The sequence below is a fragment of the Ranitomeya imitator genome, chromosome 3, assembly GCF_032444005.1.
Source record: "Ranitomeya imitator isolate aRanImi1 chromosome 3, aRanImi1.pri, whole genome shotgun sequence".
Lineage (NCBI taxonomy): Eukaryota > Metazoa > Chordata > Amphibia > Anura > Dendrobatidae > Ranitomeya > Ranitomeya imitator.
In genome coordinates this window covers 755,998,514-756,070,602 of record NC_091284.1, presented here as the reverse complement: position 1 = coordinate 756,070,602, position 72,089 = coordinate 755,998,514, and the positions used below count along the sequence as shown (strand labels likewise).

General features: G+C 45.5%; 1 protein-coding gene across 1 annotated transcript; it reads left to right on the top strand.

Moving 5' to 3' along the window:
* The first annotated feature begins 34,419 nt into the window (after window positions 1–34,419).
* RFC3 (replication factor C subunit 3) lies at window positions 34,420–67,156 on the top strand. Its single transcript, XM_069758983.1, has 9 exons — window positions 34,420–34,623; window positions 43,515–43,652; window positions 45,167–45,234; window positions 50,615–50,712; window positions 54,055–54,236; window positions 57,648–57,784; window positions 57,909–58,007; window positions 60,454–60,523; window positions 66,446–67,156. The coding sequence occupies exons 1-9, from the start codon at window positions 34,537–34,539 to the stop codon at window positions 66,635–66,637; spliced, it is 1,071 nt and encodes a 356-aa protein (XP_069615084.1). The 5' UTR covers window positions 34,420–34,536; the 3' UTR covers window positions 66,638–67,156.
* Window positions 67,157–72,089: the final 4,933 nt, after the last annotated feature.

The following is a 72,089-nucleotide window of genomic DNA, read 5'->3' as shown; positions in this document are numbered from 1 at the left end:
TATAGAAAACCTTTGGAGGGAGTTGAAAGTCCGTGTTGCCAAGCGAAAAGCCAAAAACATCACTGTTCTAGAGGAGATCTGCATGGAGGAATGGGCCAACATACCAACAACTGTGTGTGGCAACCTTGTGAAGACTTACAGAAAACGTTTGACCTCTGTCATTGCCAACAAAGGATATATTACAAAGTATTGAGATGAAATTTTGTTTCTGACCAAATACTTATTTTCCACCATAATATGCAAATAAAATGTTAAAAAAACAGACAATGTGATTTTCTGGATTTTTTTTCTCAGTTTGTCTCCCATAGTTGAGGTCTACCTATGATGTAAATTACAGACGCCTCTCATCTTTTTAAGTGTTGGAACTTGCACTATTGCTGACTGACTAAATACTTTTTTGCCCCACTGTATATATACCCCTATACTATGTGTAGACATTTATTTTAGCTATTCTATTCTAACCTGTCAGTGTGATTTTACTGTACACTGCACTGAATTGCCGGCTTTTCTATAGAACACCGCTCTGTATTTCTCGCAAGTCACACTGTTGGTCAGTGTATAATCCGTATTTTTCTCACCCTCATAGACTTTAATTGGCGTATTTTTTGCGCAATACGCTGACAACGCAGCATGCTACGATTTTCTACGCCCGTACAATACTGTATAATACGGATGCGTAAAATACGGCTGATAGGAGCTGGGCCATAGAGAATCATTGTACCGTATGCAAAGCTTATTTTCTGTGCCACTCATATGTCCGTAAAACACGCTAGTGTAACACCGGCCTTACATTGAGAGCTTATGAGTAGAGATGAGCGAATTTGCTTGGGTTCCCTCTTATTCGACAAGCTGTATCGCTTACCAAATAAGCTGCAGAGGGAACCTGGATACTTGGAGCGCTCTGGCTGATCAGCTGTCCAGCTCCGCAGCTGCATGTGTGACGGTTGTGTCACAGTCACAGCACATGCATGGCGAGCCCAACAAACAGGATCTCCATACACGGCAGTTAGTTAGTGTAACAACCCTGTCGGCATCACTGCATGGCCTTCCATTCCCCACCTGCCTGCTACATCTACTCACTCACCCAGTGCCATGCTGTGAGATCTGTCTGCTGCTGGTTCCATGCCATGTGCTTCATGGCGGCCTGCTCTGTGTACACTTCCTGGCCGTGTGCACTCTGGATTCTTATTGAGACTGTGTGCACCTCCCTAAGGTGCTTCTGGCCAATTGCCAAGAGGCCTCCTGTATATAGGGCAGCTCCACCCTGTGGTCTGGGCCTGTGCAATGTGTTTGCTCAGTTAGTGTTTTGCTTCTGAGTTTGCCAGGTCTAGCTCTATGTTACTCCCTCTCTGGAGGCTTTTCTCTGTGCATTTGCCTTGATCTTTGTCCGCCCTCCAGGAGGCAGAATATCCTGGTCCCTGTGTCTTTGTCCTTGTGTCTTGTTCCATTGCCTTGTCTGTACTTTGTCTTTTCTCGGTCTCCTTGTCTGTGGCTTCCTTCCCTGCTGTGTCTTTCCTTGTGTTCTCAGTCTGCTTACACTCCGCACTCTTGCGGCTCTGCCTGCTCTGCATCTTGGTGGCTTTACCGCTGCTCCGCACTTCTGCGGTTCTGCTCCGTCTTACTCTGCTCCGCTCCAGTTGCTGCAGTTCCTCTCTGCAATCCTTGCGGTTCCACTTTGCTTAGCTTCTGCAGTATCTCTTGCTGCAGCTTCTCTCCACATTCTTTGTGGCTCTGCTCAGCTTTTGTCGCTACGCTACCGCTTGCTGCTTTTCCATTCCTATCTGCAGTCTTTCACTCCTCTCCTGTGTGAACAGGTCCCTACCTGTTCCTCCAAACTATATATCCCTACCTGTTCCTTCATCTCGCTCACAATTGGACTGCACTCGGGTGTCATCTGAGTGCAGCCTGATTCTAATATATCATCAGCTAGTCCTGTGTTTCCTGCCGTCCTAGCCAGTCCTGTCTCCTGCCGTCCTAAGTCAGTCCTGTGTCTCCTGCCGTCTTAGCAAGCCCTGTGTTCTCTGCCGTGTCTCTGCCAGCCCTGTGTTCCAAACTACATATCTGTACCTGCACGTTCAGTGTGAACAGGCCCTTACTTGTTCCTTCATATACCACATCAACCAGTCCTGTGTTCCTGCCAGTCCTGCCGTTCCTGCCCTGCCTTCCAGTCCTGTGTTCCTGCTGTCCTAGCCAGTCCTGTTTCCTGCCGTGTCTCTGCCAGCCCTGTCTCAGCCGTGCCAGCCTACTCGTCTGTGTTCCAGCCGTGCTCTTCTGCCAGTCCTGCCTAATGCCCGCACCAATCCTGGTGTTCCAGTCTCCCAAGTGGGATCAGCAGCCACAGCCAGACACCACCCTGGAGTAGCACCTGGCAGCTGCCTGCTGCACAAGCCTGACCTCACCATCAGAGGCTCCAGTGAAAACCCAGGCAGCTGTCATAGTCACGCCCCTTCCAGGGTAGTCTGGTTTGTGGCACAGTGGGGCCACAAACCCCCGAGCTCACGCCCACCAGTCAGGGCGTGAGCGTAACAGTTAGTGTAAAACTATATGCAGGGACTTTAGATTATTATCAAGACTCCAGGCCTAAAATTAAAAAAAAAGGCTGGACTGGTGCTTGAAGTGTTTATTTTGATGTTTTTCTTCATATAAACTTTTTTTTAGGCGTAGTTGCTGTCAATATGCTCAAAAGGTTGCCCATGTGTCTTTACTTTTAGAGTAGCTTCACAGCGGAAAACTGCACTAGAAGAATGATCTGATCACTAGCAATGAGCGAGTGTATTCGTTGCTTGGGTTTTCCCAAGTACGCCCGTGTGGTCTCCGAGTATTTGTTAGTGTTTGGAGATTTAGTTTTCATCGTGGCAGCTGAATGATTTACAGCTACTAGCCAGCCTGAGTACCTGTGGGGGTTGGCTGGTTGCTAGGGAATCCTCACATGTACTCAGCCTGGCTAGTAGCTGTAAATCGTTCAGCTTAGGTGATGAAAACTTAATCTCTGAGCAGTCATAAATACTTGGTGACCACCAGAGCATGCCCGAGAATACCGGAGCAACGAGTACACTCGCTCATCACTACTGATCACTCCATTCAGCCACTTGTCATTTTGGAAACATAAAGAGGGTTAAGACACACAAAAGCCTAAACATATGAACAGCAAATTGGTTTTACACTAGAAATGAAAAGGAAGAGTCTTTCTAGTGCTTTCTGAGAGTTTTTTCAGAGCTCACAAAATGCCTGAAAAAATGTTGCGTGCACATATCCTAAAGAAGAATATCCGGATAACATGGCATCTGACATGCCACAATACGTTTTTATATCAGATTCCGTATGACCTTCACAGAAAAGACTAGGGCTCAATTGGCTTCTATAAACACCCCATGTTGTGTAATACATAAAGCAGAATTCAGAATCACACTATTCCAACGTGTAACGTAGATGAGATCATCCGGGGAAAATATGCAGAGAATTTGTCATATTAGAGAATGACAGAATTCACAGATTGACATTGACAGGCTCCAACCTGCAGGTAAAAGCACGTCTTCCAAGAATTCTCAAAATTTAACCTCTTGGATGTAAAAAAAAAAAAAAAAGATTGACGGCAAAAAGACATTCACAAAATATCATTGCTACATATTTCATATATTGTAGAAAATGTCAGGCCTGGGGAAATCAGTTCACAATATTGGAAGAGTGTGTTTTTTTATTGTATTTTTGGCATTTTGTTGATTTCACTATCTCTTTTATTACAAGGTGATGGTTTCACACATAGGTACTGTAAATTTACAGATTCTTTACGTTTATTTTGGTGCAGATACTGTTGTAAAATCCCCATGAAAAATACCACTTTAAATACTCAGAATAAGCTCTTTATAAATTGCAGTGGGAAAGTACTCCTATAGTGCACTGGGCTGTTTTTTACGTGGATTTTTTCATGTGGAAAACGAAGCAAAATGTCAATTCTCTAGACGTTTCTGTTTGAAAAAAAAGCTGCAAATCTGACTACTAAGGCTAAGTTCAGACTGGGCATTTTTTCTGCGTTTTATGGGCATGTTTTCATTGTTATTTTTGTGGGGGGGTTTGCAGCTTTTTGGCATGATAGATTTGTCTCTTTTCCATGCTGATAAAATAAAGCTTAGTATTGAAAAACAAAGTCCTATTCCAAATAATGAGGTTTTGGCACAAAAAAATTGCTGCAAAAAATGATACTTGCGTTTTTGCAGCGTTTTTTCACCACACATTCAAGTCAATGGATGAAAAACGCTGAAAAAAAACACTGAAAGTGACATGCTCTATGTCCAAAAAACTGCAAAGCACAAAATAATGATGACAAAAAACCCAACTGTGCTCATGAGATTTCTGAAAGTTCATAGACATAGCTGGTGCTGTAAAACACAGCGGAAAATTAGCATAAAACGCACAAACAAAGCATCCAGTGTGAACTTAGCCTTAATCAATTGAAACAGGAGATAAGTCCCCGTACACAAAAAACGCAAAGAAAAATGAAACAAAACAACTTATCTGTTTTTTGTTATAGATTTTTCAGCAAAAAAAACACAAAAACTCAGTAATCATACCCTGTGATGGCATGCTGTACTTACAGATTGCCTTATAGGCTACATTCACGCATCCATGTAAAATGTCAGGGTGCTGATCCTCAAAATTGGACCTGTGATTTTCAAGAATATGTGAACAGATTGATGAGACTGTATGGGCCAGTGTGCTGTCAAATAAAAATTAAAAAATCGTCCAGTGCATGGGCATTTTACACAGATGTGTGAACGTAGCCTTACTGGGGATAGACAGCGACTACTATGTGACCTCATTGAAAAGTCCAATATTTTCTTGCATGTGAAAAAAAATAAAACGATTTCCATCAGTGTGCTGAATGAGATCTTCCTTAATGTTTGGTCAGTATATGCATTTTTTGCTATCACTGTTTCAGAAATTTAGATCATATGCAAAAAAAAAAAAATAAATAACTGATGGAAATTTCTCAAATGTTCGCAGAGTCCAGATGAGCTTATGCAAAATCTTCCGTTTTTCATTTAGAAAAACAAAAAAAATCATTAATATTGTAATCTATATGCAATTTGTATGCCATTGGTATGTGTTTTTTACATCCGTATGATGTTCGTTTTTTACATAAACAATTTAGTACATGAAAGCCAAATATCGTTTCCTGTGTCAATAAGGTCATGTTCCCACATTCAGTATTTGGTCAGTATTTGACATCAGTATTTGTAAGTGGATCAATCAGAGGAAAAGTATATTAGGCCGGGATCACACATAGCAAGATACGGCCAAGTCTCGCAGGTTAAAACCAAGCTCTGGCGCCGGCACTTCAGAGTGGAGCGTGCGGCCGCATAGCAACACATGGAGCCGCACGCTCTGCTCCGGAGTGCCGGTGCCCAGAGGTGTATCTAGCCTTTCATGCACCCGGGGCAAAGAATCAGTTTGGCGCTCCCTCCCCCCCAAACCTCCCCCATTTGAACCTGAACTCTATTGAAACTGTATGAACAAGCCAGGGTACATTCCTGAATCCCCATAATGTTAAAATAGATACCAATAAAAGTAAAATGTATTGAGACATCAGTAAGTTAAGTGTTTTTGAATATCCATATTAAATCAGGAGCTCCATATAATCCTGCATAATCCTGCATAAAGGTTAATAATGGCCCCATAAGATGCTCCATAGACACATTTGCCCAATATAGTGCTGCAGAAAAGTTGATTATGGCCCCATAAGATGCTCCATAGAGACATTTGCCCCATATAGTGCTGCAGAAACGTTGATTATGGCCCCATTAGATGCTCCATAAAGATATTTGCCCCATATAGTGCTGCAGAAATGTTGTTTATGGCCCCATAAGATGCTCCATAGACATTTGCCCAATATAGTGCTGCAGAAAAGTTGATTATGGCCCCATAAGATGCTCCATATAGACACTTGCCCCATATAGTGCTGCAGAAACGTTAATTATGGCCCCATAAGATGCTCCATATAGACACTTGCCCCATATAGTGCAGCACAAACGTTGATTATGGCCCCATAAGATGCTCCATAAAGATATTTGCCCCTTATAGTGCTGCAAAAACGTTAATTATGGCCCCATAAGATGCTCCATATAGACACTTGTCCCATATAGTGCACCACAAAGTTGATTATGGCCCCACAAGATGCTCCATAAAGATATTTGCGCCATATAATGCTGCAGAAACGTTGATTATGGCTCCATAAAATGCTCCATACAGACACTTGCCCCATTTGCTGTTGCAAAAAGAAAAAAAAAATCACATACTCACCTCTCCGTCGCTCAGGCCCCCGGCACTTTCAATATTCATCTGCTCCTCGTTCCAGCTGCCGCTCCAGCTTCAGCGTCTTCTGCACTGACGTTCAGGCAGAGGGCGTGCACTAACCACATCATCGCGCCCTCTGACCTGAGCGTCATTGCAGAAGATGCTGAAGACAGAGCGGCGGCTGGAATGGGGAGCAGGTGAATATCGTGCAGCGCAGCGCTCCCCTCCCCGTTATACTCAGCTGCTCCTGGCGCTGTGCAGTCCCTGCTTCCCTGGCGCCAGCAGCTTCTTCCTGTACTGAGCGGTCACCGTTACCGCTCATTACAGTAATGAATATGCAGCTCCACCCCTATGGGAGGTGGGGCCGCATATTCATTACTGTAATGAGCGGTACCATGTGACCGCTCAGTACAGGAAGAAGCTGCCAGCGCCGGGGAAGCAGGGACATGCAGGGACCGCTCCAGGATTAGGTGAGTATAATTAGACAGCCCTCGCTCCCCCTCCCCTGCCGACCCCTGGGTATGACTCAACGAGGAGCCTCCTTGGACCACTGCATCATCAGGCGGCCTGCTGGCGCCCCCCTGTCGGCTGCACCCGGGGCACATGCCCCGGCTGCCCCCCCTGGATACGCCACTGCAGGTGCCAGAGCTTGGTTTTAACCTGCGAGACTCGGCCGTATCTCGCTGTAGTGTGACTCTGGCCTTAGAAACACGTCACCACTTCTGTATTTCTCACCCACTCCTGATTCTGGCTTACAAATACTGATGTAAAATACTGACCAAATACTGACCGTGTGACCATAGCCTCATGTTGTATTGGTCCAACTTTTGCCCTCAGAATAGCTCTGACTTTTCTGTTCATGGACTCTACAAGACCTCTGAAGGTGTCCTGTGGTATCTACCACAGAGATATAAATAGCAGAGCCTGTAAATTGAGTGATTCAGCCTCATGGAATGGACTTGTTTTCTGAGCACATTCCCCAGCTCTTAGTCCACGCATCTCAAGCCATCACCATGAATGTATTGTTCCTCAAACCACTCCTGAACAGTCTTTGCAGTGTGACACAATTTATCCTAAAGATAAATCAATCAATATCAGATGGGCAAGAGTCCGAAAATTGGCATGGCCACCGATCTGCTCTTCTCAGCAACAAAAAGAAACAAAATGAGCATATACCCTGCTGTAACTAAATAAGTAAAAAGCAAAAGTGCATTTAAATAATATAGGGTTCTTAGTAAACACTGTTTTGGTTAAAAAAGCATAAAAGTAATACCATCAACACCAAGGTGACCCTAATAGGGATGGAGGGATGGTCCTACACTGTCTAATATTAAAACCTTACCATGTGACGGAGTACAAAGTCGCTGGCTCTGTCACTTACCCCAGCAGGACACAGGCGTCCCTTCTGTCTGCGACCTGTGTGAGGCCAGCACCAATAGGGAACGTCGCCGGTGCAATGATGTAACTGCATCGTGCCGCCAGCATCCACTGCGAGAATGGATAGAAGAGGAGTCAGACGCTGGATGGGGTGTCTGGATTAGGTGAGTATAGAGATTTTTTTTTTTTTTTTTTTTGGGGGGGGGGGGGGGGGGTATGTGGGTCCACCACACTATATAGGGCACTGTGAGTTGGACCATCATAGAATTTAAGGGGTTGTGGGGTGGACTCTATGGGGTATTGTCAAGATGAGAGACACCAGACCCAACAATGCAAACGAGCTGAAGGCTGCTATCAAAGCAACCTGGGCTTCCATAACACCTCAGCAATGCCACAGGCTGATCACATCCATGCTACGCTACATAGATGCAGTAATTTATGCAAAAGGAGCCCCCACCAAGTTTTGAGTGCATTTACTGAATATACATTTCAGTAGATTTTAAAATCATTTTTCAAGCTGGTGTTATAAGGTATTCTAATTTACTGAGATAATGACTTTTGTGTTTTTTGTGTTGGCTGTAAGCCATAATCATCAACATTAACAGAAATAAACACTTGAAATACATCACTCTGTTTGTAATGACTCAATATACGAGTTTCACTTTTTGTATTGAAGAACTGAAATAATTAACTTTTTGATGATATTCTAACTTTGTGAGAAGCACCTGTAGCTCAACACTAATTTTATCAGTTTAGCAGTAATTTATGTTTTTAATTTGCTGCTAAGACCCATAGTAACATGTATTAGCAGTTACTGTAATTAAAGGGCTCTCCCAATTTCAGAAAACCCTTCTCATTAGCTGCAGTTATAAAAAAAAAAAGAAAACGTTTTTTCCCTCCCAGGACCAGCGCTGAGTCTCCATGACAGTTCCTGGCACCTGTTATTGTCTGCAGCGCTCATGTTATGTCTGCAGCGCTGCAGGCAATCGGTGAGCTCATTGGCCATGGGCGACTCATGGCGTCAGTACACGGGAAGCTGCTGAGCTGTTATTGGACCCAGTGGTGTCGACATGACGTCAGCTGTGCAGACAATAACAGGCACCGGAATCAGCGGCAGAACCTGGGAAGGGCGAGTTACAGCTCATTCCGATGTGCGTTTTTTTCATGTATGAGATCAGTCCTTGTTTCATCAGTGATTCTGTTCAGAGTTTCATCACATCTTCCACAATGTCAATATTCATCTGAGTTTGGTCTGAGTATGAACAGTATTTCTCCGATGAGAAAAAATTAAGTTTCTCCACCTTTACCTATCTATAGCAGCCGATGACACCTTGGTGCTAGCCGATTTTCATTTGTTCACAGACTTGCATTGCTGAGTTTGATAAAGACACTCGGAGCAATATCAGACTTTTTTGCAAAGATCACTCAGTCTGGTACAATAAAAATTAGACATGTGAACAGCCCCCCTCCAGATGATACTAGGTATGAGTGCTGTCCGTGGAAAACAGGATAGAACTCGTACGTGAAAAACTGATGTATGATTAAGACCTAAAGCAGTTAGTTTTTAATTACATTCAGGGGAACAGTGAGTTTTCTGAATCTGGAAAACCCCTTTAAGAAAAAAAAATTGAAGGCATTAGAAAAATAAATTGCTCATCACTGTTCCACATGTGGGGAGGAGGTGACAGACGAGCGGTAAGAAGTCTTCCTTTCAGTCCATAGAGTGGCAGAGAGACAGACACACATGCACGCGCACACCGACACATGCACTGGCACACTGACACACACTCAGACCAGCCACCAGAGTACATGGGGCACACAAAAAGTAGAAGAGAAGTTTGGGAAGCATATTTCACCACTGAGGGTGTGTGCAGACATTCCGTAACTGGCAGTGCATTGGACACAGCAAATGTCCACTGCGTCCAAAGCGCTTCCGTCCATTGAACGCAGCAGGTGAATCCGTATGTGATCACTGAACTGTGCAGAATCACTGTGTCCAGTACATTGTACGGGTGACATTTATCTTGCGGAGACTTGTGTCTCCGCAAGATAAATAGGCATGCTGCGGTCTGGAGAGACACGCTGCATGTCCGTCTCCATGGGTGAGCCGCGGGCATCTCTGGACAAATAGTGGGCATGGGATTTCTTGAAATCTCATCCACTATGCTGTAGCATCTGGACGCTGCAGGTTGGATGTTGCATACTGAATATTTGGGGCTGTGGTGAATAACATACTGTATGGGAGGCTGTGGTGAAAATCTTACTGTGTACAGTACAGTGGTTTTGGTTATAGTAGCTGTCCAAGCTTGCAGTTAAATTCTTCAGTGACTCTATGTGACTGCAGACTTCTAAAAGCGCTCGTGCACTGTGAGAATAATCCGGTGGGTGCCGATGCTGGGAGTTGGTGATCCTATGTAGCCGTGTAACTTCACAAAGAAAGAGCTTTAATGGGGCCCCCAATTATTGCAAGTCTTTAATAGCATTGGTCTTTTATTTAGGCCAAAGGGACTTTTGGGCCCCCTGTGTTCCAGGGCCCGGGTGTGATTGCAACCCTCGTCCTTACAGTAGTAATTCCCCTGATCATGTTACCCCAAGTATGAGATTTGCATACATGCGGTCACCTGCTAACTAGACGTGCATGGCCTCGCTCAATACAAGTGAAACTAGCAAAGCTGAGTTCAGTTAGTCGGAATGTGGCCGGAGGTGTGAAAATCGCATTCTTTCATCACATGACGGCTACTCTCAATGCCGGCATCGGAGAATCCTCACAGTGTGCACTATGAGGATGCACAAGTCTAAAGTTACATAGATTTTAACCTCAAACCCTTTATTTATCAGTATGGTGGTATTATCAATATTGTATATGCTGATAATATTTGGTTATGGTTTATTGGCATTTGCCTGTAATATTGCAATATTATTTTATTACCATTATTTAACCCCTTTCTGCCATTGGACATACTATTCCGTCCATGTGGGGTGGGCACTACTTCCCAAGGACGGAATAGTACGTCCAGCGCGATCAGCCGCGCTCACGGGAGGTGACTATCGCAGCTGACATCCGGCACTATGTGCCAGGAGCGGTCAAGGACCGCCCCCGGCACATTAACCCCCGACACTCTGCGATCAAACATGATCACAGTGTTTTGGCGGTATAGGGAAGCATCGCGAAGGGAGGGGGCTCCCTGCGTGATTCCCTGAGACCCTCGGAGCGATGTGATCGCGATGCTCCGAGGATCCTTACCTCCTCCTCCCTGCAGCAGGCCCGGAACCAAAATGGCCGCGGGATTGCATCTGGGTCCTGCAGGGAGGTGGCTTCACAGCGCCTGCTCGGAGCAGGCGCCGGGAAGCCTCCAGGAGTGCACGTCAGATCGCTGATCTGACACAGTGCACAGCAAAGTGTCAGATCAGTGATCTGTCACTTTACTGTGATGTCCCCCCCTGGGGCAAAGTAAAAAAGTAAAAAAAAAAAAATTCCTAAATAATAATAAAAAATTGTTCCAATAAATACATTTCTTTATCTAAATAAAAAAAAAACAATAAAAGTACACATAGTTAGTATCGCCGCATCCGTAACGACCCGACCTATAAAACTGTCCCACTAGTTAACCCCTTCAGTGAACACCGTAAAAAAAAAAAACCAATGCAAAAAACAACGCTTTATTATCATACCGCCGAACAAAAAGTGGAATAACACGCGATCAAAAAGACGGATATAATTAACCATGGTACCGCTGAAAACGTCATCTTGTCCCGCATAAAACGAGCTGCCATACAGCATCATCAGCAAAAAAATAAAAAAGTTATAGTCCTCAGAATAAAGCGATGCCAAAATAATTATTTTTTCTGTAAAATAGTTTTTATCGTATAAAAGCGCCAAAACATATAAAAATTATATAAATGAGGTATCGCTGTAATCGTACTGACCCGAAGAATAAAAGTGCTTTATTCATTTTATCAAACGCGGAACGGTATAAACGCCCTCCCCCCCAAAAAAAAGAAATTCATGAATAGCTGGTTTTTGGTCATTCTGCCTCAAAAAACGGAATAAAAAGTGATCAAAAAATGTCATGTGCCTGAAAATGTTACCAATAAAAACGTCCACTCGTCCTGCAAAAAACAAGACCTCACATGACTCTGTGGACCAAAATATGGAAAAATTATAGCTCTCAAAATGTGGTAACGCAAAAAATATTTTTTGCAATAAAAAGCGTCTTTTAGTGTGTTACGGCTGCCAATCATAAAAATCCGCTAGAAAACTCGCTACAAATAGTAAATCAAACCCCCCTTCATCACCCCCTTAGTTAGGGAAAAATAAAAAAAATGTATTTACTTCTATTTTCCCATTAGGGTTAGGGCTAGGGTTACGGATACAGTTAGGGTTGGGGCTAAAGTTAGGGTTTGGATTACATTTACGGTAGGGAATAGGGTTGGGATTAGGGTTAGGGGTGTGTCAGGGTTAGGGGTGTGGTTAGGTTTACCTTTGAGATTAGGGTTAGGGGTGTGCTTGGATTAGGGTTTCAGTTATAATTGGGGGGTTTGCACTGTTTAGGCACATCAGGGGCTCTCCAAACGCGACATGGCGTCCGATCTCAATTCCAGCCAATTCTGCGTTGAAAAAGCAAAACAGTGGTCCTTCCCTTCCGAGCTCTTCCGTGCGCCCAAACAAGGGTTTTCCCAACATATGGGGTATCAGCGTACTCAGGACAAATTGGACAACAACTTTTGGGGTTCAATTTCAACTGTTACCCTTGGAAAAATACAAAACTGGGGGCTAAAAAATAGTTTTTGTGGAAAAAAAGGATTTTTTATTTTCACAGCTCTGCGTTATAAACTGTAGTGAAACATTTGGGGGTTTAAAGTTCTCACAACACATCTAGATAAGTTCCTTGGGGGGTCTAGTTTCCAATATGGGGTCACTTGTGGGGGTTTCTACTGTTTAGTAACATCAGGGGCTCTGCAAATGCAACGTGACGCCTGCAGACCAATCCATCTAAGTCTGCATTCCAAATGATGCTCCTTGCCTTCCGAGCTCTGCTATGCGCCCAAACAGTGGTTTCCCCCCACATATGGGGTATCAGCGTACTCGAGACAAATTGGACAACAAGTTTTGGGGTCCAATTTCTCCTGGTACCCTTGGGAAAATACAAAACTGGGGGCTAAAAATTAATTTTTGTGGGGAAATTTTTTTTTTTATTTTCACGACTCTGCGTTATAAACTGAAGTGAAAATGCTCTCATAACACATCTAGATCAGTTCCTTAGGGGGTCTACTTTCCAAAATGCTGTCACTTGTGGGGGGTTTCAATGCTTAGGCACATCAGTGGCTCTCCAAACGCAACATGGCGTCCCATCTCAATTCCAGTCAATTTTGCATTGAAAAGTCAAACGGCGCTCCTTCCCTTCCGAGCTCTCCCATGCACCCAAACAGTGGTTTACCCCCACATATGGGGTATCAGCGTACTCAGGACAAATTGTACAACAACTTTTGGGGTCCATTTTCTCCTGTTACCCTTGGTAAAATAAAACAAATTGGAGCTGAAGTAAAAAAAATTTTTGTGAAAAAAAGTTAAATGTTCATTTTTATTTAAACATTCCAAAAATTCCTGTGAAACCCCTGAAGGGTTAATAAACTTCTTGAATGTGGTTTTGAGCACCTTTAGGGGCGCAGTTTTTAGAATGGTGTCACACTTGGTTATTTTCTATCATATAGACTCCTCAAAATGACTTCAAATGAGCTGTGGTCCCTAAAAAAAATGGTGTTGTAAAAATGAGAAATTGCTGGTCAACTTTTAACCCTTATAACTCCTTAACAAAAAAAAATTTGGTTCCAAAATTGTGCTGATGTAAAGTAGACATGTGGGAAATGTTACTTATTAAGTATTTTGTGTGACATATCTCTGTGTTTTAATTGCATAAAAATTCAAAGTTGGAAAATTGCTAAATTTTCAAAATTTTCGCCAAATTTCCGTTTTTTTCACAAATAAACGCAGGTAATATCAATATTTACCACTATCATGAAGTACAATATGTCACGAGAAATCACCGGGATCCGCTGAAGCATTCCAGAGTTATAACCTCATAAAGGGACAGTGGTCAGAATTGTAAAAATTGGCCCGGTCATTAACATGCAAAGCACCCTTGGGGGTAAAGGGGTTAATCTTAAATATCAATATCATTGTCATTATTAGCAATATTGGTCTTGTAGTAAAGCCAAATTTCCTCCAGGCAGGGTAATATTAGTAATACACCCCTGGTGCTCGGGGGTGAGAACAGCATGGGCTTCGTGCTTTCAAATGCCAGGGCAAAATTCAGTCCCAGTCTGTCCCTGACTGTAGCTTTAAAGCTGGGTTGTGGCACAGTAAGGAGAAACAGTGTGCCTCACTAGCCCTGTAGTAACCTATAGAGGAAGGACACTGTGTGGAAAATGTTTTATACTGTAAAGGAAATGTCCATAAGACTTTGTACCCGCTGTCCCTTGTATATAACCTTACCAAGTTATCGTTCAGTAAAGAGTTTAATTTTGGAGAGGTGGTCTCCCTCATTGAGCTGTGAAACACCGGGTCCTGGCCAGCCCACAACAGCGGCTACATGCAGCCTACATGGGTGTAAGGCCCACACAGCACAACTTCACACACCGAGCCAGGACCCACCCTTTCATGTAACATGCCAGAGAGCTGAAGACGAGTGCCTCGCCCGCAGTTACTGCGCTACGTTACACTAACAATATTTCTAGCAGAAATAATAGGAACAGATCTGCAATATTACACAGCAGCCACTAAATAGTGTGACGGAGGGGTGATGATCAAGCTCTGCACACTCTATACCTAGCCTCAACAAACAGTTGATTGATGGGGGTGTGGAGGTTGGACCCCCACTGATCTGATGTTGAGGATCTATTCTAACAATAGGTCATCAATACTAAAGGTGTGGGAAAACTCTTTAACCTTTTCCACAAATTGTGCTTCAGTAGCTCTTTTCTGGAATTAGACTGTACAAACTGATTATATGCATTTATGAGCCTTGGATCACCGAGTTTACCAGTTGACCTTTCTTGAAACATTTTTGGTGGCCATTAACCACTGCAAATCGATAATACCCAACAAGTGGATCAAAAATTGTCCTTTCCCTTCCCTTGGTTAAATTTGATTGACTTTTGTCTTTTTTAACATATGAAAGGGAATCTGTTTTTGCTACCCATCTGAGAGCAACATGATCTATGAGCTGAGACCCTGATATCAGTGATGTGTCAGTTACTGGGCTGCCTGCTACAGATTTTATAAAATCAATGGTTTGTCTGCTGCAGATCTACCAGCTCTCTGTATGCTGAGATCTGTGTAACCTTGCCCGCATCACTGATTGGCAGCTTTCTGAGTACACTGTGCATAGGCAGGAAGTTGCCAATCAGCGGTGGGAATGCGATAATACGGAGCTCATTAATATTAAAGATCACATGGCAGCTTTTATAAAATTATTTTACAAAAACTACAGCAAGCAGCCCAGTAAGTGGCACATCACTGGAATCAGGGTCTCTGTCTCTACATTATGCTGCTCTCAGATTATCTGGGAACAACCTGGTGACTGATTCCCTTTAAAAATGTAACTAGGAACTGCTGGTTTTATTAGATATTTTTTGATCCAGTCATCTAGCCATGCTAATTTGACCTTGGCATTCAGAGCCTTACATTTGCTCAATTTTCTTCCTCCCAGTACATCATCTTCAAGAGCTGACAGTTCACTTGGTGCCTAACATATTCCAGTCTTTGATAGGTATGATAGTGACAAGGTAATCGCTATTCCCTTTACCTTTGGGTAGTTTTAAAGCGAACCTGTCACCAGATTTCAACACGCAAACTACATAATTAATTAAATAGATCTTAAAGGGAATCTGTCAACAGGTTTTTGCTATTTAATCTTATAGCAGCACAATATAGACCAAGAGAACCTGATATCAGTGATGTGTCACTTACTTGGCTGTGTGTTCTGTTTTCAATATAATCAGTGTTTTATAACCAGAAAAGTATTACTGCCCCTAAGTGTCACACACAGGCCAGTCCAGCTAATCTGTGGTACTCTGCCCCCATCACTGATTGGCAGCTTGGTGTAGGCATAGTTATACAGAGTTCAGCATTCATAGCACTGCTACATTTACAATCGAGGAAACAGGGATTCTACCAAAACTGCAGAAAGCAGACCAGTAAGTTGTACATAACTGGAATCAATATTTCTGCCCCTGCATCATGCTGGTCTCAGATTACATAGCAAAAAAGCTGCTGACATATTCCTTTTAAACTTGAGGAGGCTGGTGTACTTATTCAAAAATTCAAAGGTTTCCTCCCTCGTACTAACATGTCCTTTTATACTTTTATTCATAACATGCTTATATTCTTTCAAAAAGGTTTATACAACTATTATGATATGGCTTTAGAAAAAAAAAGTATATTAGTCTCAAAAGGTCTAAGAGATTGATGCACATTTTGTTGTGAAATCTGGTGACAGATCAGCTTTAGGGCAGGTGCAAACGGTGATATACAGTCATGGCCAAAAGTATTGACACCCCCGCAATTCTGTCAGATAATACTCAGTTTCTTCCTGAAAATGATTGCAAACACAAATTATTTGGTATTACTATCTTCATTTAATTTGTCTTAAATGAAAAAACACAAAAGAGAATGAAGCAAAAAGCAAAACATTGATCATTTCACACAAAACTCCAAAAATGGACCAGACAAAAGTATTGGCACCCTCAGCCTAATACTTGGTTGCACAACCTTTAGCCAAAATAACTGCGACCAACCGCTTCCGGTAACCATCAATGAGTTTCCTACAATGCTCTGCTGGTATTTTAGACCAGTCTTCTTTGGCAAACTGCTCCAGGTCCCTGATATTTGAAGGGTGCCTTCTCCAAACTGCCATTTTTAGATCTCTCCACAGGTGTTCTATGGGATTCAGGTCTGGACTCATTGCTGGCCACCTTAGAAGTCTCCAGTGCTTTCTCTCAAACCATTTGTTAGGAGTCGAGTTTCCTCTGCTGCACAGGGGGAATCTCGATCCGTGTCTGCTGCGGTCTCCCATTCGGCATCGGCCGCAGTGGGGTCTGCTCAGCGGAGACGTCGCTCCCAGCGTCTCGCTGAGGCTGATTCGGTGCATAGGGTCACTACTGCCTTTTCTGGCTTTCCTATGGTACCCTGCACTGATCTGCGGCGAACAGGCCTCTCTGGGACTAAGTCCTTATTTACACACACTGAGCATGCCCAGGGCAAGGTCTCCCATTGGAGGTCGAGGGTCACATGTTCGGTCACATGTTCAGGTACTGCAGCGCATCCCATTGGTCCTCCAGGAAGGTCCTGAAAGGGCAAAACTTCAGTAGCAGCTTCCTGTGCTGCAACTATATAAACTGCGCATGACCGCACGGCCATGCGCTAGTATCGTCTTATGCTATATGCTTTGCGCCAATGTGGTCATGTGTTTGAATGTGTTCAGGGACCCGGCTGAAATAAGCCCCTAGAATGCTGGCACCTCCGGCGAGGAGATTGTGTATAAGTGTGTTCAGGGACCCGGCTGAAATAAGCCCCTAGAATGCTGGCTCCTCCGGCGAGGAGATTGTGTATGCATGCATGACCACTCACTGCTCACATCTGGGTAGTTGGCCTGTGCCTCTGTGAAAGTCTAACAGGGCACAGAGCTCACCTCTCGCGGTTACTCTGTGAAGCTAACAGAGTTGGTATATACCGCCATATAGAGCCGCCATTATTTAGCAGCAGGTACTTTCCTGCACGGTGGATACCGGGTTGTGAACGCACCAATTCCTTTTAATAAACAATATATTTGGTGCGTTCCGCCAACCCTAACAGTATACTAGCGCCAGGATCTGGCTAAGTAATGGCGGATGAACAGCAATTGCAGGGGTACATCCAGCTGCTGGAGGGCCGGTTGGCGTCTCTTGAGCGTGCAACCTCGGCGGTGGATGTTACCGCAATAGCTCTTCAGGCTGCTACCGTGTTTCCCCGAAAGTAAGACCCTGTCTTACATTAATTTTACCCCAAAAAGTCCCACCCTGTCTTACTTTCGGGGGAGGTCTTACATTAGCCAGAAAAAAAAAATGACAATTTTCAAATTCAGTACAGTACTTAACGTTACACCGTTCAACTGGAAAGCAGACAACAAATCAAAGTACGGTAACAGTAACACACTACGGTACGGTACTGTACGGTAATTGCCGTATACACTCTGCCTGCATACCATAACAGTGCCGTATCCCACTGCACACAGCCCCATACCCCATAACAGTTCCGTATCCCACTGCACACAGCCCCATACCCCATAACAGTGCCGTATCCCACTGCACACAGCCCCATACCCTATACAGTACATGTTTCCCTACTTGGTTTTTAAATGCTGGACGTTTTCCTCTGCGGTGCGGCTGTGGGTGCGGAAGGCCTGTGCTGCAGGGAACGCTGTGCCAATCAGCAGGGAAACAGCGGTGACGTGGGGCTGGGGCGGCCAATTACAGCCCGAGCTGCTGGGCCAATCAGCACTCGAGCTGATTGGCCAATCAGCGCTCGAGCCGGGGGCCGGCGGTGACGTGGGGAGCAGGGGCGGCCAATGAGCTGTTGAGCTGGGCGGATTGCGGGGTTAACACGGCGAGTTAACCCCATGAGCGCTGGACCCGCCCAGCTGCACCTGAGGACACCTCTGGAGCCTGGGGACCCAATGGGGGACAGCGGCGGCCCAAAGGTAAGGGCCTTACATTTCACAGCGGCCCCCCCAACCCTGCCTTACATTCGGGGGAGGCCTTACATTGGAGGACCCCCCCGAAACCCCCACCCTGTCTTACTTTCGGGGGGGTCCTACTTTCGGGGAAACAGGGTAGCGTGGCTGCAGCAGCTTTACCCACTGCCACCTCTGTTCCGACCCTATCTCACCTTCCTTTGCCTGAGAGATACTCTGGGGACAGTAAGTCCTGTAGGGGTTTCGTGAGCCAATGTGGTATACACCTCAAGCTCCTGGCTGCACGTTTCCCTACTGAGCGGGCAAAGGTGGGATTCATAATCTCCCTCTTGTCGGACAGAGCGTTGGAGTGGGCTACGCCGCTGTGGGAGCGCAACGATCATGTGGTGCGGAGTGTTCCTCGGTTTCTGGACTCTCTGAAACAGGTCTTTTTAGGACCTCAAGTCATCCATGATACAGCGCTCCAACTGCTGGCTTTGACTCAGGGTTCAACCATGGTCAGCCATTTTGCTGTTCTCTTCCGGACATTAGCATCTGAGTTGGAATGGCCAGATAAAACCCTCATTCCCGTATTTTGGAGGGGGCTGGCTGACCATGTGAAGGACGCTTTGGCCACTAGGGAGATTCCCGCCACACTGGAGGAGCTCATAGCCATATCTACTCACATAGACCTTCGTTTTCACGAGCGAAGGTTGGAGCGAGCCCAGTGTAGGCAGAGGTTTCGGCTGGCTCCCACCTTCGCCAAACCTTTGGAATCTCCAGTCCAGGCGTCCGAGTCACATGAGGCCTTAGAGGTGACACGAGCGGGATCCAAGTCTCAGTCCGCCCGTGCACATAAGGTCCATCATGTTTGCCGGCAGTCAGGACATCTTGCCTCCAAGGGTCCTCAGCGGTCGGGGAAACGTCAGCGTCTAGTGGCAGTTGGAGGAGGTACACTAGACACGCCGACGTTTGCCTCAAAGTTGTCCTTCAAGGGGACAATTACCATAGGCCCATCCACTCTTATGGTCGAGCTATGCGTGGATTCTGGGGTAGAGGGTAATTTTATGTCTTCCTCTTTTGCCCAGCGTCACGCAATACCCTTGGTGATGCTCGCCAAGCCTGTAACCGTTCGAGTGGTAAATGGGTCAACACTACCCTCACAGATTACCCACCAAACCATTCCTTTCACGCTTTCTGTGCCTCCATCACATCAGGAGATAATCTCCCTATCAGTCACTCCTGAGGGAATTGATGAGGTCCTGTTGGGGATACCATGGCTTCGCTACCATTCTCCTCATATTGAGTGGTCCTCTGGTAGAATTTTGGGATGGAGTAAATCCTGCGAGGGTAGATGTCAGAGGGAGTGCGTTCAGGTTGCTAATACACAGGTACCCGCAGATCTTTCCTCTCTCCCCAAGCACTATTGGCCCTGTGCATAGTAACATAGTAACATAGTAACATAGTTAGTAAGGCCGAAAAAAGACATTTGTCCATCCAGTTCAGCCTATATTCCATCATAATAAATCCCCAGATCTACGTCCTTCTACAGAACCTAATAATTGTATGATACAATATTGTTCTGCTCCAGGAAGACATCCAGGCCTCTCTTGAACCCCTCGACTGAGTTCGCCATCACCACCTCCTCAGGCAAGCAATTCCAGATTCTCACTGCCCTAACAGTAAAGAATCCTCTTCTATGTTGGTGGAAAAACCTTCTCTCCTCCAGACGCAAAGAATGCCCCCTTGTGCCCGTCACCTTCCTTGGTATAAACAGATCCTCAGCGAGATATTTGTATTGTCCCCTTATATACTTATACATGGTTATTAGATCGCCCCTCAGTCGTCTTTTTTCTAGACTAAATAATCCTAATTTCGCTAATCTATCTGGGTATTGTAGTTCTCCCATCCCCTTTATTAATTTTGTTGCCCTCCTTTGTACTCTCTCTAGTTCCATTATATCCTTCATGAGCACCGGTGCCCAAAACTGGACACAGTACTCCATGTGCGGTCTAACTAGGGATTTGTACAGAGGCAGTATAATGCTCTCATCATGTGTATCCAGACCTCTTTTAATGCACCCCATGATCCTGTTTGCCTTGGCAGCTGCTGCCTGGCACTGGCTGCTCCAGGTAAGTTTATCATTAACTAGGATCCCCAAGTCCTTCTCCCTGTCAGATTTACCCAGTGGTTTCCCATTCAGTGTGTAATGGTGATATTGATTCCTTCTTCCCATGTGTATAACCTTACATTTATCATTGTTAAACCTCATCTGCCACCTTTCAGCCCAAGTTTCCAACTTATCCAGATCCATCTGTAGCAGAATACTATCTTCTCTTGTATTAACTGCTTTACATAGTTTTGTATCATCTGCAAATATCGATATTTTACTGTGTAAACCTTCTACCAGATCATTAATGAATATGTTGAAGAGAACAGGTCCCAGTACTGACCCCTGCGGTACCCCACTGGTCACAGCGACCCAGTTAGAGACTATACCATTTATAACCACCCTCTGCTTTCTATCACTAAGCCAGTTACTAACCCATTTACACACATTTTCCCCCAGACCAAGCATTCTCATTTTGTGTACCAACCTCTTGTGCGGCACGGTATCAAACGCTTTGGAAAAATCGAGATATACCACGTCCAATGACTCACCGTGGTCCAGCCTATAGCTTACCTCTTCATAAAAACTGATTAGATTGGTTTGACAGGAGCGATTTCTCATAAACCCATGCTGATATGGAGTTAAACAGTTATTCTCATTGAGATAATCCAGAATAACATCCCTCAGAAACCCTTCAAATATTTTACCAACAATAGAGGTTACACTTACTGGCCTATAATTTCCAGGTTCACTTTTAGAGCCCTTTTTGAATATTGGCACCACATTTGCTATGCGCCAGTCCTGCGGAACAGATCCTGTCGCTATAGAGTCCCTAAAAATAAGAAATAATGGTTTATCTATTACATTACTTAGTTCCCTTAGTACTCGTGGGTGTATGCCATCCGGACCCGGAGATTTATCTATTTTAATCTTATTTAGCCGATTTCGCACCTCTTCTTGGGTTAGATTGGTGACCCTTAATATAGGGTTTTCATTGTTTCTTGGGATTTCACCTAGCATTTCATTTTCCACCGTGAATACCGTGGAGAAGAAGGTGTTTAATATGTTAGCTTTTTCCTCGTCATCTACAACCATTCTTTCCTCACTATTTTTTAAGGGGCCTACATTTTCAGTTTTTATTCTTTTACTATTGATATAGTTGAAGAACAGTTGTGCAGATGTGTTCTCCAAAAGAGCTGCGGAGACCCTTCCGCCTCACCGCCCCTATGACTGTCCTATTGACCTCTTGCCTGGTGCTGAGCCTCCCCGGGGTCGGGTCTATCCGTTATCTCTCCCGGAGACGGAGGCAATGTCTCAGTACATCCAAGAGAATCTGGCAAGAGGATTCATTAGGAAGTCAGTGTCACCGGCAAGGGCTGGGTTCTTCTTCGTTCAGAAGAAGACTGGAGACTTACGTCCATGCATAGACTACAGGGGTCTTAATGCCATCACCGTTAAAAACAAGTACCCGTTACCCCTGATATCTGAGCTGTTTGATAGGCTACGGGGAGCGAGGGTATTTACGAAGTTAGATCTGCGGGGTGCTTACAACCTGATTCGCATCCGTGAGGGGGATGAATGGAAGACGTCTTTTAACACCAGGGATGGGCACTATGAATATCTGGTGATGCCCTTCGGGCTCTGTAATGCCCCAGCCGTTTTCCAAGACTTTGTGAACGACATCTTCCGGGATATGCTCACCACCTCGGTCGTAGTCTATCTGGATGATATTCTCATCTTCTCTCCAGATATTGACTCCCATCGGAGAGATGTTCGCAAAGTTTTCGACCTCTTACGGGCAAACTCCCTCTACGCCAAGTTGGAGAAGTGTGTGTTTGAGCAGGAGTCCTTGCCTTTCCTTGGTTATATCATCTCTGCCCAGGGTTTGGCTATGGATCCTGCCAAGCTACAGGCTGTAATGGACTGGCAGGAACCCCATTCTCTTAAAGCGGTGCAGCGCTTTATGGGGTTCATTAATTACTATCGCCAGTTCATTCCACACTTCTCAACTTTGGTAGCTCCCTTGGTTGCCCTCACCAAGAAGGGAGCAAATCCCAAGTTGTGGTCAGAGGTCTCCAAAGCCTTTCACTCGATCAAGTCACACTTCGCTAGCGCTCCCATCCTACATCGCCTCGATGTTGATAAACCATTTATCTTGGAGGTGGATGCCTCATCCGTTGGTGCTGGAGCAGTCCTTTTCCAAAAGGATGCTCAAGGTCGGAAGCATCCTTGCTTCTTCTTCTCCAAGACCTTCACACCAGCGGAGAGGAATTATTCCATCGGGGACAGGGAGTTGCTAGCCATGAAGTTGGCTTTTTCAGAGTGGAGACATCTCTTGGAGGGAGCTCGCTTTCCCTTCCAAGTCTTCACTGACCACAAGAACTTGGTATATCTACAAACGGCCCAGCGGCTGAATTCTCGCCAGGCTAGATGGTCCCTGTTCTTCTCCCGGTTCCATTTTACTCTCCATTTCCTCTCCGGGGAGAAGAACGTTCGTGCTGACGCTCTCTCCCGCTCTGTAGTGTCATCGGAGGAGGAGGAGCCTCGGCTTATTGTCCCATCTGAGAGCCTGAGAACTGTAGCTCCGGTTTCGCTAGAGTCTGTGCCCCCGGGCAAGACTTTCGTACCAGCTAACTTGCGACCGGAGGTTCTCTCTTGGGCTCACTCCTCCAGAGTGGGTGGGCATTTTGGGACCAGGAGGACATCTGAGCTTTTGGCGAAAACATACTGGTGGCCGCATATGGCCCGAGATGTCAGGGACTATATTCAGGCGTGCGTTTCTTGCGCCCAGAATCGGTCTCCTCGGCAACGGCCTGCTGGGTTGCTTTACCCTCTACCGGTGGCAGACAGGCCCTGGGAGATGGTCGGGATGGACTTTGTGGTGGGTCTACCCAAGTCGCGTGGCTGCTCCATTATTTGGGTTGTCACCGACCATTTCTCTAAGATGGTGCATTTGGTGCCGCTTCCTCGGTTACCCTCAGCACGGGCCTTGGCGGTGTTGTTCATTAAACACGTTTTCCGATTGCATGGTATGCCTGATAAGATTGTCAGCGATCAGGGTCCCCAGTTCGCGTCTCGGTTTTGGAGAGAGCTCTGCCGTTTACTCAGCATAGAGTTAAACCTCTCCTCTGCATACCATCCCGAGACGAATGGGTTGGTGGAGAGAACCAACCAGACTCTGGTGACATATTTGCGACATTTCGTCTCTGCTAGGCAGGATGACTGGGCATCTTTGCTACCTTGGGCTGAATTTGCCTTGAACAACGCCGTAGCCGATTCCACTGGTCAAACTCCTTTTCTCCTTAATTTCGGCCAGCATCCGCGTGTCCCTGTGCCCATGCCCGTGTCATCCACCGATTCTAGGGTGGCAGACTGGGCGGTGGAGGCACGTGACATCTGGGACCGCACACAGGATGCCATCCGAGCCTCCAAGGAGAGAATGAGGGTTTCGGCTGATACACACCGGCGCCCCGCTCCGGTCTTCGCTCTTGGCGACTTAGTGTGGCTCTCCGCCCGTAACATCAGGCTGCGAGTTGAGTCCACTAAGTTTGCTCCTCGCTACATTGGCCCGTTTAAGGTTCTGGAACAGGTCAACCCTGTGGTCTACCGTTTGGCTATTCCTCCACGCCTTGGTATCACCGATACTTTTCACGTTTCCCTCTTAAAGCCTGTTCATTTGTCCCGGTTTTCTGAGTCATCTGCTGGGACATCGGGTTCATCCACGGATGAGTTTGAGGTGAATGCTATTGTGGGGTGTAAGGTGGTACGTGGCAAGAAATTTTATCTGGTGGATTGGAAGGGTCACGGCCCAGAGGATAGAACCTGGGAGCCTGTGGAGCACATTCGGGCTCCGCTGCTTATTGCAGCTTTTGAGCGTAGTGAGGCTCAAAGAGGGGGGCCCTAGGAGGGGGGTAATGTTAGGAGTCGAGTTTCCTCTGCTGCACAGGGGGAATCTCGATCCGTGTCTGCTGCGGTCTCCCATTCGGCATCGGCCGCAGTGGGGTCTGCTCAGCGGAGACGTCGCTCCCAGCTTCTCACTGAGGCTGATTCGGTGCATAGGGTCACTACTGCCTTTTCTGGCTTTCCTATGGTACCCTGCACTGATCTGCGGCGAACAGGCCTCTCTGGGACTAAGTCCTTATTTACACACACTGAGCATGCCCAGGGCAAGGTCTCCCATTGGAGGTCGAGGGTCACATGTTCGGTCACATGTTCAGGTACTGCAGCGCATCCCATTGGTCCTCCAGGAAGGTTCTGAAAGGGCAAAACTTCAGTAGCAGCTTCCTGTGCTGCAACTATATAAACTGCGCATGACCGCACGGCCATGCGCTAGTATCGTCTTTTGCTATATGCTTTGCGCCAATGTGGTCATGTGTTTGTATGTGTTCAGGGACCCGGCTGAAATAAGCCCCTAGAATGCTGGCACCTCCGGCGAGGAGATTGTGTATAAGTGTGTTCAGGGACCCGGCTGAAATAAGCCCCTAGAATGCTGGCTCCTCCGGCGAGGAGATTGTGTATGCATGCATGACCACTCACTGCTCACATCTGGGTAGTTGGCCTGTGCCTCTGTGAAAGTCTAACAGGGCACAGAGCTCACCTCTCGCGGTTACTCTGTGAAGGTAACAGAGTTGGTATATACCGCCATATAGAGCCGCCATTATTTAGCAGCAGGTACTTTCCTGCACGGTGGATCCCGGGTTGCGAACGCACCAATTCCTTTTAATAAACAATATATTTGGTGCGTTCCGCCAACCCTAACACCATTTTCTAGTGCTTTTTGAAGTGTGTTTTGGGTCATTGTCCTGCTGGAAGACCCATAACCTCTGAGGGAGACCCAGCTTTCTCACACTGGGCCCTACATTATGCTGCAAAATTTGTTGGTAGTCTTCAGACTTCATAATGCCATGCACACGGTCAAGCAGTCCAGTGCCAGAACCAGTAAAGCAACCCCAAAACATCAGGGAACCTCCGCCATGTTTGACTGTAGGGACCATGTTCTTTTCTTTGAATGCCTCTTTTTTTTCTCCTGTAAACTCTATGTTGATGCCTTTGCCCAAAAAGCTCTACTTTTGTCTCATCTGAATAGAGAACATTCTTCCAAAACGTTTTAGGCTTTTTCAAGTAAGTTTTGGCAAACACGAGCCTGGCTTTTTTATGTCTCAGGATAAGAAGTGGGGTCTTCCTGGGTCTCCTACCATACAGTCCCTTTTCATTCAGACGCCGACGGATAGTACGGGTTGACACTGTTGTACCCTCGGACTGCAGGGCAGCTTGAACTTGTTTGGATATTAGTCGAGGTTCTTTATCCAACATCCGCACAATCTTGCGTTGAAATCTCTTGTCAATTTTTCTTTTCCGTCCACATCTAGGGAGGTTAGCCACAGTGCCATGGGCTTTAAACTTCTTGATGACACTGCGCACGGTAGACACAGGAACATTCAGGTCTTTGGAGATGGACTTGTAGCCTTGAGATTGCTCATGCTTCCTTACAATTTGGTTTCTCAAGTCCTCAGACAGTTCTTTGGTCTTCTTTCTTTTCTCCATGCTCAATATGGTACACACAAGGACACAGGACAGAGGTTGAGTCAACTTTAATCCATGTCAACTGGCTGCAAGTGTGGTTTAGTTATTGCCAACACCTGTTAGGTGCCACAGGTAAGTTACAGGTGCTGTTAATTACACAAATTAGAGAAGCATCACATGATTTTTCGAACAGTGCCAATACTTTTGTCCACCCCCTTTTTTATGTTTGGTGTGGAATTATATCCAATTTGGCTTTAGGACAATTCTTTTTGTGTTTTTTCATTTAAGACAAATTAAATGAAGATAATAATACCAAATAATTTGTGCTTGCAATCATTTTCAGGAAGAAAATGAGTATTATCTGACAGAATTGCAGGGGTATCAATACTTTTGGCCATGACTGTATATTCTCTCATCCAAGAAAATCAGTCCGATTATATAAAACACACTCTGATCAAACTCTAATCAGAGTGTGAGTATAGTGTGATCCGATTCTCTTGGGATGAGAAGATGTGAGTGTGCAGAAATGTTTTCCATGCGCTCACTGACTTACAAGGCTGCGTTCAATCCGAATATCTGATCAAATTCGGCATGTGGAGATTTTTTTCCTCAGACCGGCTCTGTCCGAGAAACAAAATCGGGCATGTGCACGGCCCCATAGAACAACACTGATTCAAAACATTGGATCGCACTCAGACTGAAAATACGCTCGTCTGCACCTGCCCTGAATGCTATGGTTGATCAGCGAGATATTATGGTCTTCTGAGAAGTGGATAACAGTGGCTTCTGGCGATTTGTAGGTGGTGATCAGGAGGTGCAATGGTGACATCTAGTGGCAACAATGAAATTTACTACTGCAGCAAAAAAATATGACCTTGTAAAAAGAAAAAAAAAAGAAAAAGATTTGGAAGAATCAGGCTGGCTACATATGATGTTTGTGTCCTGGGTCATGACTCCATTGGGGCTTCCATATGAATTTCTTTTTTTAAGAAATTATGCTAATTTGTCAGGGTAATCAGAAAAACAGTGGCAGAAAGAATTGGAGATTTCTGCAATAATTTACTCCACTTTCTGGTGTAAATCAGAGTAACTATACGGAGCTATGCCTCCCCCCCTTTCCAATAAGATCCACCCACATAGGAAAATGTCCCAGTAAGGCTAATTTCACACTAGCTTTCGGCAGGGCTTCCGCAGCCTTCTTCCTCCGTTAAGCCCTGCCCACTGCTGCGCCTCTTCATTCAGCTCCGCCTACGTCTGCATGCATCCTGTGAGTCCCCCGCCAGGGCTGTGGGGTACTCAATAACGGGTCCGGTACTTAAAGGGATGTGTCACGGCGGTGACCCGGTCCGTGGCCCTGGGCGCCCATGTAAAAGGGATATTGATGAAAATTTATGTTTGTGACCCCACCTGTGGTATTCGGTCAGTATGGACCGACGCTGCTTAAAAGGGTCCTCTGGGGTGATGTTATGGCAGCTAGGATGGTTTAACTTCCCACACATGAAATATATCCCCAGAGCCCCCGCTGTGTAGATGAAGATGGTGTGTGGCGCCAGGGCTGCCACTAGAAATTTTGGGGCCCCATACTGGCAAAATTTTCGGGGCCCCCTTGAGACTCCGCCCAGGCTCCACCCCAGCCCCGCCTCCACGCTCCACCCCTCGAACTGTCCACAGACCCACCGCTCTCTCTTGGAAAAACTCCACTTCTCACCTATCACACATTAACAGTTCCCATCACCAGATCATAAATATAGCCGGCAGCTTTTGTTTTGGCCAAAAGATTTTTTAAGCCGCCACCATAACATGGTAGACACTTTTGGCCGGGCCCTACTGTACTGTAACCTACTAAATATTTGTTAAAATATGCAATACAATTTAGGTATATTTTTATTTATTTTTCAATTTTTAAAATGACCTATAATACTACATACAAGGAACAAATACCATAGCACTATGACCAGATGACATATTACCACCACAGTGACCGAATAATATAAAATACAAGGAACAAATACCACAACACCATGACCAGATGACATATTACCACCACAGTGATCGAATAATATCACATACAAGGAACAAATACCGCAACACCATGTCCAGACCACATATTACCACCACATAGTGACTGAATACTACAATTCTGATCAGTAATTAAAAAAAAGCACCATACTATCACCATAAGTGCCATTATACACAGGAGATCTGTACTTAGTATGCAGTGTCTGTGTACAGATAACACAGTGATCACTAGTGAAATTATACACAGGAGCTCTGTATACAGTATACAGTGTATAGTGTCAGTGTATAGGTAACACACTGACTCACCAGTGACGTCTCTAGGTGAAGTCCTTCATCTTTCATCCAGCACAGACCGCCATCATTTAATCCAGCCAGGACTTCTCTCTGCAGGAAATAACACAGTTATCTCGAGCTCCGCTTGTAGAATACATTACTTAATTTTTCCCACCTTCTACATTACACCACATGAAGAAAAAGAGGCGACATAGTATCACTCTACACAGTAACAGGACCGCCCCCCCATTTAAAACCGTGTCCTCAAAAAATAAAATAAATACATCACTGCAGTAATAATATCCCTAAATTAGCCCCTATGGTAATAATATTCCCCATCCTGGCCCCGTGTGTCTCATTCCTGGCGTCAGCCACATGTTCTCCCATCCTGCCCTCATGAGTATCCATTCTGCCCCATATGATCTCCCCATCCTGCCCCATATGATCGCCCCATGTGATCTCTCCATCCTGCCCCATCTTTCTGCATCATATCCATCCTGCCCCATGATCCTGCACGATCTGTCTCCAATCATGCCCCATGTCTCCATTCTGCCCCCTATGTCTCCAACCATGCCCCCATGTCTGAAATCCAGCCACTTGTCTCCAATCATGCCCCCTGTGTCTCCATTCTGCCCCATCTGTCTCCAATCCTCCCCCATCTGTCTCCAGTCATGCCCCCATGTCTTTCATCCTGCCCTGTATCTCCATTCTGCCCCGTGTCTCGCATTCTGCCCCAATTTCCAGCATTCTGCCCCAATGTCCAGCATTCTGCCCCCGGGTCTCACAGTCTGCCCCTGTGTCCAGCATTCTGCCCCTGTCACTGTGTCCAGCATTCTGCCCCAGTGTGTCCAGCATTCTGCCCGTCACTGTGTCCAGCATTCTGCCCCTGTCACTGTGTCCAGCATTCTGCCCCTGTCACTGTGTCCAGCATTCTGCCCCTGTCACTGTGTCCAGCATTCTGCCCCTGTCACTGTGTCCAGCATTCTGTCCGTCACTGTGTCCAGCATTTCTGCCCCACTGTGTCCAGCATTTCTGCCCCACTGTGTCCAGCATTTCCGCCCCACTGAGTCCAGCATTTCTGCCCCACTGTGTCCAGCATTTCTGCCCCACTGTGTCCAGCATTTCCGCCCCACTGAGTCCAGCATTTCCGCCCCACTGAGTCCAGCATTTCCGCCCCACTGTGTCCAGCATTTCTGCCCCACTGTGTCCAGCATTTCTGCCCCACTGAGTCCAGCATTTCTGCCCCACTGTGTCCAGCATTTCTGCCCCACTGAGTCCAGCATTTCTGCCCCACTGTGTCCAGCATTTCTGCCCCACTGAGTCCAGCATTTCTGCCCCACTGTGTCCAGCATTTCTGCCCCACTGTGTCCAGCATTTCTGCCCCACTGTGTCCAGCATTTCTGCCCCACTGAGTCCAGCATTTCTGCCCCACTGAGTCCAGCATTTCTGCCCCACTGAGTCCAGCATTTCTGCCCCACTGTGTCCAGCATTTCTGCCCCACTGAGTCCAGCATTTCTGCCCCACTGTGTCCAGCATTTCTGCCCCACTGAGTCCAGCATTTCTGCCCCACTGAGTCCAGCATTTCTGCCCCACTGTGTCCAGCATTTCTGCCCCACTGAGTCCAGCATTTCTGCCCCACTGTGTCCAGCATTTCTGCCCCACTGAGTCCAGCATTTCTGCCCCACTGTCCACTGAGTCCAGCATTTCTGCCCCACTGTGTCCAGCATTTCTGCCCCACTGAGTCCAGCATTTCTGCCCCACTGAGTCCAGCATTTCTGCCCCACTGTGTCCAGCATTTCTGCCCCACTGAGTCCAGCATTTCTGCCCCACTGAGTCCAGCATTTCTGCCCCACTGTCCACTGAGTCCAGCATTTCTGCCCCACTGAGTCCAGCATTTCTGCCCCACTGTGTCCAGCATTTCTGCCCCACTGTGTCCAGCATTTCTGCCCCACTGTGTCCAGCATTTCTGCCCCACTGTGTCCAGCATTTCTGCCCCACTGTCCAGCATTTCTGCCCCACTGTGTCCAGCATTTCTGCCCCACTGAGTCCAGCATTTCTGCCCCACTGAGTCCAGCATTTCTGCCCCACTGAGTCCAGCATTTCTGCCCCACTGTGTCCAGCATTTCTGCCCCACTGAGTCCAGCATTTCTGCCCCACTGTGTCCAGCATTTCTGCCCCACTGTGTCCAGCATTTCTGCCCCACTGTTTCCAGCATTTCTGCCCCACTGTGTCCAGCATTTCTGCCCCACTGTGTCCAGCATTTCTGCCCCACTGTGTCCAGCATTTCTGCCCCACTGAGTCCAGCATTTCTGCCCCACTGAGTCCAGCATTTCTGCCCCACTGAGTCCAGCATTTCTGCCCCACTGAGTCCAGCATTTCTGCCCCACTGTGTCCAGCATTTCTGCCCCACTGAGTCCAGCATTTCTGCCCCACTGAGTCCAGCATTTCTGCCCCACTGAGTCCAGCATTTCTGCCCCACTGAGTCCAGCATTTCTGCCCCACTGTCCACTGAGTGCAGCATTTCTGCCCCACTGTGTCCAGCATTTCTGCCCCACTGAGTCCAGCATTTCTGCCCCACTGTCCACTGAGTCCAGCATTTCTGCCCCACTGTGTCCAGCATTTCTGCCCCACTGAGTCCAGCATTTCTGCCCCACTGTGTCCAGCATTTCTGCCCCACTGTGTCCAGCATTTCTGCCCCACTGTCCACTGAGTCAAGCATTTCTGCCCCACTGAGTCCAGCATTTCTGCCCCACTGTGTCCAGCATTTCTGCCCCACTGTGTCCAGCATTTCTGCCCCACTGAGTCCAGCATTTCTGCCCCACTGTGTCCAGCATTTCTGCCCCACTGTGTCCAGCATTTCTGCCCCACTGTGTCCAGCATTTCTGCCCCACTGTGTCCAGCATTTCTGCCCCACTGTGTCCAGCATTTCTGCCCCACTGTGTCCAGCATTCTGCCCCAGTGTCCAGCATTTCTGCCCCACTGAGTCCAGCATTTCTGCCCCACTGTGTCCAGCATTTCTGCCCCACTGTGTCCAGCATTTCTGCCCCACTGTGTCCAGCATTTCTGCCCCACTGTGTCCAGCATTTCTGCCCCACTGTGTCCAGCATTTCTGCCCCACTGTGTCCAGCATTCTGCCCCACTGTGTCCAGCATTTCTGCCCCACTGTGTCCAGCATTTCTGCCCCACTGACAGGTCCCCCGGGCCCCGCTGCCGCCGGCGCTTGCCTCTTCTCCTCTGCTCTGCCGGTCCCCCGGGCCCCGCTGCCGCCGGCGCTTGCCTCTGCCCTCTTCTCCTCTGCCGGTGACCGGTCCCCCGCTGCCGCCTGCCTCTTCTCCTCCGCCGGGTCCCTCGTCGTCCGGTGGTCCCCCGCTGCCTCTTCTCTGCTCCCTCCGCCGTCCACGTGGTGTGCCGCCGCACGCTGCTCTGCTCTGGTCCCGGAATGAGGAAGTGGAGCAGGGCAGCGTGTGACGTCGCTAACTTGCAGCGGGCGGGCCCATGAATCACCGCGGGCCTGGCCGCCTTAAAGGTACAAGGCTCATTTAGAGACAGCAGGCACAGCACAGTGGCACTGCAGCCGCAGCCTGAATAAAAATGTCAGGGGGGGCCCGAGCAGAGAGCGGACCGGACCGGCTGCCAGCGTGCTCGCTAGGGCCCCCCTTTTTGCTCCTCATCACCGGGCCCCATACGGCAGTGATGCCTGTAATGCCCTGATGGCGGCCCTGTGTGGCGCAGTAAAGAACGAGGACACAGGTTTGCAGTCTCTTTACCTAGTTTACTGAGGCTTCAGGCAGCCACAGTCCTGGACATCAGGACATTACAGGTGGTGTTGTAGTCCCTTACTGCCTGTGGCTTCTGATAAGGTCCTCACAGTTCCTCTCTGTCCCTCATATAGGTTAGGACACAAACCCGTATGACAGGTGACTCGAGTCTTTTTATAGGGTCTCTATCACAACCCAGGCCCTATAGATATCACTGTGCCTCCTGGGTGTAAAGGCCGACAGGTAATTTAAAGTTCAGCTGTCCTGCCGCATTCAGCTATGTCTCTTAGGCTGCCGTCACACTAGCAGTATTTGGTCAGTATTTTACATCAGTATTTGTAGCCAAAACCAGGAGTGGGTGATAAATACAGAAGTGGTGCATATATTTCTATTATACTTTTCCTCTAATTGTTCCACTCCTGGTTTTGGCTTACAAATGCTGATGTAAAATACTGACCAAATACTGCTAGTGTGACGGCAGCCTTAGAGTCCGACACGACCTCGGTCTTCCGGCTACCGGAATCTGTGCTAGTCAGGGAGGTAGCCAAATCACTGCTCTGCTCCCCTAGTGTCACTTTCCTGCGCCTTCTCTCTCCTGATCCTAAACACTTTCCACAAGTTGTCCTTTCCTTCTCTGTTTCCCTTCTCCAGGAGCTGTAGCAACTCCGGCCACACGGCCCCTTCAGTCTTTCTGACACTCACAGCCTGACTGCACTCTCCTCTGTCCTCTGACAGAATGCCTACTAACTTCCCCTCCAGCCAGAATATGTAAGGGAAGCTCCTCTTAATCCGGGTTCAGAGCTCCCCCTTCTGGCCTGGAGTATGAAGGTGTTGTGTGTATGTGATTACCTGGTGAAAGATATCCTTCATCACGTCCAAGCGTGACATCACTCTCCCCGTGAGGAAAGCAATGCCATTGTGACGACCAGGACCCTGGGGCATCACACCTGCATACCCTATCTTTAAAGGGACACTGTCACCTGAATTTGGAGGGAACAATCTTCAGCCATGGAGGCGGGGTTTTCGGGTGTTTGATTCACCCTTTCCTTACCCGCTGGCTGCATGCTGGCTGCAATATTGAAGTTTAATCTCTGTCCTCCATAGTACACGCCTGCGCTGTGCAAGATTGCCTTGTGCAGGCATGTACTACGGAGGACAGAAAATGAACTTCAATCCAATATTGCAGCCAGCGGGTAAGGAAAGGGTGAATCAAACACCCAAAAACCCCGCCTCCATGGCTAAAGATTGTTCCCTCCAAATTCAGGTGACAGTGTCCCTTTAACACTGGGTATGCAGGACATGCGGATGTATGTGGATACCTCCGCATGCGTCGTTTTGACGCTGCACTGACCTGCGTCAAACGCAACATGTTGCATTTTGTTGCGGTTGGCGCAGCATCAAAACAACGCATGGCCTGCATACCCAATGTTAAAGATAGGGTACGCAGGACGCATGCAGACGTAGACGGAGCTGAAGAGGCGCGGCAGTGGGTGGAGCTTAACGGAGGAAGAAAGTTGCCGTCCGCAGCCCTGCCGTACGCTAGTGTGAAACTAGCCTAAGGTGTAAAGAGAACAAAACCAAACTTTGCACAAACGTTTACGTTTCAATGATTTTGTGACTTTTTGTGCAGTTCTGTAACTCTTTTGTGTACTTTTGTTTGCGCCATGTTCATCTTCTCCTGTGCTTTTTCGAAGTCGCTGTTTCTCGTGTTCGCCATTGTGGGCGCAGTTCAGGTTTTGCAGGCGTTTTTCGCCTGATTCATCCTTTGCAATTTTCCACAAAGTGGCATTGTTGCGTCCTCCACGTCCCCGATGTGAATTTTACATTCTGAGAATTTTTTTTCTTTGCAATTCTTTACATTGCAAAATAAGTTGATTTCTCCCGGGGTGCTTGCGGACTTCCATGCTATGGGATGCAGATTAACCCTTTATATTACCAGCATTTTGCATTGTTGGTATTTTATGGACAGCTCCAATTTTATGAAATGTGCCACTACCCCCCCAGCCTCTGACCCTCATGAGGACTCCAACATTTCTACGTACTCATAAAACTATTTAAAAAAAGAGAGTTGTAGCTATAGCAACCTGTCCAATATAACATTTTTAGGTCGATTCAGATTTATAACGTTTGCTTTGGCGGGAAATAGTCACCTAGAAATAATTCTGAGACAAAAGCATGTATCACTGCGAGCATTTTGCTGACTAAACTCCTTACTGCGCAGCGTTCTATCCGCCATGATCTTGAAGACCATCAGGCTCCATAAAAATGGCTTCTCCGCGTCCGGGGACAGCGCGCGCCTTCTCCGACCATCACGTGACCCTTCCAGCGTCTTTCAGTGCAGTCTCCCGCGTGATGACAATCAATACGCATGCGCAATGTAGAGCTTCACTTTTCGCGCGCTCTCGGTCTCGTTTGAGCCGCGGCTTTTGCGTGTCCTGCTGGGGCTGTGAGCGCCGCTCGCCTCCTCCGTGCAGGGATGAGTCTGTGGGTGGATAAGTACCGGCCGACCTCCCTGGCCAAGCTGGACTACCACAAGGCGCAGGCGACTCAGCTGCGGAATCTGGTAAGGTAGCGGCAGGCTTGTGTGAATTGTGACCTCTAGCCCTGACATGCGCATTAGGTACCTTTGCCAAAAAGTGTTGTCAGCTGCGCATTGTGAGGGGCAGTCGGCACACCCCTCCCCTGGCACACAAATAAAGTTTGTTGAAAGTGCTCTAAGTTACAGTATTTAAAGGGAACGTGTCCAAAATAACACATTTAAAGGCTTACACTTGAGTTTTATGACACCATATCAGCTGCAGAGCAGCTTGCGGTGGTCTCGGGGGTCCGAGCTGCTAGTCCCAGCCCTTCTAGTGATTGACAGCTGTGTTCTGTGGATCAGAGGTGGGGGGATCCACTGCTTATAAATATGGAGGACTGTGGAGCCCCCGGAGCTGACACACTGGGCTGGTGGCATCAGGTGGTCCCCACAGCAGCTGCAGTTTGGAAGGGGAGGTCTCTGAGGAAACCACTTCAATGCTGGCTACTGTGACTTTCCTATAACCTAGGAAGGGTCATGTGATTTTTGTCAAAATTCCTGTGACTGTCATATGTTTCTCCTCGGATTACCTTGTCTTCCATGCTGTATTTTCTAATGTAATATAAAAGCACCTCCCATATCAGCGCCACTCTCGCGGTGCTGTGTCTCATGACATTGTTATGGAACGTGAGCCCTGCAGCCAATCAGTGTCTGCTGTGCCCTCACTTCCTTCAGCTGAACCTCGGCCATCTGAAGGAAGTGACTGCGGCAGACCATTAGTGATCGCTGATTATCAGCCCTGCAGCCAATGTCACAGGAGGGGAGTATGAGGTGTTTTTATTCTACCTTGAGCAATATAGTATAGAAGAGGTTGTCAGAGTAGTTGACAAAACCCCTTTAAGATTGTGTTTTCATAAGTGTCACAGTAAGGCTATGTGCACACTATGCGGTTTTTACCGCGGAACCGCCGCGATTTTGCCGCTGCGGGTCTGCAGCAGTTTTCCATGCAGGGTACAGTACAATGTTACCCTATGGAAAACAAAAACCGTTGTGCCCACATTGCGGAAATTCACGGAAAAAACCGCGTGGAATTGCTGCGGAAAAAAAGGAGCATGTCTCTTCTTTGTGCAGAATCGCAGCGATTCTGCACCCATAGAAATGCATTGATCCGCTTACTTCCCGCATGGGGCTGTGCACACCATGCGGGAAGTAAGCGGATAATGTGCGGGTTATACCCGGGGTGGAGGAGAGGAGACTCTCCTCCAGGCCCCGGGAACCATATTTGAGTAAAAAAAAAAGAATTAAAATTAAAAAAAATAATGTTATACTCACCTCTGAAGTCTCAGCGCTGCACGCGGCCGTCCGGTCTCAGGTTTGCTATGTGACCAGGACCTGCGGTGACGTCGCGGTCACATGACCGTGATGTCACGAAGGTGCTGGTCACACAGCATCTTTGGAACCGGACCGCCGCCTGCAGCGCCAAGGAGATCGGGACGTCTGAGGGTAAGTATATAATTTTATTATTTTTAACATTACTATTGATGCTGAATATTGCTGCATATGCAGCATCAATAGTAGGGGTAAAATCCCGCAGCAGAACCCGCAGGACAAACCGCGATAAATCTGCAGGGATAACCGCAGCGGGTTTGCCCTGCAGATTTATCTGCCCGCAGGACAGGACGCAACGTGTGAATGTGGCCTAAGGCTATGTGCACACGTTGCGGAATGGGGTGCAGAATTTTCTGCACAAAATCCGCATCTCCTGACAGAATCCGCAGGTGCAGATTTGCCGCAGATTTTGTGCGGTTTTTATGCGGAGTTGATGCGGTTTTTACCACTGCGGATTTCTATTATGGAGGGGTGCAGAAACGCTGCAGATCCGCACAAAAGAAGTGACATGCACTTCTTTTAAATCCGCAGCATTTCCGCATGGATTTTTCTGCACCATCTGCACAGCTTTTTTTTTTTTCTCATTGATTTACATTGTACTGTAAATCACAGTGCGGATCTGCAGCGTTTCTGCATGGAAAAATCCACTGCCGATCTGCACTAAATCTGCATCGTGTGCACATAGCCTAAAGGTACCATCACACATAATGATATCGTTAACGATATCGTTGCTTTTTGTGACGTAGCAACGATATCGTTAACTAAATCGTTATGTGTGACAGCGACCAACGATCAGGCCCCTGCTGGGAGATCGTTGGTCGCTGGGGAAAGTCCAGAACTTTATTTCGTCGCTGGATCTCCCGCTGACATCGCTGAATTGGCGTGTGTGACGCCGATTCAGCGATGTCTTCACTGGTAACCAGGGTAAACATCGGGTTACTAAGCGCAGGGCCGCGCTTAGTAACCCGATGTTTACACTGGTTACCAATGTAAAAGTAAAAAAAAAAAAAAAAACACTACATACTTACATTCCTGTCAGCTTCCCTGCTCTGTGTAAGCGCGCTTGCCGGAAAGCAGAGCGGTGACGTCACCGCTGTGCTTTGCTTTACGGCCGGCCGGCGCTGACACTGGGGGACGCAGGGAAGCTGACGCTGAGGAACGTGACAGGAATGTAAGTATGTAGTGTTTTTTTGTGTTTTTTTTTACTTTTACATTGGTAACCAGTGTAAACATCGGGTTACTAAGCGTGGCCCTGCGCTTAGTAACCCGATGTTTACCCTGGTTACCAGTGAAGACATCGCTGGATCGGTGTCACACACGCCAATTCAGCGATGTCAGCGGGAGAGCCAGCGACTAAATAAAGTTCTGGACTTTCCCCAGCAACCAACGATCTCCCAGCAGGGGCCTGATCGTTGGTCGCTGTCACACATAACGATTTCGTTAACGATATCGTTGCTACGTCACAAAAAGCATCGTTGTCTAGATCGCTGCAGCGTCGCTTAATGTGACGGTACCTTAAGTCATGATTTTACCATAACCAGAAATTCCTGTAAAGCCCTAGACTTAAAAAGGAGGTTAAACACTGGTCACTTCAGCATCAGGAGTTCATTGGTGCCAATCTGGTCACATGTGCTCATACCTGCTAGGACACTTCATCATGTGCACAATCTTCAGGTATTATGTACAAGTCCCAACATGTAAGTGTAGACACAACATAAATGGCACCAGTCACGTCTCGATGTCGGTGAGTGATGAAACACAGGCCTGTATTTTAAAGCTTGATGCAATACCTCTGATGAGAATTCCTGTAGAGGCAGCTGCATTTTTTTAACTAAAAGTTCTCCTATTCCTTCTTTAGGAGCACAATGCTCACTGTCCATTACTCGGGCAACCCCTTCTACATCCCCTAGTAAAATATCTGATCCAGTGGTGTCGGCAATGGCCTCTCCGTGGGATTGCGTGACATTATGTCACGCAATTCCTGTGGCCAGTCTGTGTTGGCTTCACTTTTCCTTCCTTTGGACAAATCAAGACATCGGGAAGACGTGAGCGAGTAGCTGCAGCTCTCACTTCCTTCAAATGTCATTTGCATCCGTAGGAGAGGAGTGTGAAGCTGGCACTGATCGGCTGCAGGGATCGCGTGACATAACAATGTTATGCAATCCTCAGGAGAGCCAGTGTCGATGACACTGTTGGCAGTACAGTTGTGGCCAAAAGTATTGACACCCCTGCAATTCTGTCAGATAATACTCGGTTTCTTCCTGAAAAGGATTGCAAACACAAATTCTTTATTATCTTCATTTAATTTGTCTTAAAACACAAAAATAATTGTCCTAAAGCCAAATTGGATATAATTCCACACCAAACATAAAAAAGGGTTGGACAAAAGTATTGACACTGTTCGAAAAATCATGTGATGCCTCTCTAATTTGTGTAATTAACAGCACCTGTAACTTACCTGTGGCACCTAACAGGTGTTGGCAATAACTAAATCACACTTGCAGCCAGTTGACATGGATTAAAGTTGACTCAACCTGTGTCCTTGTGTGTACCACATTGAGCATGGAGAAAAGAAAGAAGACCAAAGAACTGTCTGAGGACTTGAGAAACCAAATTGTGAGGAAGCATGAGCAATCTCAAGGCTACAAGTCCATCTCCAAAGAACTGAATGTTCCTGTGTCTACCGTGCGCAGTGTCATCAAGAAGTTTAAAGCTGATGGCACTGTGGCTAACCTCCCTAGATGTGGACGGAAAAGAAAAATTGACAAGAGATTTCAACGCAAGATTGTGCGGATGTTGGATAAAGAACCTCGACTAACATCCAAACAAGGTCAAGCTGCCCTGCAGTCCGAGGGTACGACAGTGTCAACCCGTACTATCTGTCGGCGTCTGAATGAAAAGGGATTCTATGTTAGGAGACCCAGGAAGACCCCACTTCTTACCCCGAGACATAAAAAAAGCCAGGCTGGAGTTTGCCAAAATTAACCTGAAAAAGCCTAAAACGTTTTGGAAGAATGTTCTCTGGTCAGATGAGACAAAAGTAGTACTTTTTGGGCAAAGGCATCAACAAAGTTTACAGGAGAAAAAGAGGCATTCAAAGAAAAGAACACGGTCCCTACAGTCAAACATGGCGGAGGTACCCTGATGTTTTGGGGTTGCTTTGCTGCCTCTGGCACTGGACTGCTTGACCGTGTGCATGGCATTATGAAGTCTGAAGACTACCAACAAATTTTGCAGCATAATGTAGGGCCCAGTGTGAGAAAGCTGTGTCTCCCTCAGGTCATTGGTTTTCCAGCAGGACAATGACCCAAAACACACTTCAAAAAGCACTAGAAAATGGTTTGAGAGAAAGCACTGGAGACTTCTAAGGTGGCCAGCAATGAGTCCAGACCTGAATCCCATAGAACACCTGTGGAGAGATCTAAAAATGGCAGTTTGGAGAAGGCACCCTTCAAATATCAGGGACCTGGAGCAGTTTGCCAAAGAAGAATGGTCTAAAATTCCAGCAGAGCATTGTAAGAAACTCATTGATGGTTACCGGAAGAGGTTGGTCGCAGTTATTTTGCCTAAAGGTTGTGCAACCAAGTATTAGGCTGAGGGCAGGGCTGTGGAGTCGGTAAGCCACAGTTCCGTCTCCTGGATTTTATCAGGTTCCGACTCAGACTCCTTCATAAATGGCAATTCGTAACAATAAATTTACTGTTGTCAAATATTAACATCGCGCTTATTCAGTTTCTCACCATCATATAAGTAATCAGACCACTTAGAGCAAAAACTATATTTATTAGAATACAATTAGAATATAGCAAATAACTTTTATAAACTTTTCTAAACTCTTGTATGTAAATATGCAATAAACACTGTTATGCAGTTAATAAGAAGAAGAAATCTATAAATTTGTCCTCAAAAAAAAGTATTGCCTCTGTCAGATCCTCCTTCATGGATGCCCTCAAATCTGATCTAATTATTTTGGGAGCAGAGAACAACCTCTCTACACTAACTTGAGTTGGTGGCAAAGCAGTAACCACTCGGGCAACATCTCTGACAATGTCAGGATACAGAGGAATCGCTTGTTGCACTGTTATTTTTGATGAACGGTCAAATTTCTCAATTTCTTTTAGTGCGCATAAAAAATTCCGCTGAAATGTACTGGCTGTGTTCTTTGATGGGGATGACTCTTCTATGCGGAACGCTTTGCACGGTCCTTGTGATCCAAATATTTTTCGAAATTAAATTCTTCATCAGTTGATGAGGGTGAAGATGTGGCAGGACGACCAAATTCTTCTTGTTCCTCCTGACTGTTCTGCAACCCTTTCATCCTTAAGGTACCGTCACACTCAGTGACGCTGCAGCGATATAGACAACGAGCCGACCTAAACTAGATCGCTGGAGCGTCGCTGTTTAGGTCGCTGTAGAGACGTCAAGCAGCAACTCCAGAACGATGCAGGAGCGATCCAGTGACGTAACGGCGACTCACTTATCGTTCTTGCTGGTTGTTAGCTCCATGTAAAACATTGCTGGCATCGTTGCTTTTGCTGTCAAACATGACGATACACGCCGACCTGACGACGAAATAAAGTTCTGGACTTCTAGCTCCGACCAGCGATGACATGCAGCAGCGATCTGGTTCCCGCTGTGTCAAACACCACGAGATCGCTATCCAGGATGCTGCGACGTCACGGATCGTTGTCGTTCTCGTTGCAAAGTTGCTGAGTGTGACGGTACCTTTACTGCTATTTCAAACAGAGCTTCTTCTCCTTTAGTTAGCTGTTGATCATCTAGAACAGCGGTTCTCAACCTGGGGGTCGCGACCCCGAGGGGGGTCGAACGACCAAAACACAGGGGTCGCCACCTCTCTCACCTCCCCATCCACCTTCCCCCGTATGCAGGCTCGGACTGGGACACCGGAGAATCCTCCGGTGGGCCCCGCCCGCCCCCAGCCCCTGCCTCCTTCATTTGTCCCTGCCCTGCATGCGGCGGTGCACAGTTTATTATTATAGCCGGCGGTCGGCGCACATGCTGTACTGAAGAATGTGAAGTGCTGTGCAAGCAGCCGCGCGGCAGCTGCTCGCTCCTTCACATCTGAAATGATCACACACACTCATCTCGCACTGGCCTGCGACGGCGACGCCGAGTCTGTGCTCAGAGGCTCTTGATAAGAGCGGCCCGTGCGCAGCGTGGTGCGATTGCTGACCTCACTGACTTCAGCCAGCACACAGCACAGTCCGAGGAAACAGCTGACTGTGTGACTCAGAGTCAGAGAGGAGAAGACAGGGAGGGACACACGCACCCGCACGACGCACTGTCTGCACTGTTCATCATCACCGACCTGTTTATTGTTACTTTGCCCGCCCTCGACTCCGCCTCTTCATCAATAAAACTCTGTGGTCTGACTGGAGTCTGGACTAAGGGTGTATTCTAATGCTGATTGGCTGACAGATGCAGGCAGGAGCAGCCAATCAGCATTAGTTTTCTTTGTGTGACCTCACAGGTCACAGCACACCTCAATGAGCTGTGCTGTGATTGGTCATCTGTCCTCCTGCCCAAGCAGCACACCACAAGTCAGGCACACAGGCGCGCGCACTGTCTGCAATACTATGATTGGAGGCTGCCTGGAGCTGAGGGACGTCACATTTTTTTGGATGATCGCAGCCAGTCAGTAAGGTGTAAGTAAAATATGCCTGCAGGCAGCCTGCAGCATAGTTTGAGACACTGAGAGTTATGGGAGGCCCCCCTCTGCACCGTTGCCCCAGATAGATACTCCACATAAAGCTGTGCCATATATACAGTGCTCTGCACCGTTGCCCCATAGCTGTGCCATATAGTGCTCTGCACTGTTGCCCCATAGCTGTGCCATACAGTGCTCTGCACTGTTGCCCCATAGCTCTGCCATATAGTGCTCTGCACCATTGCCCCACAGCTGTGCCATATAGTGCTCTGCACCGTTGCCCCATAGCTCTGCCATATAGCGCTCTGCACCATTGCCCCATAGATGCTCCACATAAATCTGTGCTGCTGCTGCTGCAATAAAAAAACACATACTCACCTCTCTTGCTTGCAGCTCCTCGGCGCCATCTTCCCGGCGTCTCTCTGCACTGACTGATCAGGCAGAGGGCGGCGCGCACACTATATGCGTCATCGCGCCCTCTGACCTGCACAGTCAGTGCGGAGAGACGCCGGGAAGATGGAGCGGCGCCCGGCGTGTGGAACGAGGGAAGGTAAATATGACATACTTACCTGCTCCCGGCGTCCCGCTCCTTCCCCCGGACAGCTGATCTTCGGTGCCGCAGCCTCCTCGAGTATATACGGTAATTGTTTTTGTGATTAATTATTATGTTTGATTTGTAGCAATGAGAATACAATACATAATGCATATCAGATATTTACATTCCGAATCATAACTAATAAAATTACAGTTTTAAATTAGCCACCAAAATTATTTTTTGGGTTGGGGGTCACCGCAACATGAGGAACTGTATTGCGGGGTCACGGCATTAGAAAGGTTGAGAACCACTGATCTAGAAGAATCTGATGCATTGGGTCTACATAAACAGCTTCCAAAAGAATGTTATTTTGTAATAGCTCCTCTCTCCGTTTCATTGATGTAGCAATGCCACTTGCAAGCTGTGAGTAACAGGTGTGAGATGCTTGGAAGACGCACACCAAACATCTAGTCTAGAGGAGGAGCTTTACTACTAAGAATTTGCAACACATTTTCAGTTTCATACATTGTAAGTAGGGGGGGTTGGGGCAGCATGAGGTTAACCAAGTATAAGATTAGATAAGGGCAGTGGAGAACAGTGACACACAAGAAGTAAGAAATGTCTATCTCCAGCAGAACAGCTTATCACTGTTCATAGTTTGATAGAACATATATTTGAGTAACCTTTATAAAATTCATATGAAAGTTCAATTATGAAATATTAATACCTTTTTTTTTTTTTTTTTTAAAGCTGGAGTCGGTACATTTCTACCGACTCCAACCAAAACTGACTCCAACTCCACAGCCCTGGCTTGAGGGTGCCAATACTTTTGTCTGGCCCATTTTTGGAGTTTTGTGTGAAATGATCAATGTTTTGCTCTTTTCTTCATTCTCTTTTGTGTTTTTTCATTTAAGACAAATTAAATAAAGATAATAATACCAAAGAATTTGTTTGCAATCATTTTCAGGAAGAAAATGAGTATTATCTGACAGAATTGCAGGGGTCTCAATACTTTTGGCCACAACTGTAATTGTTCTTTGTGAACATCATGGAACATTGAATATCCACGGCTAGTCACTTTACAAAACAATTATCGAAAATCAGCATCAAGCTAGTCAGTGAGGTCTTCCAAAACCAATGATTACAGATTTTCTTATCCACAGCATGCCCAATATACTGCATACTTGTGGGATTTCTAGCCATAAGATCTGCAGCAAAATCCGTGCTGTAGATGTTTTACCCCATATATCAGAACATACTCTTATGATTTGGAAATTGAACAGAGGGAATGACTGCCAGCTCTTGTCACCACCTTATTGATAAAGATGACATTTTCTTTTCTAGGTCCAATGTGGAGACTTTCCTCATCTTCTGGTGTTTGGACCCTCCGGAGCAGGGAAGAAGACCAGAATAATGTGTCTACTGAGAGAACTGTATGGTCCTGGCGTAGAAAAGCTGCGGATTGAACATCAGTCAATAACAGTACGGACTCTTCTAGATGTCATGTTCTTGAGGGTTTACACAATTATGTCCTCATTTTATCATCTATACGGCTTTTTCAGGGGCTCTTTTATTTGTATGTAATTAAAGGGAATCTGTCCAAAATCGTATCAGGGCAGAGCAAAGTACTGCAGTGCGCAGGCATCGGGAAAGGTCAGAGGCACTGCAGTACTTTGCTCTGCCCTCAAGAGGGTAGACAAAGTACGCCTGCACTGCAGCAAGAAGACAAGAATAGGATGTTATCGTATGAAGATGGGAGGCTCCGGACCAGACTGCGACGCCCATCGGACTGGACCGCAGCAGAACCGCCCCTGGGTGAGTATAATATAGCCTTTATTTCTCATCTTTCAGGATACATCGGGGGCTTATCTACAGCATTACAGAATGCTGTAGATAAGCCCCTGATGCCGGTGGCCGCAGCTCGTATACGATTTTGGGGTGACAGACTCCCTTTAATAGATTCCCTATGGGCTTCATAACCATCTCTTCGCATGATGTGTCCAAAGTATTCAAGTCGTCCAAAGACTCCTACAAATGTAAAATCTGACACTTGGATCAGGCTGCAAACTGCATATCAGGGTGTCTGAAAATTAATGAAGGTTGTAGATTAAGGGTATGTGTACACGCTGCGGATTTTCCTGCAGATCCGCAGCGGTTTCCCAGGAGTTTACAGTACCAATTTAACCTATGGGAAACGAAATCCGCAGTGCACATGATGCGGAAAAAACCGTGGGAAATGCTGCGGTTTACATTCTGCAGCATGTCAATTCTTTGTGCGGATTCCGCTGCGGTTTTACACCTGCTCCAATAGAAAACTGCAGGTGTAAAGCCGCAGCGGAATCCGCAGTAGAAACCGCAATGAAACCGCAGCGGTTTTGCACTGCGGTTTTTCCAAATCCGCTGCGGAAAAATCCGCAGTCCTCCAGAATACGTGTGCACATACCCTAAGGCCTCTTTCACACTTCCATCTTTTCAGATCCTTCACAATGTGTCGTTTTGGGGAAAAAAACAGATTCTGCAAATGTGCCCGCAGGATCCGTTTTTTTTCCAATAGACGGATCCGTCGTGTTTTGACGGACCATCGTCACAAAAAAGTTCAATGTAACGTTTTTTTTTTGTCCGTCGCGTCCGCCATTTTCGATCGCGCATGCGCGGCCGAAAACTCCACCTTCTCCTCCCCGGATTTCAGAATGGGCAGCGGATGCGTCCAAAAACTGCATCCGCTGCCCACGTCATGCAAACAATTCACAACGTCCGTCGGTACGTCGGCCTGAAGCATTGCGACAGACCCGTACCGACGGAAGTGTGAAAGAGGCCTAAAACGTAGTGGTTACCTTTTAGTTAGTAAAATTGCACTTATGTAAAAAAAAAAACAAAACCAAATTGAATGATGAAGCTGCTCACAACTGTTAAGGCTTATTCAATATTCTAGTAATTGCAGTGGAAAAAGAAAATCTTGAAAATAGAACTTTATATAATTTAAATTATATTTTCAGACTCCATCTAAAAAGAAAATCGAGATCAGCACAATTGCAAGCAACTATCATCTGGAGGTTAATCCAAGGTATGATGTGGGCACTTATTAGTGGATTTCCATATCTCTTTGTCAAAGAATACAAACTGTCCTGCAGTTGCAGCGCTGGTTTTCTATATTGTAGCAGTGTAATCGCCATCAGCCCAGATATAAAAAAACGCATTTACTGCATTGAGCTCATAGAGGACCATATGGGCTGATGTGTTTAATCCTTGAAAAAAATATGCCCCCTGATCGGCACTGATCCAGAACAGGATGTTAGTTCATGCATTGTGGATTTTTCATTTTCTTTTATTTAATCTGATTCTGCAGTGAGATTCTGCAGGAAAGTACAAGAAAAACAAATTTATTACCAAGAGTGTAAACTTTAAAGGGAAGGTGCCATCAAAAAAATTTTTTTTCAGAAATTGTAAAAATGAAAAGAATTAATGATTACATTTTCTTAAAAAATATTATCATTTGTTTATAATTTAGTAAAATATGAAAAATAATTTGAAAAGTTTTGGAATTTCCACTTTTAAACACTAGTGGGAGCAGCTGCTGAAATTTCAGAAAAACCTAGTGTACAAATAGCTCACATTACTGCACTGCAGTAATTATGGGCGGAGTCTGCTGACGTGTGTGATGTCTCCTCTCCTTCTGGGTGTTTGCTAAGGGATTAGAGAGGATGATATTCAGGAACCCAGTGAGCAGCCATTTTGTTGGTGACTGCAGAGTAAGGCTGCCGTCACACTATCAGTATTTGGTCAGTATTTTACCTCAGTATTTGTAGCCAAAACCAGGAGTGGAACAAATAGAGGGAAAGTATAATAGAAACACATGCACCACTTCTGCATTTATCACCCACTCCTGGTTTTGGCTTACAAATACTGAGGTAAAATACAAACCAAATAATGATAGTGTGAAGGCAGCCTTATACTGACAAGTAGACAGTCACCAAGGATGGCAGGCAGCAAGGATTCTGGGAGATATGTGGTGGAGGGAGCAGGGTGACAGCAGCACAGAGTATTTCAGGAGAGCAGTGTGCTGGTCTATAGGGGCTCCCTGTTCGGTGTGCGGAGCAGCCAGGGATTGTACATAGAGCGCTGTCTTTTATACATATGGATGGACCGTCTGCTCCACAGAAATCCAGGAAACATTTCTGCGGATTGATGGCCTGTTCTGATCCAGACTTTGCATGCAGACCCCATTCCCCTCCTCAGATCCTGTCTTCTCCATCCTGTCCTGGCAATGTGTGAAAACGAGGCGACAGGCGAAGTACGGGGTGACGCTGGGAAGGAAATGTAGCCATATAGTAACGATAAAAATGAGACCCCTCTCTTCAGCTGCCTCACCAGCCTTCCCCTGACTGCACCTAACTGGAGGTCACGCTGTCCCCTCTATTACCCCAGACCCGCGTGCAGGTGCTCAGCCAGAACCACCATAGAATGGGTCCACTTTCTGAAGATAATACTGCCATAGTGTTCTCACATAATACCGCCATATAGATCACACACAATACTATCAAATAGATCACACAATACTGTCATACAGTTCTCACATAATACCACCATATAGATCACACATAATACCGCCAGTGTTCTCACATACCGCCATATAGATCACACATAATACCGTCAGTGTTCTCACATACCACCATATGCTTCTCACATAATACTGCCATATAGATCACCCATAATGCCGCCATATAGATCTCACATGTATTGTAAATAAAGACTCGGCCAGAATAAAGTCCTTTATTAATCTTTTTTATACCATACCGAACGCATAATCCTCGACTCCCTCATCTCCCACAACAAAAATAATAAACCACAATGGGGAAAGACATGCAGGGGGGAGAGGAGTGCATAGGAGAGGATTAGATACTGACTGCTGAGCCGTGTATCTAATCCTGTCCTGTGTGATACTGTGCTGCGCCGTGTATCTAATCCTATCTTGTGTGATACTGTACACAGGACAGGATTAGCTACACAGGACTAGATTAGCTACACAGGACAGAGGTAGCAGTGGTAGATGGTATATAGAGGCAGGCAGCAGTGGTAGATGGTATATAGAGGCAGGCAGCAGTGTTAGGTGGTATAGAGAGGCAGGTAGCAGTGGTATACAGAGGCAGGTAGCGGTGGTAGGTGGTATATAGAGGCTGGTGGTAGGTGGTATATAGGGGCTGGTAGCAGTGATAGGTGGTATATAGGGGCTGGTAGCAGTGGTATATAGGGGCAGGTAGCAGTGGTATATAGGGGCTGGTAGCAGTGGTATATAGGAGCAGGTAGCAGTGGTATATAGGGGCAGGTAGCGGTGGTATATAGGGGCAGGTAGCGGTGGTATATAGGAGCAGGTAGCGGTGGTATATAGGGGCAGGTAGCGGTGGTATATAGGGGCAGGTAGCGGTAGTATATAGGGGCAGGTAGCTGTGGTATATAGGGGCAGGTAGCAGTGGTATATAGGGGCAGGTAGCAGTGGTATATAGGGGCAGGTAGCAGTGGTATATAGGGACAGGTAGCAGTGGTATATAAGGGCTGGTAGCAGTGGTATATAGTGGCAGGTAGCAGTGGTATATAGGGGCAGGTAGCAGTGGTATATAGGGGCAGGTAGCAGTGGTATATAGGGGCAGGTAGCAGTGGTATATAGTGGCAGGTAGCAGTGGTATATAGTGGCAGGTAGCAGTGGTATATAGGGACAGGTAGCAGTGGTAGATGCATAAGAAAATAAAAACTCTGTACTTACCTTCCGTCCTCTCCCAGGAAGTGCTGAGTCATGTTCAGGGCAGAGCAGTGTGACGATCTCCCTGCTCTGCTCTGAACAGGTCGGCAGTGAGCAGTGATTGCAGCCTGTGCTGTAATAATAAGTACAGGCTGCAATCACAGCTCCTGGCTGCAGATACTCACCCCGAACCTCTCTTCCCAGCAGCAGCTTCTCCCTGGCAGCTCTTGCTATGATCGCACACACTGAGCTGTGTGTGCGATGACAGAGGAAAATAAAAAACAAAATGGCCGCGATCTCCTCTCACAGCTGTGACGTAGCAGCCCAGGGGGCGTGCCCAAGTCACAGCTGAGAGGCAGGAGGAGCGGTCGGAGCCCGACTGTTGGCTCCTATGCCCATGGCTGCCGTAAGTGAGGTGTGCAAGTGTCGTGCCCAGACACTTACACCCACACTAATAAAAATGGCGGCCTCCAGTGGAAAAAGTAAAAACGAATAAATAAAGTATTAAAGTAGTACATTTACTTTTGTATTAAAAATAATTGATTATATAATCAATAATTATTAATACAAAAACTAAAATCACGGCACCCTCCCTTTAAAGTTTCTTTTCATTGGTCATTATGTCTTAATAGAAGCAGGTCACACCTGAAAGCAACAGTCTCTAAATTATATTAAGACGTTTTTTGCATCAGCCAAAATCCAGAGAACATAAAGCCCTGTGTTGTTACCACCATTCACCAACCATTGCTACAGAGATGGTTACAAGTCAGGAATCACCAGTTAGTCGCCATACTGCCAGTCACTTCTTTCTCATCCTACAAAGTTGAAATGAACACAGACCATAGTGAAGCACAGTGATGCCATGATATCTGTTTTGCAGTCATTTATTTGACCTTGTTTACACTACAACAATTCGCAATTTCAGTATGAATTGCGATGTCCGGTTTGGTCGCAGGTATCCTGTCCCGAACTCTGCAGCCTCGTATATATATGTATGAGGCTGTTGCGTTCTAAGAACCGTGGCTCATCCACTCATTACAGTCCATACTTGGATCTTCAGTGTCGAAACTGGGAAACCAGCCTTATACTGATAAAAATTTTATAAATCACAAAAGTGCTAACATGCACGTGACCTGCTAAGGCTTATTTCGGGGTATCTCTAACGGACAGCATTTACCTATACTTGTTGACCTGCATATGTGTAGGGTCAAATAAAACAATAAGAATCTTTTTGCAAGTTTCTCATTTCTATAACGTTTGACATTCTTATAATTTAATATCTATTTTATATTTGTACATATCGCCTCTGAACAAATCTAAATACGGTACTTATAAAGACAATGAAATAAATCCATGTATTATAAAACGTCATTGAAATCTATATGAAAATTGATATTTCATCTATTAAAATACAAGAAATTTTCATAAAAAAAAAAAATATATATATAATTGAAAGAAATGCGGCACTCACCCTTTGCTGCTTGTGAAATCGTGCTGTTTTTATTGGACCAACATGAAGAAATTGTTACATGTCCATGTATTACATCAGGCGTGCGGGGAGAGAAAGTGGTCGACGGCCATTTCGCACACGATGTGCTTCAACGGGTCCAGGACATGTAACAATTTCTTCATGTTGGTCCAATAAAAACAGCATGATTTCACAAGCAGCAAAGGGTGAGTGCCGCATTTCTTTAATTTTTTTGCATCATAGACTTTAAGCTATTAATCCTGAGCACCTCGATCCCTGAGATTTCGTGCAAGCTGGTAAAGTGGACTCGCGTTTATCCAAGTCCTGACAGAGTATTCCTCTGGTGCCATTCACTCTACAAACCTTTTCCGAGTAGTTTTGTGTATGTATATGTATGTATATTTATTTATTTTTTTAGTGGAAAAAAAAAAGGAGCAACTCTATAGCCACAATCGCATGTCTCTTCATGTACAGTAGAAAAAATAAGAACCCATGTTTTCCAAACATCCTATATCCATCATAGTAAAGTCTAGTTGATAAAATGACCTGTTCTATATGTAGCTGAAGATGACCAAAATAACGCAGTGAAAGGTTCTGTTGTAGGGTTTATTTAATAATTGTTTTTAGGAGTGAATATATTCATTCCGAGATGGGATTTTGATTTTATGTGCGCAAATGTTGTTCTGGATATATTACAATTATGAAGGAAATTGTATAATAGAAGAATTTGTGGAAAGCTTTTACAATGTTTTTTTTTTATTTGGGTTGATACATACGCAGGTCTGCTAGTAGAAGTGGATGGAAATGCTTTCCACATGATGCTATCCCAGACACAACTTGAGTCTGGAAATGTGTATCTAAATATTTCTGCATTTTATACAACTTTGAGTGTAGTCTGTACAAAACACCGAAGTATAGCAAAGTACAGTACAATCCATGTGATTGAGATTTTCTGCAGATATTCCAATCTGCGTGTTGTAAAGTTGCAGCAGATTTTTGTTACATATTTCTACCCTTTGGAATGAAAATGATAAAACCCCGTAACCTTTCATGAACTTAACCCTTTTTTTTGTTAAAATCACTGCCCGCATGGAGTTCTCCATGTTGGTAAATTGTATACCTGTAATGTAATATATGTTGATATAATTATAAGCAAAAGACCAGATATTTTAATTTGTCCCACTCTAACCCGCAGCAGCACCTACATGTTAGTTTGTTCTGATGTTGTTATATATTTTCCAGTGATGCTGGCAATAGCGATCGCGTTGTCATCCAAGAATTATTGAAAACTGTGGCCCAATCACAACAACTTGAGACAAGTACTCAAAGGGATTTCAAAGGTCTGTATCATTATCCATTTCCAAAAGTCTATAGTGTTCCTGTGTGCTGTCATAGCTCACTCTGGGGCTATATTCCCACTATAAGTTTTTAGTGTTTTTGACGCTACGTTTTTTTGCTGCTGTCTTAGGGTATGTTTCCACGTTCAGGAAACGCTGCCTCTTTGACGCTGCGCTGAGCCACAGTGTCAAAAACGCAGCGTCCAGATGTTACAGCATAGTGGAGTGATGGGATTTCATGAAATCCCATCACTACTATTCATTAAGATGCATGCGGCAGACCCGTGAAAACGCACATGCGGCGCACCTTTTAAGAACGCAGCATGTCCTTACATTGGAGAAAACACGCAAGGACAGCGCAGGTGACCTGCCAGTGACCTCAGGTGCAGATTTGGTCAGGATTTTACCTGCATAAAATCCTGACCAAATCCTGATGCAATCCTGAACGTGGACACATACCTTCACTGTTCTTGCAAAGAACTTTCCTGCTCGTTATGCTTTTTTTTTTTTTTTCTTTAACGCAGCATAAACTGACCTGTGTTGCGTGTTTCAGATTCACAGCATCTCAGATTCACAATTTCTTCTGCGGTACGCTGAGTTTTCTGTGCAGAATTTCCAAATAGATTTGCATTAGGTGTGGAAATTCTGCAGGTTAAAAATGCACATGTATTTTTAGTGCATTTCTGCAGAAGAAACGCATATAATCCGCACCTAAGTATGTCAATAAGGTTTTGTCAAAGAAAAAAAAGCATGTTAAAAAAAGCACACACTATGAAAAGACGCAGGTGATTTAATTTAAATAATAGGTGGCAAAATTCTACAACCTCAAAAATGCACCAAAAGCTCATCGTGGTAATGAAGCCTTATACTGAAGCTCTTGTTATATGAAGCAGACAGGACTCAAATATATAGGTCCATTAAATCTGAGTTTACTGAGTTTTTATATAACTACACTTTTTTTTTTATTAACTTTGTACACCATGGAAAGTTATAAAACCTTGCAAATTGCTTTATTAGGGCATTTTTCTTCATTCATGTAAAATAAAAATAATGTAAGTGGCTTCCAAACACTTGTTTATTTACCCATCCTTAGCTGCATTGTTATCAGAACATGCTCTGTACTTGGAGTACAGATGATGGCAGTGATGGGTCAGGATCTGTCTCCTCCTCTGGTTCTGGTAAGCAGGACACTCGATCTTCTGCGGCAGGCTTGACAGACCCAGCATAACTTTCCAGCCAAATACTCTGTGGAATGGTCACTTTCTGTATATTGAATGATGGGATGAAACCATTTTCTAACAAATAGAATATTTTGAGAGACCTGTTTATTGAGTCCTGTTTCACACTGAAGGCCTCCTTTTGACATAAAACAACTTATACCGGCAATGGTTGGAATCCATCCATGTCCTATATGTTTATGAAAAGTGTACCACAATGTATCAAATTGTTTCCCGTACTGGATTCATCCTGGTCTACTAGACTACTCAGTACCTTTCTGTTTATTTCAATATACTGAGCTGAAAAGGGCCACTGAAATGCTGATCGCATTCAACACACGCCGGCAGAGATCGCTTCATTCTTCGCTAGCATCACCGCGCCTGTGACATGATCGCAAGACGCCGATGGTTTGTCATGAGAGCCGATGGTCTGATGACCCTCGTGCCTATCATTATAATCCTTCTGTGAATGCTCCGAAGAGATCATGATTTCTACTACGTGAAGCTTCAACTATCCGATCGCTTGGGCTAGAAGTCCCCTAAGGAGAGTAAGGCTAGGTTCACATTGCGTTAGGGCAATCCGTTAAGCGCATAGCGCTAGCGGATTGCGCTAACGCAGTGTTTCTTTTTGGTCCGCGTTCGCCGTCCCCGCTAGCGCAGATCCCCGATCTGCGCTAGTGAGGAACGGACCTCGGACGCTGCAAGCAGCGTCCGAGGTCCGTCACAAAAGAACGGCACATCGCTAGCGTGTGCCGAAAATGGCACGCGCTAGCGATGCCCTACAGGCAGAAATAACATTGCTGTCAATGGGTGCGCTAACGGACCCGTTGCACGGCGTTGATTGCGACATTTTCGCCGTGCAACGCTGTGCGTTAGCGTTAACCCATTAACGCAATGTGAACCTACCCTAACAAATACGGTAACAAGTGAAAAACATGTTTAAAAAAAACCAAAACAAAAAATACCAAAGTTAAAATCGACTACACCCTCCCCCCAATTTTGGCCCATTGTAAATAAAATAATAAAAAATATACACATTTGACGTCACTGCATTCAGAAATGTGTAATCTATCAAAGTATAAAATATATTGATCCAATCAGTAAACGGCGTAACGAGTAGAAAAACGCTAGAATTACGGGAGGGTTTTTGGCTGCCGCAACATTGCCATAAAACTCAACAAGAGGCAGTCAAAATAGTATCATTAAAAAAAAAGTCAACTCAGGACACAAAAATAAGCCCCCAAATAGCACGTATCCCAAAAATTAAAAGCGTTACGAGTCTCAGAAAATGGCGACACAAGCAAATTTTTTTTTTTTTTTTGTTAGATTTCCCAAAAAATTTTCACAAATTAAAAACAAAACAAAAAACTAAATATTCGGTATCTGCGTACTCGTACTGATCTGGAGAATCATATAGCCAGATCATGATTTTTTTTTTTTTTTAACTCTTTTTAGTGACGAGGCAATATTACACAAATCAACAACATAATGGCTTTTTAAAGCATACAAATCAATTCTGGCTATTCCAACATGTAACAATAACTTGTTGAAGATAAATGAGTCTTCATATGAAAAAACAAAAAATCAGTTGTGAAATTTCACTTTTGCCATTTCACTGCACTTGGAATTATTTTCCCGCTTTCCAGTACTTTAAATGATAAAATCAATGGTTTAATTTAAAGGTACAATTCAACCCACAAAAAAACAAGCCCTCTTAAGGCTATATTGACCCAAAAAATTAAAAAGTTATGACTCTTTGAAGGGGAGAAAAATCGGAAAATCTCAAGTTTGTGAAGTGGTTAATGTGACCTGACCCCCTACCTAAGCTTGTGTTACCAGGGTACATTTACAAGCTATCTAGACCTGAGTAGCTCTCTATTATTGTAGCTATGGTTGGGCAATCTGTTTGCAGAGCGTCTCATATCTGATGGTCATTGAACATCACATTACTTTCATACATGTGAGCATTTAATATGTTTGCTCAGTTGCTTAGTACAATATTCAGTAACACAGTGTTCCAGATCGTAGTATCCATGCATCTCCATTGCATGTTCATCATGCACAATATACCTTTTTTTTGCTTACTTTTGTCAGTAACATTGCAGTTGTTTTTTTTTTCTCTCTGCAGTTGTGCTGCTAACCGAGGTGGATAAACTTACTAAGGACGCTCAGCACGCACTGAGGAGAACCATGGAGAAGTACATGTCTACTTGTAGGCTCATTTTATGCTGTAATTCTACATCAAAAGTCATTGCTCCAATAAGAAGCAGATGTCTGGCAGTTCGTGTGCCCGCGCCGAGCATTGAAGAGGTATGATTGACCCTAAGAAGTTATATTGTTTTTAGTCTTTAGAAAACGGTGACCCCTTTACACCTAGTACCCATATAGTCTGTTACTTCCATGCACTGGCCTTGTGCACACCAAAAGCAATCTGAGAAAAGTGTGATGTGAAACATGGCCAGTATAGGACTCTGGTGAAACTGGAAACCTGTTATCTTTCTACCAATACATGACCAACAGAATCAGTGAGAGAATGGATATATTTTTCAGCGCCGGAGTGGCAATTGTAAGCCTTCTGCCCCCATTTTTATACTCTCCCTCCGGCATCTTCACTGTTTTTCGGCATGGCTCTGATCCCACTGTGCCTTCTTGTGCCCATAACTTCTGATTGGCCGGAAGTCAGTAGTTACATCACAGCTCAGTGCAATTTTATGAGAGCAATATGAGGCTCTCATAGACCTGTATAGAAAAGTGACTTACGGGTGCACTCCAGCAAACACTGGAGCTGCCGGCAGGTTAGTTTTCGCCGTAGATAGACAGACAGATACTATGTAAAACGATGAAGGCAGTGGCAGGTGAGTATGATATGGGGCAGGGAAATTACATTTAAAGCACCACTCCAGCTGTGCATTGAGTATTCAAAAAAAAAATAAAACTTGCTGGAGTGGTGCTTTAATTACAAGAGGACATACTGTCACGGATCCCTTCTCCGTGGTGTAACTAATTAATCACGTGCCTGCTCTCAGCACGTGACTTGGGTTGTGCCTGCAAGGGTTAATCTATCTCACCACTCTCAGTCCAGCATTCAACCTCTGTCCTATGCTGTAATGGGAGCATAAATCACACACCGACCCAGACCACTCACCCGCTCATACACGCTGCCACCACTCATCGAACACATGGGCAATGAGACCCGGAAATATTAATACTAATAATGTCTAACACTCATAAGGCTCACACACCTTAGGCTATGGATTCTTTTAGAACATTCAAGGTTCAACTTGTTAAAGTTTTATACTTTAATACAAAAAGGTTCAGTGCTTACAGTAAGAAAAGGTATAAAAATATGATAATAATGACATACAACTTCCGCAAAACAGTATAAAAATAAACAGGAGAAAACTTACAGAAATCATCTAACTGGTAGTTTGCTTTCTACTCCCTGAGGGGGGGTGAATGGAGTTGGTGGAACACATCAGCGTCTCAGGCTGCCCTCACATGTGAACACGTTTTAGGTATACAGGTCTAATTTATAACTTTGGTCTGGAGGTTTCTAGACCAGCCCCTCAGGTTAATATAATTGCTTGTTTTTTTATTGGACCACGGCCGTGCCCCCCAATGAATATATTATTTTCTCTTGAGATCCTTTGTGTAAAAGTTCTCACAGAGATACTATCAGTCCGTAATTAACACCTCTCTTCCAAGAGCTAGGAGGTGTCAAATGTTACCTTTCTTCTTGGCTTCCAGCAGGACCCCCTGGTGAGATTGGAGACAGAAGTCTACTTGTCTCAGGAAAATACATATTGACACCTGGGTGCGACCTGCAGCTTTTCAATACAGATGTTAAATTATTGCCAGTGACACAATAGATCTATACATAGTGTGTGTGTGTGTGTGTGTGTGTGTACACACACGCACGCACGCACGTACGTACAGTACAGTACAGACAAAGTTTGGACACACCTTCTTATTTAAAGATTTTTCAGTATTTTCATGACTATGAAAATTGTACATTCACAATGAAGGCATCAAAACTATGAATTAACACATGTGGAATTATATACTTAACAAAAAAGTGTGAAACAACTGAAATTATGTCTTATATTCTAGGTTCTTCAAAGTAGCCACCTTTTGCTTTGATGACTGCTTTGCACACTCTTGGCATTCTCTTGATGAGCTTCAAGAGGTAGTCACCGGGAATGGTTTTCACTTCACGGGTGTGCCCTGTCAGGTTTAATAAGTGGGATTTCTTGCCTTTATAAATGGGGTTGGGACCATCAGTTGTGTTGTGCAGAAGTCTGGTGGATACACAGCTGATAGTCCTACTGAATAGACTGTTAGCTGCTTTTTTCTTGCCATAATACAAATTCTAAGTAAAGAAAAACGAGCGGCCATCATTACTTTAAGAAATGAAGGTTAGTCAGTCTGAAAAATTGGGAGATCTTTGAAAGTGTCCCCAAGTGCAGTTGCAAAAACCATCAAGTGCTACAAAGAAACTGGCTCACATGAGGGCCGCCCCAGGAAAGGAAGACCAAGAGTCACCTCTGCTTCTGAGGATAAGTTTATCCGAGTCACCAGCCTCAGAAATAGCAGGTTAACAGCAGCTCAGATTAGAGACCAGGTCAATGCCACACAGAGTTCTAGCAGCAGACACATCTCTACAACAACTGTTAAGAGGAGACTTTGTGCAGCAGACCTTCATGGTAAAATAGCTGCTAGGAAACCACTGTTAAGGACAGGCAACAAGCAGAAGAGACTTGTTTGGGCTAAAGAACACAAAAAATGGACATTAGACCAGTGGAAATCTGTGCTTTGGTCTGATGAGTCCAAATTTGAGATCTTTGGTTCCAGCCACCGTGTCTTTGTGCAACGCAGAAAAGGTGAAGCATGGAGGAGGAGGTGTGATGGTGTGGGGGTGCTTTGCTGGTGACCCTGTTGGGGATTTATTCAAAATTGAAGGCATACTGAACCAGCAAGGCTACCACAGCATCTTGCAGCGGCATGCTATTCCATCTGGTTTGCGTTTAGTTGGACCATCATTTATTTTTCAACAGGACAATGACCCCAAACACATCTCAAGGCTGTGTAAGGGCTATTTGACCAAGAAGGAGAGTGATTGGGTGTTATGCCAGATGACCCCAATCAGGATGGTTTGGGGTGAGCTGGACCGTAGAGTGAAGGCAAAAGGGCCAACAAGTGCTAAGCATCTCTGGGAACTCCTTCAAGATTGTTGGAAGACCATTCCCGGTGACTACCTCTTGAAGCTCATCAAGAGAATGCCGAGAGTGTGCAAAGCAGTCATCAAAGCAAAAGGTGGCTACTTTGAAGAACCTAGAATTTAAGACATAATTTCAGTTGTTTCACACTTTTTTGTTAAGTATATAATTCCACATGTGTTAATTCATAGTTTTGATGCCTTCAGTGTGAATGTACAATTTTCATAGTCCTGAAAATACAGAAAAAGCTTTAACGGAGAAGGTGTGTCCAAACTTTTGGCCTGTACTAACTCCATCTATCTATCGATAGATAGTTAGTACAGGCCAAAAGTTTGGACACACCAGTTTGGACACACCCAGGCAGAGACTGAATTAAACAGCCCCATCCCCCTGGCTGTAGATCTGGGTCCCAGTTAGACATTACTGCATCCTGTGAATGTCTTAAGTTAGGAATACTCCTTCTATTTTTACTGTTTTTAGTATTGAAGAAAACTTTACCTTGCAGATCTGCACAGTTCTGTTTAATGTGTGCAAAAAAGAAGGACTTTGTCTACCACAAGAGCTTGCTCGGAAGATCGCCGAGAAGTCTGGCAGAAACCTGCGTAAAGCACTTCTCATGTGTGAGGCTTGCCGCGTCCAACAGTACGTATGGTGATGTATATATTTGCTGTAATATTCAATGTTAATCAAATAGAATAACCACATTATTTAGTTCATACTGATTTTTTTTTATTTATTTATTTATTTTCTTAAATAAATGCTACAGATATCCCTTCAGCTCAGATCAAGACTTGCCAGAGACGGATTGGGAGGTTTATGTGAAGGAAACTGCCAATGCTATAGTCAGCCAACAATCTCCACAAAGGTTTGGCAATTTTTCTTTTACTCTTTATTAAAGTAAGCTGCAGAATTCATTGGAAATTATGTAAAATAAGACCAAACCTTCTATGTGCATTACTCCACTTGATGTATTGATGTATTGATATATAGATAAATGATCAGAGCAGAGATGAGTGGTCTTTACTGTCAACAGTTACAGATACTTCGCCTGATTCTGTGGTTTTTAAACCCTTTCCCCCAGGCTAACAGTAGGGCAAACTAGTTCTTCTCCAAGGGCTTGATTCATTCCTCTTATGCCTGTTTCTTTTTCCTCCTTTTTAAAGCTTTTTATTCTTAGTCTCTCCTATTATAGCTTTATATTATACTTATTCTTGAGTTTTTTTGTTTGTTTTTTTTTTTACCTGTCCGCCGTCGTGTATGTGAGTTTTGTAATCCAGTCCAGTTTTGTTTTTTTTTGGGGGGGAGGAATGTCCCCTTGGAGTGATTATTTTATGTGCCAGAAATTTTTGTGCTATGCCAGAGTTGTGTGCTACATTTGAAAGGGAATCTTATCACCTAATTTTGGCCCTATAAACTGCGGTCACCGTCAGTGGCTTATCTACAGCATTCTGTAATGATAAGCCCCTGATGTATCCTGAAAGATAAGAAAAACCGGTTCTATTATAGGCTAGGGTCACATTGCGTTAGTGCAATCCGTTTAGCGCTAGCTGATTGCGCTAACGCAATGTTTTTAATGGGGCCGCGGTTCGGGGTCGCGTTAACGTCCCCGATCTGCGAGAGCGGGGAACGGACCGCGGGCGCGCCTCGGACGCTGCAAGCAGCGTCTGCGGCGCGCCAGAAAACACTGGCGCGTCGCTAGCGCGTGCCGAACATGGCACGCGCTACTGAAGTGCATTCCCATTGCCGTGAATGGGCGCGCTAACGGACGCGCTGCACGGCGTTAATTTCGCCATGCAACGCTGTACGTTAGCGCGTTCCCATTAACGCAATGGGAACCTAGCCATACTCACCCAGGAGCGGTCCGGGTTTGATGGGCGTCGCGGTCCGGGTCCAGTACCTCCCATCTTCATACGATGACGTCCTCTTCTTCCCTTCCTGCCGCGGCTCCGGCGCAGGCGTACTATATCTGCCCTGCTGAGGGCAGAGCAAAGTACTGCAGTGCGCAGGCGCCGAGCCTCTGACCTTTCCCGACACCTGCGCACTGCAGTACTTTGCAGGTACCTACCCTAAAGGTCAATGTCTGACCCTTAAGAGCCTTGCCATGTGAAATGACGCACGTCTGTAGACAGCTGTTTGGGAGTTCTTACACCCTTGTTTGCGTACAGTAGGGTACTGGTTAGCTGGGTGAGGGCAGTAGCAGGAACGTTGAGTTCCTTTCACCATGGCCTACTTTAATATTTGATCACTCCCATTTTTAACAAGAACAATAACTAAATTACTGTTAATGCAATGGTTAATGCAAATTGTGCAATAAAATGTCACCTTGCATACCGTGAGAGTATTTCTGCCCACCCATCAACACTCTGAGAAATTCTGTTGAAAAGCAAATAAAGTGAATTGTCCATTAATGTGGAGGACGGTCCATCTGTCACTGAACAGATGTTTGGGCAGGTTAGTTTTGATCTGTCCTATGTAGTTTTCAGCCAACCGTGAATTTCCACCTCATTAGGTTTACCAGCACTTTAGTGAACTGAAGATCTGTGACTCTTCCTATAATCCGGATTTATAAGGCTGAACCTTCAGAATAAAGATCGCTAGTGCAATTAAAGTGAATATAAATGTGTCATGAAAATTGGTTGTAAACTGCCATTTTTTGTACATGGCTGATGTCATTCATTCTTTTTGAAAAGTGTTTCCTCTAGGAACATGTTGCTCATTCTGATTTATTAACTGTCCTTTTTTTTCCTCTTTCCTGTCTATCCTGGAACCCCCCACTATTTACCAGAAGGAGGGACTTGTAGCTCCTGTTCTCCCCTGGCTGTAAGACTGCAGCCAGGAGGAGTTAATGGAGGCTGCTGGTTGTATGGGCGCCCTGCTGCTTCATTCAAGGCTGACACTTGTAGGAACGGCAGAACTAGTATCTTCAATGTATCCGTAGCCTACACTTGTCTCCTCTTCTCCTGGCTGCAGTCTTATAACTAGTGGAGAACAGGAGTCTTGTGTCCCCCCACTCTAATGACTTTGGGTCTAGTGGTGGAACCAACCCCATTCTAACAGCTGTTACCTGTCAAGTGGGGACGTGATAACTTTAGGCTAGAATACCCCTTTGAATGTTAGAATGTAACCAATAAATGCACTTTGATAGCATCCCGTGTTTGCATGGGTTTCCTCACACTTCAAAGACAAACTGATAGCAAATGTAGATTGTGAGTTCCAATGGGGACAGCAGTGATAAAGCACGATGGTCCTATGTAAGTGAGTAAAATAAATTAATATTGTGCTAATAGCATGTAATGTTCTGATTTCAATAGGTTGCTGGAGGTCCGTGGACGACTGTATGAACTCCTAACCCATTGTATTCCAGCTGAGATTATAATGAAGGTACATGGGGTTTGCACATAAATGTGAACTCTTTTATATGTAATGTATACTTTCTTGTAAGTGGTTGCCTTGTAGTTGTAGTATTGCCTTTTTATTTTTTTTTTAACCCTTCAGTTACTCTGATTTGTTTTCCAGGTCAGTAGGATTACAGCGATATCAAATATGTTTCTTAAAATGATTACTGTGGAAGGGTCAAAATAAGAGTGGTGTAAATTTATAAATTATTTTATATTTACATTTGTTTTCTCATATATATATATTTTTTTTTTTTTAGTACCCTTAGGACTTAAGGGCTTTAAGTGGTTAAACTACAGCAATCTGTATTACACGGGTGGCATCTGCCATGTATAATGCAGCCGGCTTCATACCTTGTTTTACCACCTATGGTGAAATTGTACGTCATGGACCATTAACTGTTGTTGTTATTATTATTTATATAGCACCATTAATTCCATGGTGCTGTACATGTGAAAAGGGGTTACATACAGGGTTATAGATATCGTTAACAGTAAACAAATTTACAGTGACAGACTGGTACAGAGGGGAGAGGACCCTGTCCTTGCGGATTTACATTCTTCAGGATAGTGGGGACGAGACAGGAATGTTGGTGTGCTGCAGCTCGGGCGGTCGGTGACGTGGCGGCAGCTCGGGCGGTCGGTGACGTGGCGGCAGCTCGGGCGGTGACGTGGCGGTCGGTGACGTGGCGGCAGCTCGGGCGGTCGGTGACGTGGCGGCAGAATGGTTATTGCAGGCTTTCCCAAAGAGATGGGTTTTCAGGTTCCGTCTGAAGGATCCGAGGGTGGTGGATAATCGGACGTATTGAGGTGTGGAATTCCAGAGGATGGGGGATATTCGGGAGAAATCTTGGAGGCGGTTGTGTGAGGAACGAATAAGTGTGGAGGAGAGGAGGTGGTCTTGGGAGGATCGGAGATTACGTGAGGGAAGATGGTGGGAGATTAGTTCAGAGATATAGGGAGGGGACAGGTTATGGATGGCTTTGTAGATCAGTGTTAGTAGTTTGAACTGGATTCGTTGGGGAATTGGGAGCCAGTGGAGGGATTTGCAGAGGGGTGAAGCAGGGGAGTAGAGAGGAGAGAGGTGGATTAGCCGAGCAGCAGAGTTGAGGATAGACTGGAGTGGTGCATGGGAGTTAGCGGGGAGGCCACAGAGGAGGGTGTTGCAGTAATCGAGGCGGGAGATGAGGGCATGCACAAGAGTTTTAGTAGACTGTGGGCTGAGGAAGGGACGGATTCTGGCAATATTTTTGAGTTGGAGGTGGCAAGGGTTTGGACGTGCGGTTTGAAGGACAGGGCAGAATCGAAAGTTACCCAGAGGCAGCAGATTTCAGGTGCGGGAGAGAGCGTGATGCCGTTTACTATAATAGATAGTTCAGGTAGGGGGATACGTGAGATGGGGGGGGGGGGGGGGAAAAGATGATGAGTTCGGTTTTGTCTACATTGAGTTTTAGGAAGCGAGAGGTGAAGGAGGAGGATATGTCTGACAGACACTCCGGGATTCTGGACGGAAGAGAGGCGACATCTGAGCCAGAGAGGTAGATCTGAGTGTCGTCCGCATATAGATAGTACTGGAAGCCATGGGACTTTGAGTTGTCCCAGGCCAAGGGTATAGATGGAAAAATGTAGGGGCCCTAGGACAGGGCCTTGAGGGACTCCAACAGAGAGAGGGCGGGATGAGTTGGTAGTGTGGGAGTGAGAAACACTAAATGTGCGGTCGGAAAGGTATGAGGCAATCCAGCACAGGGCAAGGCCTTTGATGCCGAGGGAAGAAGGAATCTGTAGCAGTAGGTGGTTGTCGACTGTGTCGAAAGCCGAGGACAGGTCAAGAAGGAGGAGGATGGAGAACTGTCTGTTAGCTTTGGCTGTGAGTAAGTCATTAGTAATTTTGGTCAGAGCAGTTTCGGTGGAGTGGTGGGGGCGGAAGCCAGATTGGAGGTTGTCAAGGAGAGAGCTGGATAAGAGGTGGGAGGAAAGTTGAGTATGGACATGCTGCTCAAGGAGTTTGGAAGCAAACGGGAGCAGTGATATGGGGCAATAGCTGGGCATAGCGGTTGGGTCAAGGTTAGCTTTTTGAGGATGGGTGTGATGGTGGCATGTTTGAAGGCAGAGGGGAAAGTACCAGAGCGATAGGTTGAAGAGATGGGTTAAGGCTGGAATGAGCGTGTTAGTGAGGTTGGGGAGCAAGTGGGAAGGGATGGGGTCAAGTGCACAGGTGGTGAGGTGTGATTTGGAAAGGAGGCAAGTAAGTTCTCCTTCAGTGATGTTGGAGAGGGAAGTTATTGGGGAAGGGCAGAGGTCTGGTATATGGAGTGGTTGGGGTGGTGGAAAAGTAAAGGTTTGCTTTGTTTGGTCGATCTTGTTTGTGAAGTAGGTGGCAAAGTCCTCAGAACAGATTAGGGGAGTTGGAGGTGGCAGTGGTGGGCGGAGGAGAGAGTTAAATCTGCTGAACAGTTGTTTTGGGTTGTAGGATAGTGGAGATACAAGGTTAGTGAAATAGGTCTGTTTAGCAGAAGTGAGGGCTAGTTTTGTTTGAAAGCGGTGAAGTTGTCTTACAGGCGTGTTTTTTTTTTTTCCAACTCCGCTCAGCGATCCTGGATGCTTGTCTTAGGTTTTTGGTGAGGTTGATATGCCAGGGTTGCCTATTGATTTGTCGCACTTTGCCATGCATGAGAGGGGCGACTGAGTCTATGGCTGATGTGAGGGTGGAGTTATAGAAAGCGGTGGCGCTATCCGTGTCGTGGAGTGAAGATATGGAGGACAGGGGTAGAAGAGAGTCTGTGAATGTCTACGTGTGCAAGGTTTCTGTGAGGATGTGGTACTGGCTGGATGTGGGGGGCAGGTGAGGAGGACAAGGATGAGAAGGTGAGTAGATGGTGGTCAGATAGGGGGAAGGGAGAGGTTGTGAGATTAGATAAGGAACAGAGGCGGGTGAAGATTAGGTCTAGTGTATGTCCGTCTGTGAGGGTGGCTGTAGAGGACCACTGAGTAAGTCCAAAGGATGAGGTAAGGGCCAGGAGCTTGGAGGCTGGCGGGTGTCAGTAGGGATATTAAAATCACCCATTATGATGGTGGGGATGTCAGCAGAGAGTTATGGTTTTGGGTGGAGGGGGTTGTGCACTAGAATGTTTTTTGTTGTATTTTTTTTTTTGTGGGGGGGGTCTCACTTCAACCCCTTCTTAGGCCGGTTTCACACGTCCAGATCTCCTCTCAGCGCCGGTAGCAGGTCCTGTGTGAGCGGTCACGTGGTACCGCTCATTAGTGATGAATATGCGCATATTCATCACTAATGAGCGGTACCACATGACTGCTCACACAGGACCTGCTGCCGGCGCTGAGAGGAGACATCGCGGGAGCTGGGTGAGTATTTCTTGGCGGGCGCGCGCACAGGGGATGGGAGGCGGGAGGTGACCCCCAAACTTTATTTTTAACACAAACAAAAAAAAATTGATTTTTCATCCCTTCTCTCCTGCAAGCGCTGCTTTCAGCCGAGCAGGACAGAAGGGATGAATGCCGGCTTCAGCACCACACGCAGTGGGGACAGCGCTTACTGTAGCGCTGTCTCTCCTGCGGGGGCGGTACGTGCACACTGAGGAGAGTGCACACTGTTCTCCGTGTGCACGTGTGCGGGACGCTTTGCTGACCGTGCTGCCGGAGAAAAGCGGACATGTCTCCGTGTTTTGCACACGGACACACGGTCCGTGAAAACTTGGAGACGTGCATAGACCCATTCATTTGAATGGGTCTACGTGTGTCAGTGTCTCCGGTACGTGAGAAAACTGTCAGTACACGTACCGGAGACACTGACATGTGAAAGAGGCCTTAAAGGGTATCTAACATGTGAAGCCCCATGCAATCAGTGAACAACTCTACATTTCTCCTAATTTTTGGCACCTCTGCTCCAAACCCTCTCTGGCTTACATATGCCCAAATATGCAGAGGTGGATAGTCTTGGTCAGTGATTCATTAGTGACTTTGATAGCTTTTTGGGATATGAGGAAATTCAGTCTTGTCTGTATTAGAGGAGAAATGTATTAGTAATGAATGCCAGCATTGAGCACGTATTTCTCCCCCAAGTAGTTTTGCACCACATTCATTAACAAGGCACACACCCTGTGCATGAATGTAACCTAGGCTGAAAGTGCCAGATTAGAATGATTGCAATGAGTCACAAACTGCAACTGTGTGGTTGCATAAATATAATGTTTAGCCTGATCCGATACCATCTGATGTACAGGGACACCTCCTCATACAGTACATCTTTCTGAAGACTATTTTTTATCTAGACTGAATTCTACATTCTTACACTTGCATATATATCATGCATGTCTATTGGTATATATGTTAAAAAAGATCAAACTACTAACTAGATAACTTTTCTTTTTTTTTTTTTTTTTTTTTTTTACAGTTTTAGGATGTTGTAATTGCTGCTATACATAAGTTGACAAATGTGCCCTAGTAATTAGACAGTGCAGACTTATACTATACAATCTGAAAATGCGTCAAATCTCATGCAATCATGTTGGATGATAACTTGTTTCTTTAGATGCTAAAAAGGCAGCCGTATTTACCAACACAGGTCACTCAATTAATGCACTACAGCAGAGGTCCCCAACTCCAGTCCTCAAGGCCCACCAACAGGTCATGTTTTCAGGATTTCCTTTGCATTGCACAGGTGATGCAATTATTACCTGGGCAAGACTAAGGAAATCCTGAAAACATGACCTGTTGGTGGGCTTTGAGGACTGGAGTTGGGGACCTCTGCACTACAGGATATACAGGCCCACCTGGATAATAGGACAAGGCAACACAGGTGCAAGATATTTGTAAAACAAGCACTCCCACACCTACCCGTGGGAGCACCTACCATGAGTAAGTCAGGTGCTGTGCACTACTCATGTGACTGGTGCCCTATACAAGCCACATATGTGGGCATTTCTAATGCTAGGAAACCAACCCTCCATGAATTGGTAGTTGTGTGAGTGGTTGTTTTCGATATTTTTCACCTGTGTTGCTTCTGCCTTAATCATTGGAGCCGCTGCATCCTGTATTGCATTAGTATTGTGACCTGTGTTTGTAAGTACAGCTGCATATTACAATTATTTTTTATTTTTTTGGGTCGTTCATCTTTAGACTCCCATGACTATACTTAGACTACTTTTTTCGGTTGCTGGGCAGAACAGTTTTTGTGCCCCGGTTTTGGTGCTCATTCTCCCGTTATGCCTTGCCCCTCTTTCCATCTAAGTCACTTTTAACTAAAGCTACGCCACTAACACATTGTGAGACAAACCGTTCTCTAAGCACATAATAAATGGTTCTAAAAGTAGATGTAACAATTTGGCAAAGGCAAGATGCACTCACAATTCTTATTATGCATTGCTTGAATAGCGCTATCTTATTCCGCAGCGTTTTACATACATTGTCACCACTGTCATTGTCAAACATGGGGAGAACAAACTCCTTGCAGATGTTGTCCTTGGTGAGATTTGAACCCAGAATCCCAGCGCTGCAGTGCTTACCACTGAGCCACTGCGCTATTAGTAAACTTGGCCCGTTGTGCCTTTCAGGTGTCCCTCCTCCCTGCTGTTGCCGAGCTTTCTCACTGTTCAGTACAAGCTGCAGCTGTCAGGCTGGGTAGGCATAGACTGAATAAACTTGGACTTGTGAGCTCTCTCCCTCTTTAACTGGGCTCAAAATACTCCTCTTAATATCAGTATTATAGACTGGAAAATAAGAACACCAGTCCTATCGGGTCCAAGTAATCGATTTAATAAAGTATATTTTGTATTGTGAAATCTGGTGACAGATCCTCTCTCTTACTATTTTTATGTACAAAAAATGAAGTCTTGAGTTATCCATGAAATCAGTAGTTTAACGCTTGTATTAATTTCGTGTTCCTTCATTCCAGTCTTTATTATCGGAGCTCCTTAATAACTGTGACGGACAGCTAAAAGGCGAAGTGGCGCAGATGGCAGCCTACTACGAGCATCGGCTGCAGCTCGGAAGCAAAGCAATCTATCACCTGGAAGCGTTTGTGGCAAAATTTATGTCCATCTACAAGAGATTCATGGAGGACGGACTTGAAGCCATGATGTTCTAGACTTATTTCTGCTCTTGAACAGATATTGGTCATGTACTCAGACCATGATGCCACTTGTATCTGTACACATTCCTAAAAAACCATGTGTATGAAGTTAAGGATTATGGAAGATAAATCATTCTTAAGTACTAAAGAACATCTCGGAGGATTTTTTTCAAAATCTGTGTTTGCTAATATTACACCTGTACAGTCCCTGATGACAGGCGGCAATCACTAGATTTGCTTTGTAGGAACGCTTGACATCCTCTGAGTGAAAATGATCTGCTGTCACTGGTTGAAATAATCCTTTGTGCAGTGATTTTCATGCTGTAAATTACACAAACCGTGACTGACAAGGGACTAAATATATTTTCTCATCAAACCTTCCATGAAATGTCTAACATTGTTTTATGGAAAATTTCTTTATTGATAAAAAGTATCTACTAAGAAAAAGAAGATATGTTACGCTGTATTTCTTCATTCATAGTTACATAAGTTGAAAAAAGACCTATGTCCATTAAGTAAAACCTTTCTCCATCATTTGTACATTTTTTTACTAAATGAACTATAACCCACAATATTATGTGCATTGAAGAAATCATCCAGCCCTGTCTTAAAAGCTGTTCTAGTGTCTGCCATTACTACCGCTTGTGGTCGACATCCCACAGTCTTACTGCTCTACCTGTAAAGAACCCTTTCCTATTTAGCTGTCAGAATCGCCTTTCTTCCACCCATAATCAGTGCCCCCGGTCCTTAGTATTGCCTTTGGAAGGACTAAGTCATGTGCCAGTTCTTTGTATTGACCACACTTATATTTATCCATGTAATGAGATCTCCTCGGAGGCGTCTTTTTTTTCTAAGGTAAACAAGCCCAACTTTTCCAACCTCTCACCACGAGAGACCTTCCATCCCTTGTAGTAATCTAGTTGCCCACCTTTGAACTGATTCTAACTTCGGAATATCCTTTTTAAAATGCGGAGCAAAAAACTGGATCACATGTTCTAGATGTGGCCTCACCAGTGATTTATAGAGGAGTAACAATACATTGGGATCACTGGATTTTATCTTTTTATATACCCTAAAATCTTGTTTGCTTTTGCGGCTGCCGCTTGACATTGAGTACTGCTGCTCAGCTTACTTGTAACCAGAATACCCAAGTCCTTCTGTTCTGTAGTCCCGAGTATACTCCCATTCAATATATACAGTGGGGCAAAAAAGTATTTAGTCAGTCAGCAATAGTGCAAGTTCCACCACTTAAAAAGATGAGAGGCGTCTGTAATTTACATCATAGGTAGACCTCAACTATGGGAGACAAACTGAGAAAAAAAAATCCAGAAAATCACATTGTCTGTTTTTTTAACATTTTATTTGCATATTATGGTGGAAAATAAGTATTTGGTCAGAAACAAACAATCAAGATTTCTGGCTCTCACAGACCTGTAACTTCTTCTTTAAGAGTCTCCTCTTTCCTCCACTCATTACCTGTAGTAATGGCACCTGTTTAAACTTGTTATCAGTATAAAAAGGACACCTGTGCACACCCTCAAACAGTCTGACTCCAAACTCCACTATGGTGAAGACCAAAGAGCTGTCAAAGGACACCAGAAACAAAATTGTAGCCCTGCACCAGGCTGGGAAGACTGAATCTGCAATAGCCAACCAGCTTGGAGTGAAGAAATCAACAGTGGGAGTAATAATTAGAAAATGGAAGACATACAAGACCACTGATAATCTCCCTCGATCTGGGGCTCCACGCAAAATCCCACCCCGTGGGGTCAGAATGATCACAAGAACGGTGAGCAAAAATCCCAGAACCACGCGGGGGGACCTAGTGAATGAACTGCAGAGAGCTGGGACCAATGTAACAAGGCCTACCATAAGTAACACACTACGCCACCATGGACTCAGATCCTGCAGTGCCAGACGTGTCCCACTGCTTAAGCCAGTACATGTCCGGGCCCGTCTGAAGTTTGCTAGAGAGCATTTGGATGATCCAGAGGAGTTTTGGGAGAATGTCCTATGGTCTGATGAAACCAAACTGGAACTGTTTGGTAGAAACACAACTTGTCGTGTTTGGAGGAAAAAGAATACTGAGTTGCATCCATCAAACACCATACCTACTGTAAAGCATGGTGGTGGAAACATCATGCTTTGGGGCTGTTTCTCTGCAAAGGGGCCAGGACGACTGATCCGGGTACATGAAAGAATGAATGGGGCCATGTATCGTGAGATTTTGAGTGCAAACCTCCTTCCATCAGCAAGGGCATTGAAGATGAAACGTGGATGGGTCTTTCAACATGACAATGATCCGAAGCACACCGCCAGGGCAACAAAGGAGTGGCTTCGTAAGAAGCATTTCAAGGTCCTGGAGTGGCCTAGCCAGTCTCCAGATTTCAACCCTATAGAAAACCTTTGGAGGGAGTTGAAAGTCCGTGTTGCCAAGCGAAAAGCCAAAAACATCACTGCTCTAGAGGAGATCTGCATGGAGGAATGGGCCAACATACCAACAACAGTGTGTGGCAACCTTGTGAAGACTTACAGAAAACGTTTGACCTCTGTCATTGCCAACAAAGGATATATTACAAAGTATTGAGATTAAATTTTGTTTCTGACCAAATACTTATTTTCCACCATAATATGCAAAAAAATGATAAAAAAACAGACAATGTGATTTTCTGGATTTTTTTTTCTCAGTTTGTCTCCCATAGTTGAGGTCTACCTATGATGTAAATTACAGACGCCTCTCATCTTTTTAAGTGGTGGAACTTGCACTATTGCTAACTGACTAAATACTTTTTTGCCCCACTGTATGCAGCTATGGGATTACCCTCTTAGGTGCATTATCCTACATTAAACTTCATTTGCCAAGTGTTTGCCCATTCAGTCATTTTATGCAGATCGTTTTGCAACATTGTACTGTCAAGGTCAGATTTTAATATCCTACATAGCTTGGCGCTATGATACTGATTAAAATCAGTAATTCCATGCTGGCAGACTCCCTTTAACCCCTTCCCGACCCATGACGCCACGTAGGCGTCATGAAAGTCGGTGCCAATCCGACCCATGACGCCTATGTGGCGTCATGGAAAGATCGCGTCCCTGCAGATCCGGTGAAAGGGTTAACCCATTTCACCCGATCTGCAGGGACAGGGGGAGTGGTAGTTTAGCCCAGGGGGGGTGGCTTCACCCCCTCGTGGCTACGATCGCTCTGATTGGCAGTTTCACTTTCAACAGCCAATCAGAGCGATTTGTAATATTTCACCTATTATAACGGGTGAAATATTACAATCCAGCCATGGCCGATGCTGCAATATCATCGGCCATGGCTGGAAATACTAATGTGCCCCCCACCCCACCGATCGCCCCCCGATCTGGCCGGTACACTGCTCCGGCTCCCCTCCGTCCAGTGCTCCGCTCCCCCCGTGCTCTTGTCCGCTCCCCCCGTGCTCCAATCACCCCCCCTGCACTCCGATCCACCCCCCCCACCCCCGTGCTCCGTTCCAGCCCCCCCGTGCTCCGTTCCACGCCTGCCGCGCTCCGATTTCCCCCCCCATGCTCCAATCCCCGTGCTCCCCCCCACCCCATCATACTTACCGATCCTGCCGGGCTCCGTCCGTCTTCTCCATGGGCGCCGCCATCTTCCAAAATGGCGGGCGCATGCGCAGTGCGCCCGCCGAATCTGCCGGCCGGCAGATTCGTTCCAAAGTGCATTTTGATCACTGAGATAGATTATATCTCAGTGATCAAAATAAAAAAAATAATAAATGACCCCCCCCCCCTTTGTCACCCCCATAGGTAGGGACAATAAAAAAATAAAAGAATTTTTTTTTTTTCCACTAATGTTAGAATAGGGTTAGGGGTAGGGCTAGGGTTAGGGTTTCGGTATGTGCACACGTATTCTGGTCCTCTGCGGATTTTTCCGCTGCGGATTTGATAAATCCGCAGTGCTAAACCGCTGCGGATTTATGGCGGATTTACCGCGTTTTTTTCTGCGCATTTCACTGCGGTTTTACAATTGCGATTTTCTATTGGAGCAGTTGTAAAACCGCTGCGGAATCCGCACAAAGAAGTGACATGCTGCGGAATGTAAACCGCTGCGTTTCCGTGCAGTTTTTCCGCAGCATGTGTACAGCGATTTTTGTTTCCCGTAGGTTTACATTGAACTGTAAACTCATGGGAAACTGCTGCGGATCCGCAGCGTTTTCCGCAGCGTGTGCACATACCTTTAGAATTAGGCTATGTGCACACGGTGCGGATTTGGCTGCGGATTCGCAGCAGTGTTCCATCAGGTTTACAGTACCATGTAAACATATGAAAAACCAAATCCGCTGTGCCCATGGTGCGGAAAATACTGCGCGGAAACGCTGCGTTGTATTTTCCGCAGCATGTCAATTCTTTGTGCGGATTCCGCAGCGTTTTACACCTGTTCCTCAATAGGAATCCGCAGGTGAAATCCGCACAAAAAACACTGGAAATCCGCGGTAAATCCGCAGGTAAAACGCAGTGCCTTTTACCCGCGGATTTTTCAAAAATGATGCTGAAAAATCTCACACGAATCCGCAACGTAGGCACATAGCCTTAGGGTTAGGGTTGGAATTAGGGTTGTGGTTAGGGTTGTGATTAGGGTTATGGCTACAGTTGGGATTAGGGTTAGGGGTGTGTTGGGGTTAGGGTTGTGATTAGGGTTATGGCTACAGTTGGGATTAGGGTTAGGGGGTGTGGGGGGGTTAGTGTTGGAGTTAGAATTGAGGGGTTTCCACTGTTTAGGCACATCAGGGGGTCTCCAAACGCAACATGGCGCCACCATTGATTCCAGCCAATCTCGTATTCAAAAAGTCAAATGGTGCTCCCTCAATTCCGTGCCCTGACGTGTGCCCAAACAGTGGTTTACCCCCACATATGGGGTACCAGCATACTCAGGATAAACTGAGCAACAATTACTGGGGTCCAGTTTCTCCTGTTACCCTTGTGAAAATAAAGAAATGCTTGCTAAAACATCATTTTTGAGGAAAGAAAAATGATTTTTTTATTTTCACGACTCTGCGTTGTAAACGTCTGTGAAGCACTTGGGGGTTCAAAGTGCTCACCACATATCTAGATAAGTTCCTTGGGGGGTCTAGTTTCTAAAATGGGGTCACTTGTGGGGGGTTTCTACTGTTTAGGCACACCAGGGGCTCTGCAAACGCAATGCGACGCCCGCAGACCATTCCATCAAAGTCTGCATTTCAAAACGTCACTACTTCAATTCCGAGCCCCGGCATGTGCCCAAACAGTAGTTTACCCCCACATATGGGGTATCAGCGTACTCAGGAGAAACTGGACAACAAATATTGGGGTCAAATTTCTCCTGTTACCCTTTGGAAAATAAAAAATTGCAGGCTAAAAGATCATTTTTGAGAAAATAATTTTTATTTTCATGGCTCTGCGTTATAAACTTATGTGAAGCACTTGGGGGTTCAAAGTCCTCACCACA

Bases quoted from the DNA above. Each gene is read 5' to 3' on its own strand.
- RFC3 (XM_069758983.1), top strand. From the start codon at position 34,537: ATGAGTCTGTGGGTGGATAAGTACCGGCCGACCTCCCTGGCCAAGCTG. The intron at 43,653-45,166 runs GTACGGACTCTT...TTATATTTTCAG, and splicing joins TTGAACATCAGTCAATAACA to ACTCCATCTAAAAAGAAAAT. The intron at 57,785-57,908 runs GTACGTATGGTG...TAAATGCTACAG, and splicing joins GAGGCTTGCCGCGTCCAACA to ATATCCCTTCAGCTCAGATC.